The 72,089-nt window shown below is 39.0% G+C and overlaps 1 protein-coding gene across 3 annotated transcripts; it reads left to right on the plus strand.

Annotated features, from left to right (window-relative positions):
- Positions 1 to 31,445: 31,445 nt before the first annotated feature.
- nr2f2 (nuclear receptor subfamily 2, group F, member 2) lies at positions 31,446 to 41,290 on the plus strand. Of its 3 annotated transcripts, none has more exons than XM_079347177.1 (3): positions 31,446 to 32,066; positions 36,306 to 36,833; positions 38,856 to 41,290. In XM_079347177.1, the coding sequence occupies exons 1-3, from the start codon at positions 32,027 to 32,029 to the stop codon at positions 39,128 to 39,130; spliced, it is 843 nt and encodes a 280-aa protein (XP_079203303.1). In that variant the 5' UTR covers positions 31,446 to 32,026; the 3' UTR covers positions 39,131 to 41,290. The 3 variants fall into 3 exon arrangements, with proteins under 3 accessions (XP_079203303.1, XP_079203301.1, XP_079203302.1); XM_079347175.1 differs by lacking the exon at positions 31,446 to 32,066 and adding an exon at positions 34,001 to 35,263 and having other exon boundaries at positions 36,288 to 36,833; XM_079347176.1 differs by lacking the exon at positions 31,446 to 32,066 and adding an exon at positions 34,001 to 35,263.
- Positions 41,291 to 72,089: the final 30,799 nt, after the last annotated feature.

The raw sequence follows: 72,089 nt of genomic DNA on the forward strand, positions 1-72,089 counted from the left end.
CATTATTACGCCCAGTTTTCATTCCCAATGACTTGCAGTAATGCTTTCCCCAAGAACTGAGACAAAACCATTTTTCTTACAGTCACAGCTCAATGGGATGTCTCCAACCTATTTGATTGTGTCGTCTCTTTCCTTATCCACGGGCCACTCATGATCATATATCTGACTCAAATAACTCGCCGTATTATCAACTCCTTATCCAGTTATTGCACATAAAGAGCTTTCTATACGGTAATTGCACATTTACAACTCTGAACACTGTATTGCATATGCACACCTCTATCTCCCTGCAACATATATCTGTGTTTCCGTAAGACTTTAGTTGTATATTTACAGTAATTTTAATTCCTATTTCAGCTACTCTGAAGTAGACTTTAATTCTTCTTCTGTCCTCTATGGGCTTTCGTGTATTTATTCATTCACTGCCTGATTAGTTCTGTCAGCTTGCAGAAGCTAACATGATTCCCAAGTTTGAGGTCAATAAAGTACATTTGTCTATCTATCTAAAAACAACACCAGGTACAGATTGACAACTTTTTTCATGCAGTCATACAGGCTTTGATTAAGTAACTGTCTCCTAATTTACACGAAATCCAGTCCGTGTAGAAAGTGTAAATCTATGCTGCGTTTTTTTATTTGACTGCTAAATTCAGCATATCTTCCTTATTGTATTATACTGTGTGTGTATGTGCGTGATTTTGTGAGTGTGTGTGCGTGTGTGCGTTTGCGTGTGTGTGTGCACGTGCACAGACTGTGGAAAAGACTCTTCTCCTAAAGGACAAATAAACAATCTATCTATTCAATCACAAACTGTTTATTTTTCTTGGAGTCACATTTGGAGAAAATTTCGACAAAGTAAATCTTTGACCTTTCAGAATTATTTGGCTCTCATCTCGAGGTCACAACACAGTTCACCATCAATAGAAAGCTTTTTGATATTAACAGAAAGAAGCAAACTGCTTCTGATGCTATTTTAGCCATTATCCCCCATAAGTTTCCATGTGACCTTTTCCTGCAGCTCAGGCAAAGAAATCATACATTCATATCATTACCTGTGTTTCCTCCTAAATCTGGTTATGATGATGATGATGATGATGATGATGATGATGATGATGAGACCGTTTTATTATAGCTGCATTTTCAAGAAGACAACATACATGTTCAGTGCTGCACACAACTACTGGCTGTCGATGAAACGAGGCCACTTTCATTGCTGTAAATTGGAATGTATACAATTATTATGCTGATTATTGTGCTCAGATGGAAATACCCAAAAAATACGGCTTCAATCGGCCTTTTCAACTGCAGATGGGACTCAAATCATTAACCTTGAAACTAGCAGTTTGATGTCTAGTTTCTTTAGTGCATTGCAACATTATTATTGTTGTGCTGGAATTGTGTAGGCACATTTTTAACAAGTAAGCAGAAACATTTTGTGTGGAAGGTTAATTTTGTAAAATCAAAACTCAAGCAAATCCATCAGAAGAGACGACTGTAAATCTAAGAGAGCAGAGCTCAGACTTTGAACTGTTTTAACACAGCAAAGTGTCATTTCTTACCTGTGCTCTGCACTTTGTCAGACTGCAGTTTGTAGAAAGGGAAATGGAGGACAAATTCGTCCTGTAAGCATTGGAAGATCACTAACAAGCCTCCCACTGGGGGGCGTGCTCTCATACCGAGACCAGTGATCACTTGATGCCCGTCGTCAGACCAGGCTTAGCAAAGAGGCAGCTTAAGTTCGGAGCTGGGAGAGAACTGTCAACCGAGGGTCACACTCAGAGAGAGCTGGAGCACCAAGCTGCAGCAGCAGAGGAGGAGTCAAGGGCAGTCATGGGCTGTTTGTCTTGAAAGAGGATGGGAGGGGGTAAGGGTCACTGCAGAAGGATTGAGACCCCATTAGCAGTGTTACACTTACTTCTACTAGCTTAGCTTCTGACTTAGAGAGCAGTTTTATGGCTCAATGTACACAATCTGCTTATTGAAAATGTAACCTAAAAATGAACACTTTCAAAGAGATTGTTTATGTGCTGTAGAGGTGCAGGGTTAGGACTACATGTAAGGCTTTTCTTTATGTCAGCCAGTTGTGTTTTAGGAAATTACAAACTATCCTTAACGTCAATTAAGTAGATGAGATAGGGAGACCTAGTCAGTAATGAGTTGGCTGTTTTTAGCTCACAAAATGAATCTTCAAGTCAGCAGTGTTTCATGAAGGTAGTGATGTTTTTAGGTCAGGACATTGAGCACACATCAGGAAAAGACAAGATTTCAGAGGTATAGCTGCTGTTAGTGTACAGAGACGAGATGAAAATGGACTGCAACATTATGGTTAAGTGTACCTCTGATTTTAGCAAGTGAAACGATGTTTCTGGTCAAATCATATGGCAACAGTAGACGGAAGTCAACTATTGGTCCTACCATCGGTGACTGGAGGAAAAACATCTTATAGATGTAACCTCTATCTACATTTATCCAGCATGATTATTCTGAGTTTTAAAAAAAATCATTAAACGATGAAAAGGAATGGAATTGTAATATTTTTCTTTCGTGTTAGAGTTTCAAACCAGGCACAGAAAGTTGAAGTGAGATACTATCATGTTTCTAACAGAGACACATCAAACAGAAGTAGTGTCCAATCAGAATCTGAGTATTAGAGAAGTTCACATTTAACATCTTATATTCAGTCAAAATTAGCATACACTAAAAAAACGGATATCTTTTTTTTTTTTTTACATTAAATTAATGACAGAAGTAATGGTTTTTATTTTACCCACTGAGCCTTAATAAATTTCTTTTCTCTGATAATAAATATTTTTTAATGTTTACGGCCTTGATGAAAATGTTGAGCACACAAACAGCTTGGCAAAATGTCCTCAGACGATGGCACGTATCTCGCTCGAGTTACTCGCTTCAGTCTGAATTGTATTTAATAGTTCATTATTACGTCTTGTTTTCTGTGTTGGGTTTGAGTGTGTACGGCGTGTGTTGATGCGTGTGAGAGCGAAAGAGCGAGACAGACAGAGGCAGATAAAGAGAGGGAAAGTCTTTGTGAAGAATTTGGCAAGCTCAACAAAGTCCCTCAAGAGTCCTTACCAAAGGATCTGGGAGAATGTTCCAGGCTCCAAGGAGAAAGACCCCTCAAGAGTGAAAACATACTAGCGTTAAGTTATTAGCTCCACTTTGAGCTGTGTATGTGAAACAAGCTCTCACAAGAGCTGGTGAGAATCCCTTAACTCACATTACTCCACCCCCTGGCTTTGTCCCGCTTTCAGAATCAGACTAGGAGGGTTATTCTCGCCATGTGGATAGGTCCTCGGGCCCAATTATCTGGCTACAATGCTCAATTAGCCATAATCCCTCTTTTTAAGGGTGATGGTAAAGAGCTTTTAAGTTTTGACGTATAGAGCAAGAACCACCTCAAAAGAGATCAAACATTCACAATACAAGGAATTGAATTTAGCAAGAGAGAAGTTAGCTTCAATTTTATGCAACTGTTGGAGAAATATGTTCACATCTGTTCTTTTTTATTGACCTACTAGCACAGGAGTAAATAAATGAGCACCAATGACTACACTCAGTCCCTATCCTAATGCATTTAATTTTCTAAAACATTTTATCCTCCCCCCCAAAAAAAAAAAAAAAGTGACCCATGGTTGGAGGGGGATGTTCAGGTAAGTGTCACCACGAGCAAGGTCACATTCTGTCACCAGGTGCTCAATTAAAAGGAGCATTAACCTTGTTTACAAAATACAAGCACAGTACGGAGTGGGGCAGTAAATTTATTGTCATTAAACAGTAGGAGGCCTCTTTCTCTTGGCCGCTTGCCGATGAACCACATGAGCTGGGCCTGGTTAGCACACAAACACACTCTGCGTTCGAGCCTGCACAAGGGCTACATCTGGGGCACCCCTCGGCCTCGGCCAACTAATGACAAATGTTTTCGCTTTACTTTGGCTTGCATCGTAACAAACGAGTTCAAGCATTCTTGAGAAGTAGATTTAGGAGCAGGAGGTGCCAGCAGCAGGGGGAAAAAGTCTGCCTCAGCTTTATGATGTGGTAACTAAAGGCGCTGAATAAGGTGACTGCAAAGTAGGCCTGGACATAAAAAAGTGAAACTCTGGCACCCAAAATGTCATTGTACGGCTTCTTATGAGGCTACCACTCACCACCCCGCGTTCTGTTTATTTACGTGCCAAATTGTACACATGATAAAACCTTGTGAGGTGAAATAAAACAGTCTTCGCTCTTTATTTTTACGGGTTGCTTTAGTAGGTATTTGGCAGCCCACGTAACCTGTTTTAGTTTTTAGTGGAATTTGGATTGCTCATGCATGTGGAAATAGACCAGACTATCAGAAAACGTAAGTGTATTTCTAAGAACCCCAACTTTCCCCTTTGGATACAATACAGATTTTTGGTCAAATCCAGCACAAAGTTCAATAACATGTGCTGTAATATCCAATGAAAGAGTGTCCCTGATCTCAAACCCTGTGTTTCTGTTAGAATCCCTGATCCCATGCCAAATTTAATGCCAAGTGTTACTCCTAAGCTCTGTCACAGGTTTCTGCCAATCTAGGTATTACAACTGTCTCTGTTATTCTGAGAGGAGTGGCTCTCTGTTAACCTCAAATCAAGGGCTGTAATTTGTGGTTGATGGCACACTTTGAGATGTGTCTGATCTCTGTGCCTCAGGCGGCGAGGCGCAGGCCTTGATTAGAGACAGCTACATGTGGGAACTACTGCGCTAACCACAACTCGGAGCAAATGTCAGCCGCACGCATGTCATGTGTCTGTTGCTAAGATATATTAGGGTGAGAGCAGGAGATTGGAGTATCTTTGTAGTTTGAACTACAAAGGTAAGGGGGGCAGTATTTTCAAAGCAATCACCAGGTATTTTAACTTTCTCTTTCAAGGTTTCAGATCACAGCATACATTTTCTAACACAAAAGAGTTGATCCTTCGAGACAAAAGCTTTTCGTTCTCAGAAAATGTTTTTGTCAATTTACACACCTTGTGGTTCTTCATAAACACACAGAAATGAACAGGGGGAGCTTTCTTTTACTTATGTTTTGTTGAAACTTACATCACTTTCTTGTTAAATGATGAAATGTTTTTTTGGGGGGGGGTTTCTTTTCACGTTTGGACATTTAAAAGTAAGCGTTTTATATGAAGGCACATATCAAACAATACAGCTTATGAAAATGAAATCCTCAAATTAAATTTAAAAAATGAATTAAATCAAACTAAAAGCAAATAAATAGAATGTGCTATTGGAGTTTAATGCTGCTTGTTTTAGAATTTGTTTTTTACAAGCAAGCTGTTCTAATTTGTCAAATTCTCCAAATAACTTTTTTTTTAATGACACCTTTTTTATCATTCGCTCTCCTTTCTTACAAATACACACACGTACACAAATAAAGGTTTGACCAGCTTTATTTTGGGGGATCTGGCCACTGCTGCAAACCCCCCCCCCCCTCCCCCCTCTACACACTACCCAGGAATAGATGTTGAAAGGCTGAAAAGAAACCAGCCGCACAAGGAGAATAAAACACAGCCACACCTTTCAGCGCCTGTGCTCATGAGGAATTCGATGTGCGACAAAAGCTGAACATTTTGAAGCCCCATTTTGCCTAAGTAGCAGTGCATATAGTGAACAACTATTTACGCAGTAGCTGAGCCGGTGAGTTGCCTATGGATTCATTAGTCTCTTTGGGGCCTCCCCACTCTTCAGTCCCCACTGAATCTCTCCCTCAATGTCTCTCTTCCTCTCTCTCTCTAACACCCTCAAACGCCTCACTCTCGCTCTTTCTTTCTTTCTTTGCTGTCTATAAGAGGTTTTTAAGCCTAGCCAGTGTTTGTAATTAGCTCCCAATGCTGGAATGGAACATGTTGAGGTGGGTGTTAATGGGCTGGCCAGGCCCTTACTTGCACAGCAGGCTGAGAGCAGAAACAGAAACCAGTCTTTGTTCCTTGGATAGGCAGAAGACAAAAAGTGGGCATTAAAAGTGTGTAGAAGGACCTCTGGAAAATATTAACTGGCATTCATATTTTAAAAGAACACTTGGACTGAAGCACAAGGTCGCTATAATGACACCTTTCTGTATGTGCTCAGTTAGAAACTCTTTGGCAACTCAGTGTATAAAATTCCAGCATTTTAGTTTACCTCTGAAAATTATTATCCTCTCAGAAATATTTCCCGTGATGAAAAAAATCAGTAAAACAAGTAGTTGTTCACGACTTAGAATTAATTTTTTTATGTGAATTCTTCAAATACTGGAGATATCATAAATACAGATCATTTATATCCACATCTAAGCAAGTAGTAATTTATATTAACACAGAAGGGACAGCAGCAAAGTGTTTTACAGTCACTTTCAAAGTAAAAGGGCAAAATTGCAGCATTGAATGTTGGGTCTTTTAGGTCAGAGTTCAGACGCACTGGGAAAGCAGTGGGCGTTATTCTGAAACCTTTCAAGATCTTCTCTTCTCCCTCTTCCTTTTTTTTTTTTTTCTTCTGGCATCTTCACATTGAACTGTGCGGCTGCTGGAGCAATCCATTACTGTGTCAAAGTTCTTGTTCTGCGTTGGCCTGGAAGCATAGTGAAACAGCTTGTTTTCATTTCAGTAGGGGAAAGGCAGGACTCTGTTTTAAGTCCCCTGCCCCTCCAGATGTTCCGCGATCAAGGGAAGTTGACTATGTGCTTTGTGTTCTTTAGGACACTAATGTGATTATGTCACATATTTTCAGCTGATTCCCATTGCTATTAGTCGTGGTGTGGGGTCTGCGCTTCAATGGACTCTATCAAGACGGGAGTTGGAGGGATTTTTCTTTCAGCAAAGTCTGATTCCTAGCCAACCAGAGAACACTGAGGGTGTGTGTGTGTCTATGATTGTGTGTGCATGTGTATGTAAATCTCTCTGTCTGTGCAGTAGAGTATAATATTTAAGCTCTTCAAATCCTGTCTAAATAATTCACTTGTGTTTTGGTGCTTTATATTTTCCTTTGACAAAACTCACAAACTTGGCCTTTATTGAATTTATTTCTGCCTTTTCTGGCTATTGGATCTTAAAATGATTAGGAATATATTTGCCTCCATTGCAGAGAGTGACTTCATGAACATTTTTTACCTTTAGGCTACATAAAGCCCCAGCAAAATCTTCTTTACTCTGCCCCATGCTCATCATTTCCAGCATTAAACAATTTAGTAAATCAGAAAAAGTTGTTGCAATCAATAAAAAAATGCAGTTGAAGTAAATTTGTGCAATTGTTTTAAAGTTCATCTTGAGTTAACTTTGTCAAAAAAATGTGCACCATAGCAATTGCGCCATCTTTACAGGACTATGAGAGACTCCAATTACAGAAAGACATACAAACACTGTACCACCTATAACCCAATGAGTTGGCTTTTCAAAGCCATAAACAAAACGAGTCACAACCCGAACCGTTGAGTTAACCCCACCAACGTTCAAGAACAACCTATGTATTGATTTAAGTGTGGTCCAAAAGCTACCCTTATAGGTAGACATCCATGATTATTACAGGATGATTATATCATGGCAAAGCAGTTATCCAAAATCCCATTGAGAATTAAATATACTTGTTAAAGATATGCAATGAGGACCATAGTCTTGAAAATGGTCAAACCAATCGTGCATCCTTGATGACTGAGATGAGTTTGACTGCTTTAGGATGTTAGTATGGGACTTTGATGAGCCTTGGTCAGGGGCAATGCTCTGAACACTGGACCAGTCCAGAAGAAAGAATGACACCTTTGCCATCTCTACTGCCAATATACACAGAAAGACTCATAGTAGCCAATTTTAAGAAGATCCTGAAACAAACAGGAGGTGACGTCTGCTGAATGAAGTGCAATTTCTACCACTGGCGTGTCCCATTGCTGCAGAAGCAGACAGTTTTCTATGTGTTCTTGTATATGGAAGAAAGCAATGGACATCTCGTCTAATGTACCAGGCTGTCCTCGAACATGTCCGCACACTGTATGGCAGCATGACTACATATTATGGAGAATGGCAGCATAGCTAGGCGGCATACTCTCACCCGTCGCTAGATTAGAGGCCAGCTGGGTAGACAGCTCCATCATCTGCGTATCCAAATGGTGGACCCCACTTCCCCTTAAGCTGCCAGTCTGGGTAAAAACAGGATTATGCCTCCTGCTTGCCGACTGGGCCTAGATTTGGTCCCTGATGGCTGCCAAACCATTTTGTGACAGGCCGTTGTCATCAGCAACTCCACTTCCAATACCCAAAATCAAGATGGGGGCCTCTAACCATCGATCTCATTCAGGATTATCATGGGAACTTGGATTAGACACAGAAAGAACTATCAATGTTACCCAGATTCAACATCTTTGCCACCAAGCAACATAAAACATTGTGTCCTCCAAAAAAGGAACTTCCCTGATCAATTCAAAGAAAGGTTTGGGTTAGATGGCTACAACTCAACCTGATGATTGCTTCATGACAGTTAAAGGGTCCGCAGATGGTATCATGCTCTACACCAAGGCACTGCCATGGACAGTGAACTATTGCAATCAAGAACAAGAAAGCAACTTTTTGAAGTTAAATAAATAGTTTTTAAAAGAGGCATACTCCTTTGTTTGTGTCTGTTTATGGGTAAAATGAGCAGATTAAAGTTGTCTGTTGCCCTCGGGAGAGGGGGATATTTGTCTATGCGATCAGACAAGGAGGGGGTAAAAATGCATTTTCTTACTCTGGCAAACTTTTTGTGAACTAAACCTACTTGTATTTATTTTGACCAACACGATAAGGAGCTTGTTGTTTGGAGGCAAGTTAAACAACATGTTTTTTTCCTTCAAAGTACTTGTCTATTGAGGTTTTCTTTTCATGGTCATTGATCTCTTCAAAGATGATGAAAGAAAGTAATGTTTGAGATACAGCAAAACACAATGGATGCTTATAGTTTGAAATGTGATCGTTATGTGAATAAAGGAATCTTTTAAGCACCATATATGAAGGTCCAAGGCCTAAACAGCAATGAGACGTGTGATGATATCCGAGAGGTTCTTTTGTTTGATTGGCGTTGTCTTTTTTCAAAGACAAGAACCTCATTTGACCCACACAAGGTTACTTTGTGTACTTCAGGCTGAGACTTTCAGTCTCACTCAAGGATTTTATCTGATGAGGGTTAATGGATCACAGAGGATGAAGTGTTGGTGGATTTATTTGTAAATGGGTGCTTACACATTTGAAACTCACAAAAAAACACCTTTAATAGTTATCATTGTGTGTATAAGCGACAGACCTAATGGCCCTTAAATCTCTTTTTATTGCAGGTAAGTTTTCAGAAAGACCTTTGGAAATAAAGAAGAAACATCCGATTAACCCCGGATGTTTGAAATAACTGTGAGAGTTCTCCCCCTCTTTATGAACCATACTTATCCTTAGAAGAGGATTTTCATCCATCGCGTTAACTTTGAAAACTGAGGAACAAAGTGTTATTTAGAAGAAAGTATTTAACCATCAACTTGATGTCGGGTCACAGTCTCGATAGCATAACAGTTTCTGAAAAGTGTGATCAGAAGAAACTTGTGGCCAACAAACATAGTGACTTACTTCAAACCTCAAACCTTAACACTGAATCCAAAAAGTCCTCTTAGTTTTATATGAAAAATGTAATGTCAACAGATCAGACACCAGTTAGTTGAATTTCTGTGAATTTGCTTTGATAGGGAAAAAAAAAATATTTCCTTTAAATAACTAAGTCTTTGAGTAATCTCTTCCTAACACTGCTATTGTGCACATATTATAGAACTTTAGCCGACAGTGTGCAGTGTTTAATTTGGTTGGTTGGTTTTGCTTCAGTCAGGACAGTATGTTTGCCCCCTCTTGGGCCTAAAACAAACTACACTGTTAAAGGTAAATACCAACATGCAGGAGATCGAATGATTATGTTTTTTAAATCTTTTTTTAAAGAAAGTGTTGTTCTATGAAAAAAAGGCTTTTTTCAGACTTTTTTTTTTTTGGGGGGGGGGGGGGGGGGGGGGGCTAACCCTAAAGCTTTACAAAAAAAAAACATTCTTACATTTGCAAACTTCAAACAGAAGTGGTTGAGTACATTAAAAGTCTTACTTCAGTTACCCTACAGAGGTTAAGTGATCATTAGGGCAGCTGAAAAAAATGTTGGGGCACTTTTGCAACTGTCACAACAAGATAACTATATCGTTAAAAATTACAAGTTCACATCGAGAGACATGCACTTACAGTGGGATTCCTGGCGTTTGCTTTGCCCCGAACTGGATAATCCTGCTGTCAACAGTTTGTTAAATGAAGAGCCACTTTCTGGGTTCATCACTGTTTTGAGCAGATTAGTAGAGGGTAGTGGATCTCATATGGCCCGGTCAGAGGCCATCATTGAAAGGCTTAAGGGATTAATGTTGTCTCGTGCTCTCACTCTGTCTCTCCAATATTCAATCAAACTGTGTGCTGTCAGAGAACATCCAGCACAATTTGTACAAACATGTTTTATCACTGAAGTTTAACAGTACACATATATTTGCTGAACTCTGTACAAGAACATATTATGTATTTCTGCCAGATGTTTTGTTTAAGGATTTCCCTGACTCCTGTTTAGCTTTCACACATATCAGTATTACAACACAGTGTGAAGCTATCTATTGCAACTGAGTCATGATGTAGTAGTGTCCATGGGCTCGAGAAGGAGGGGTCGAAGGTTAAATCCCTGCTTAAAGACACTGTAGTGAGCCTTTTCTATCAACAGACAGGCCATTTCAGTATGTGTTGGATAGGATGTAATTTCCCATCTGCTTTATGGCTATTTCTGATCCCTGGGCTCTTGTCAGCAAACTCCTCAGCACAGATATCATCAGTAATATAAGGAGGACTCTAGCAATACTCAAGGCCTTAAAAGGCTCTTCACTTCCCTCCATCATGTGGATGGCTTAAGGAGTTTGAGAGCGCAGGTCACAAGTAAACGTTTCACAAACACTATCAAATAGCACAGATTTAAGTGGCTTAGGACAGCTTCCTTACCCAATCTTGCTGTGGGAGAGTTTGTGGATGTGTGTGTCTGAGTGTGTGTGGTTGACAGGAGGAAAGTTTTTGTTTGGTTGATTAAAAGTTCTTTGACCTGAAATTATTTCTTGTATGTCTTATTTTTTGACATTCCAGTAGTTATCCTTGTCTCCACTTCAATTTTTTTAAAGAGGGATTTTAAATGTAATCTTGTTTATAGAAAAGACGTTTAAGTGACATGTTCTTTTTTTTAATGTTGTACCTCATACTACTCCCATGAAGGTGAATATGGAACTAACAAAGCATGACACTGTAACCCTGTCTCTTAAAACTTTAATTAGGAACATTTCTGTCAGGGCGTCAAGTGGTCCTGCACCCCATGTGCTGAGGCTGTGGTCCTCGTCGCAGCAGCCATGGGTTCAATTTTTCCATGCTCGCATTCCAATTTGTTTCTGGTTCATTTCTGGAAGTGATATGGTTTAGATACAAAAAAGTTCTATTTGTATTTAAGCACATTGATGATTTGTGCTAAATGCTCATCATTCAAAATGTGTACTCTGTTCAACATCTGAGTTTTAGTGTCTTTGACTGTAAACACAAGAGTAATAAAAAAAAAAAAGTTAACTTGACAGTGCAAGAAAACAAATATTAAGTCATCATGAGCAGAATAGGAAGTTGTGTAACAAACTTCATGACAATCTGTTGGTTGTTTTTGAGGCATATCACACAAGATCTGGTTGTTGTTGTTTTTTAAGTCAGGGGAGCTACAATCTAGTTAGAGTTAATCCTCAAGTTAATTCAAGTGATCTTACTCTGAACACTTGAAATCATTTACCTTGGTTTAATTCAAATTTCAATATTTTCAGGGGACGGTAAGCATGTGAACAATCAGTGTGATTCATCCTCCGGGTAATATGAATTTTATTTTCCAATAGTTGTTGAGTTGTTTTATTCCCGACCCCATTAGTGGAAAATTTCTGAAATCATATTGCTAAAAACTTAATCTTTAGGGTTTTACCTTGTAACATCAAGTTAGAAGACTATATTCATCATGTCTGGGAGATAGGGGTGAATAAACGTTGTCCACTATACAAAGCAGTACAATGTGCTATGCTGACTCACAGTGTGGGTTGGGTAACAAGGAAATAGACATAGGAACATTTGTTTGATCACATGGTCAAAAGGCAGCAATGGCCTGGTCATGAACGTTTGTGAGCAAAAAGGCTCATTAGCAGGACATTTAAGGGAAACGCCAGTTCACTGTTCAACCAAACGCTGTTGTAAAATGAAATTCCTTTTTTTCTACCTCATTATAGGCAAACAGAATCTTGGCACATGAAATGAGTTATGAACACGCTCTTGAGAGGAATACAAAACAGCATGAGTCTTCGTCTGGCCAGGAGTGCTGTAGTCATAATATAAAACATTAACTTGGCTCTGTGGCATCATCCTGACACATGTTAGCGTAGCAGCCAAATGCCAAATCTGAGTGAAAATAATTGTCAGACAAGTTGATTACATATGCTCAAATCCCATGCAATTGTTACTGGTAGGTGTTTTCTGTTTAATAAAAGAGATCATTTTCATTATTTCCAGACCTTTTATCAAACAGGACATCTGTCTTCTAAATGAGCTGCAGTTTATTGTTGCACAAGCTGATACAAAAAAAAAAAAAAGATTTACAAAAGAAACATTGCAGTTTCTCTCTTCTTATTTGGACTTACATCCTTTTGCACATGGACTGTTTGAGACTCTATACCCTCTGGTAAGAGGCTGCGGTCCACCAGGACCAAAACCTCTCGCCACAAGAACAGTTTCTTCCCCTCAGCTGTCAGCCTCATGAACAAAGTTTTCCCCTCCCCCTACATAACACAGACTCTCATCAGCCCCACAGACAGAAAACATCACAGTAATGTGAAGGCTGAAACTGTTTCTTTATGCGTTACATTAACGCGTAATGCTTCTCTGCCTTATTTGTTCAAACTTTTTTTTTAAATGTTATCTTATATATTGGTAATTGCTTCTCATATTTCATTTCATTTAAGTACTTGTTTGTTTGTTTGTTTGTTTTTTGCACAAATACACCAAGATTAGTGTCTCGTATATGTAAATGTACTTGGCAATAAAAAATGATTCTGATTCTGATTGTTTAGTTGCATATCTATTCTTCATACTCATATCCTACTCCTTTCATCTACAAGTCTTGGACTACAACTTCATTCTCCACTCCCACCATGGTACCACAGAGATATCTGCCTTTGTGACCTCACGGCCAACCGTTCTGCTTAAAAAATCCAGCTGTTTCCTTTCTCCTATTTAATTCCCTCTTTTCTTCATTCATGAGTCCTCTTCGCTTTGAGAGAACAGTTTGTGGGTGGATGGCATTTAAGACAATGAATTGTTTTTTTCTGAATCACTCAATGCACAAGGCCCATATCCAGCTGTGTTTCCTCAAGCATGATACACTTCACTTGTTAAACAAGGTCATTAGTTAGTCAACACTTCTTGGGCTGCCTGGAGAAGAATTTGTGATGACAGTCTCTCCTTCATGTCTCCTCCCACACAGCCAGAGCCTCCCACTACGACTTTTCTCTGCTCTGCTCATGGGAAAGTCCCAGTGCTGCAGAAGTTATGACCGGGGTGAACGTTATCAAGGGATGGCAACATTTAGTATCAATGTTTTAGAATCATAACTCTCAATTTCACACCGCTTCACGTCTATAGCACCAGCTGAACATTATAGAGATAATTCTGATCAGGATTTGGAAAAGCAAACATAGTCTTTTCTATCAACATTGAAATCAGATGTGTTGCGCTGTGATTACAGATGGGGAGTGTCCTTCCCTTTGACTTTGAGAAAACCCAGGACCTCCATAGATCAAACATGTCCCGCCTTAAAATAAGCCATGGAGTAGGTGACCCCATTCACCATTTATTTTAGCAAGCAGTGAAGCTGAGGAATGCTTATCATTATTACCTCCAATTTGCTGGAGTTCATTATTTCATTTAAACACAACTTGTGATGAAAGCTGACTCCCACCAAGAGTTGTTGTCACTTGGTAACACTCGTTTGACTCCATTAGGTTTGCTCAAATGTAATTGTTTGAAGTAATGTGATGACCAGCACTACAATTTGATTGTAGCGCTGGTGGGAGGACAAATGCCATTTTTCTGTTTCTCTTCTTCCCACACACGAACACACATTGCGTGTACATACACCATCCATACAATATATATTTTATCTAAAGTCACTGGAGCTCAGTACGCACCAGTGTTTCTCCTTGGAGTTTCATTTCGGGAATGCAAATGCTTTGGACCCAGACACCCAGTGATTTATCTCCTTATTTATCTTTGCACACATCTGCCTGTGCCCTTGTGTCTGCCTGTTGCTCATTCCTCCATTCTTTCAGCCAGCATGTCTCCCATGAGACCTGGGACTCCCCCACTTGCCCCTTTGTGCCCCTTACCCACATGCAAACACACAGTACATGCACATGCAGACAGGGGATGAGAGTATTCAGCCATGCTCTCTATTAGCGTCCTTTACCTTCACCTTGCTACTGTAAACTTCGCTGGGGCCCAATAATCCAGTCTGTTCACGAGCATGCACAGAGGTCTGTGTACTTGCAGCATCAACAATCTGCACGCTGTCTCTGCTGGACTCAAAACAGAGGAAGCCAGAGAAAGTGACCTAATACCCACACTTGCTTTCTGTCAACAAAGATTACACTCAGATGAGCGCAATGGGAGTTCCGGGCAGACTGACCTGCTGCTTTCTGTCTCATGTGGACAAAAAGAGTATGTACAGGACAGGTTGGAGCTTTGTTTTTCTTGTCAGAAAGAGGTATGAATAACAGCAGGGCCTGCCATAACACCCCCTGAGTGAAGTTTCATATCTTCACAGCATTGCCACAAAGTAAACACCAGTAGTGCTATTGCACAATGTTTCTTGACATGTCTCACTGCTCATTCAGACGTCCCCTGTTCTCTCGTTCGATGCCCTACACCTTTTCTTCTCAAGTGCCCCACATTCTGCCTTGATTTCACATTTCCTCGTGCAGACTTGTCCGGGCCCTGCAGAGAAACGGCCGCCTGGTGTGAGGTCAGGTGTTATTTATCACAGCCGTCTGCGCAGGGAGTTGACATTCGTACCGACGTTCTGCACGGCCGTTGTAATTGACTCTCCTTGTCTTTTTCGAGGACACCAACAGCTATAACTATGTCAGGACACCTCTCAGCTATATATTACCCATCTCAGTGAGGAAGACAACTGGTGAGTTATCATTCTGCATCAGCTAAACGCAAGATGGGCGACACGGCTGGTCACTGGGAAATGGCAGGATTTCACAAAGCTAATACAATTCTCAGCCAGATTCATTTCTGCCTCTCTATTGATCTTTCTTTCTTTCTTTTTTTCTTGATTTCTTTCTTCTTTCTTGCTTTCTTTCTTTGTTGCTTTCTTGCTTTCTTTCTTGCTTTCTCACTCTCTTTCTTCCTTTCTTTCTTTCTCTCTCTCTTTCTTTCTGGATATGTCGGTCTTCATACATACTTATTTGTCCCATTTTGTCCAGTTATATAAGTAATAACATAACAAAAATCCCTGTGCCTTGGGATGGAGTATGACTGAAATGTTTCCCAAGAAAATTGGAACCGTTTGAGGAGAATAAAGTATACCGAGGTTGTCTTTTATCAAAGTAATCTAGTTGAATTTTAGAGTACAAAGTGTGCACAAAGAAAAATAAATAGAAATCTTGCCAACTTGTCTGATAGCGCTGACATTTGTGGGGCAAAGGCGGCATTTACATTTTCAGAGGTCATCAGGAGGTAAACACTTATTAATGGTTACCTGCATGACAATCAGATAAACAGGTCATGGTAATGATTAAGCCAAGGTTGGCCAGGTTATAGACTATGTCTGCACAAAAGCATGTTGGATGGAAGCAGGTTTGAGCTAGTGCTATAGACGTGAATGTAATTGTTTTAGGACAGCGATCTTTGACCTGCGATGTGTGAATGTAGACATAACTCTCTGGATCAGTTTGGTAAAACAGCGCTGCAGGGCAGCTACACTTCTGAGATTAAACTCTATCTATTTACTTTTGAAAGTTATCCAGAGTGTTCAGAAGGTATTGCACGGAAAGAAAAGCTGCTGACTGAGTAAAACAAAAAGAGAAAAGAAGAAGCAGAACAAACATTCAACCCAACTTAGGTTCACAAGGTCATTTCCAGCACAGGGATTAAGTAAACTAAACAAAACTACACAAGCTGCAACTTATCAGACTGCTGCATGCCAGGACGTTTTTTATCTCCCCCTCATGTTTGTGAGTGTGACAGAGAGAGAGAGAGGGAGCAGTCCTCAGCGGAGTCAAACATTAGAAACACTTCCAGCATCTTAGCACTACTTTCTCTTTCCTTTATAGAAAACCTTTATCAGAAAATCTGGATGGTACAGTTTGTGGAAAAAATGTGCTGGAAGGACTCAGCGGGAAATCCACACTGCAGTGTCTGAGTCATATATTGTTATAGGATTGGTTATTTCCAGCACACTCATGTATTTTTCGTTTTCTTTGTCATTGATTTATCACTGTTTCACTGAGTGAGATGTGTTGAAGGCTGGTTAGTTGGTTATTCAGTGTCAGAATGAGTAACAGTGAACATGGGCTCTGATCACAGCTCCTCTGGCTATGCAAGAATAAAACACTTTCTCAGCAGAGCATGATTGGGGCTTTTGTGGATTGGATTATTTTGTTTATTTTGATAAAATGCGGAGGACTGTTTTTATTGCTTTCTCACATTCCTCTGGTAACTAAGCAGGGAACTCGCACAGACATTTCTTTCCCAGTGAACTGCTTTAACATGTGATCGCTCAAAAAGCACAAGGGTTTTCCGAACATGAATCCTGAATATTTGGCAGCTTCTTAAAATACAGAAAGGCTGTGTGGTTGTTTGACCTTTGGTCTTCTTTTCATGTTTATTTATGAAATCCTTTGACTAAATTGAAATTTGTCAGTAGGCATTGTCTACAAAGTTTTCAAACTTTACTGTGTAATGATGATTGTGGCATAAATTCCTCAGAGGAGATTTCTAATTTAACATCATAAATGAGTGATTGAAATCATATTTTGAAATATGATGTGTTGCAGGACGGTGGATGAAAGGCAGCAGTGGGAGTTACACAAATTTCCTTTCCCAAGTTTGCGCTCCCACCTCTCTAAGCATTGACCTTTGACCACCATGGTCAGTGAATCTCTACCCACCTCTTTCTTTTGGGTCATTTTTTGTTAAAACTTTTGTTCGTATGTTTTTCCTCTGTGAGTCTACCTCTTCATGTGTTCTCCATAACTTTGGGTCAAATTAAGGAGCGTAAGTAATGCTTCTCTGCCTTATTTGTTCTTCTTTAAAACAAAAGAACGTTTTTACTTTATATCCAATCAAAATACTGATATCATTTCTTGTTGATTGAGAAACAACTTCATCAGTAAGACTTCCACAAGTCAGTAAGGTAATGTTCAACATCAACATTTAAAGCAGTTGTATTGATATTATTTTTAAGCAAAGATAATTTAAAAAAAAACATTTTTAATTTACAACATTTTTATAAACTCTTTCTTCTAAAAGTCCTTCAGACAATCGTTCTACAAAACGTAAACCCAGTTTTTATAGATCTGTGCTTCTTCTTTACTATTTTTGTTGGTGGATACCAACTAAATAAGCCTGTCCAGGAGAGGATCTGCCACACACCTTCTTAAGCTGATATTTCTGTTTTGCTTCAAGGCTACAGTTTTAAAAATCATTGCTTGATATAGAAAAGGTGAAATGAAGCTGCAAAAACCTTAAACATGAATTAAATAAGTTAGACAGAACACTGTAAGTCGGTATCACCTCAAGAAAAACTTCAACTTTATAAACAGAGAAAAAAAAAACAGAAAGAGAGAGGTCATCTGGTTTCCATTAGGAAGATAAAACGGCTCGCTCTGAGCTTTTCACAGACCGCTTTGTTACTGGGAGGCGTCCATGCTGCTCTCTCCATCATCATCCAGTTGACACAACATTAAAGGCTTCAAACAGCCGCGCAGGGTTCCTTAATCAAAAACTAATTGTAATAGATATTGAGGAGTGCTAACACTCTGACCGCTCAGCTGGTATCAGTGGTCTAAGGCTTGAGATAGCATTAAACACAACAAAGGCATGATAGCTGAGACAAGGCGACACAAGTGTGAAATACAACATGTGGCTGAAAAGACACACATTCCCTGATACTATAAAGAACTTGTCCAAGGCAGGCCTGTCAAGCTCGGCTATTTAGAAACAAAACAACGGATCTGGAAAATTCCTTAAAGTGGGTACAGCAGGAAGACATAAAATATCTGAAAGCTAAACCAAGATTCATGCTTGGCAGAGTGCCAGACTTGGAAAATTAGGAACACATTTATTTATTTTTATTTTTAACGGAGACATTGCATATAAATCAACATTTCTGTAAACACGCAAGAGTTAGGCGAAAGGCTAGTTTCCATCATGCCAGAGGAGATAACAGACGAGGTTTTTTTTTTGTGACTCCCAAGTTAGTGTGACTTTGTGATTCTGCAACACAATAGCTCATTCAGCAAATTAATTCTGCTTAATATGATTAGTTATTATGATTATCAGTAACTCATGTCCAATCAAATGCCTTCTTGCTGATATATTAACCTTTTAGACTCAGTCCCACTTAGCATATTAAAATTTCAGACCAAATTCATGAACAAGGTGAGTGGAGCTTCTTTATCAGAGTGATACATGGTGTAATTTCATCCTCCTGGTTGTCTGAGTAAGGAATTAAAGCTACACATAGACTCGTCTTCTTCACAGTGTCAGTCCCTTTGACAGGGCTAATTCTTTTCCTGTTAGAGAAGACACTGTTTGATAAACCTGTCCTCAAATGAATCTTAACAGACTCATAGAGGTCAGGACTGGCGCAGTGGACAGACTGCTAATAAGACACACGTTTTAAAGGCGTACAATCCTCTCCTTCAGTTCAAGGAAGGAGCGATAATTCAGCTCAGTTTTCACAGATATGTTGTTCATATCGGGTAATTCTGCACCACTTGTTTTTAGGGCCAATGAACCAGAAGTGTGCCCTTTAAGTAGACATGAAGAAAACACATTTCCTATCACAAGCCTGTAATGAAAGCAACTATGTAGTTTCCCTTATCCAAAGTATACCTTCATCAAGCCGTAGCTAAGATTGTTTCTGAACCGAAACATTTTCAAAGTTGCTGAGGACATTTAAGTAAAGATAAAAAAAAGGGCCAAAAAAAGTTATTTCTACATAAGTAGTATTTTCCCTGATGCTACTACTACTATTCAACTAATGCTTTGTGTACATGCATCAATAGTAGTTGAACACACATGCTCAGGCACACTCACAGGTCATACACAATGGTGCATGTGTTTTTGAAATGCAGTTTTCCTGAGATTGAGATAACAAGAGAGGATATTCACAGTCTGTATCGAGCGTCACTTTTGCTTTAGCATAGTCACTTTCCTCTGACCATAAATGTATGCTTATTCCTGCTAACTGTGTGGAAAATGCATGCAGCCTCCACCTAGCATAACCACCCCTGCTGCACTCCCCTGTGGATAACAAATGGGCCTTTTCTCTGGGAATTGAGGCTAAACGATGGTTTCACTTAGAAAGCAAAGTGACTGTCCGTCTTCATAACAGTGCTCTCCATCAAAGAGCAATGAATCCCATCCCATCCCACTGGCTCTGATTAAACGCAGGCAATGGATATCCTCTTTATGAAGGCCTGCAGAGCCGGCCCTCATGTTAGCCTCGCACCTGCACCTATCAGCATCTCCTTCTCTTGTGATTAAAAAAGACCCACACATCTGGTCAGGGAGCAGAGTGCTGCTCCAGCAAGGATACTCAGCCAAGTCTGTTTGAAAGTGACACACCTCCACTTGATTTAAATTACCCAAGGCATTTCTTATTGGTAGGGTCACATGGAAAAACCCACAGGTCACAAAGTTCACTAGCTAAGGGACTTTCACCCTCGGTTGTGCTTTGAACCTTCTCCCTGGTCTTTTTACTTGATTGTTGTGTGATGATATCAAGTTAAAGCAGTGCCCTCTCTCATTCACAGAAGGCTAGGATGTGAAATGACCTTATGAAAATAGCAATGGTTCATATGTCAGTGTCTTCTGAACAAAAATCATCAGTGGAACATTGAATATATCATTAATACTCAACAATACTCAACATTCTGGGGAAAACCATGCAACACATGTAATTAAGCTATGAAGACCCACTTCTTTAACTTTAAGTAATGAACATTTTTACATCAGAACATACCATGTGCACGTCATATCTACTTTTTGACCACGTCCCACATATTCTGGGAAAAAGAATTTGAACCTTATTCTTTAGGAAAATGTGTGAAAATGCCACTTGAAGTAAGATAAAAAACTAGAAGTGATTGAGTATCTGGTTAATCCTACTATTGTCAGGTTAACATCTATCAAGAGGGAGCAGTGATAAACCACTGGTGTCTGCAAGTGTGACCTGGTAATAACACATACTATACTCGATAAGAATCATTTCCTGCTCTGTCCCTTATAAAGTTATGGAGATGAACAGGTCTTGTTTGTTTTTTTTTAATTTTCCATGAAAAGCAGGATGCACATTACATGGAAATGACAATGAATGCCTTAAGCTGATCAGGTGCAGACACGGAATTCAAAGCAAACTGCTTAAGTTCAGAACAAAATGCTCGGGTGTCTCTGTCAGTGAGGTATCAGAATGCACACAGAGGTTTTCTATTGTTCATACATTAGCTAACGTCATTATCTTGTCCGTGAAGTCAAAAGGGGTAATCTCATGTTATAGGATTTGCAGCCACCTAGACTGATCTCATTGGGTAAACGTTTGGCACTGTGACAAAAGAGCAGGATCAACATCCAAGTTCAGTAAGTAGTATCGATATACCAACAGAAACCTGACCCCTGTGAGCAGCTACAAAAGAACACATGCAGATGTGGCCATTTTTACATTTTCTTTTACGCTACAGTTTGACCTGTAAGTAACATTTGACACAAAAGTTTTTCCATTTTTCTTTTCTTGGCCTACATGTCAACTCCAGTGAGATTGAATTGGAATCTCAAAACTATCATTTTAAACTCATATCCACTTGTATTCTGGGTTTCAACTTTAAATTTAAAGGAACTCTTGTAGAGGGAGAAATGTCTCACCCTTAAAGGGACTCCCAAATTGGACCAAAGACTGGACCTGGCAGAATCTTACAGTAAATTAGCAGATGTTGGATGGTTTATACAAATTGGCATCCAGCTAAAAATGCTGTCTGACCCTTGAAGGCAGTGTTTAACTTGGGTTTGGCATGGTATTAACACTGCTTGAGTTCATATTGATGACATCTATGGACTGATGTCTTTTACAGCAGTGACTATTCATACTATAACACAGCCTCCTCTGGACTAAATTAGATTATAATTGATACACCAACTTTATAGGTTTTGATGATTATATTTATCCAGAGTATTATAATAGTATATACATTGACCTGGATTCATTTAGCTTTGTATTTTGCATTTTTATGTTGCAATATTTTACTTATTAAACGCTGTGGAAAGTATGGGGAAAAAGCTTTTCTTTACATCAGATGCTTTCTGAGAGTTTAATGAAAAGATCAATACCACTCTCATCTGTGTCTCATGTCTCTTAGATATGGAGCTGAGGGTGGGAGGTGAGTAACTTAGCAAAACAACTGGAAATGTGCGAAACACCCTCTCTGCAAATTTCCAAAATATTCCTACAAGCAACTACAAAGTTTACTAACTGACAAATATCTGATTTTGCTGGGAGTTGTGCACTATGATCACTGTAATGGTGATGCTAGGGACACAATTAAACCAACAAGCATCTATAGTTTTATAATCCATGAAAGAAACAAGGTTGAACACCAGAGTAAAGGGCGTTCCTATAACTTTGTAACTAAGCATGTGTAACTCCCCTTTAGTCATCATTTAAAGTCTTACCCTTCTAGTCTTCCAACACTGTGGGAAAGCAAGGTCACAGTAGTTGAGTTCCTTAAACCAGCATTAAGATGTGTATCTTTCTTGGCAATCCTCATATTGGCCCAGCTATTATGTTGATCTTCCCCCAGAGCTTCTTCTGATTCATGAGTCCCATAAAGCCCATTTGCCATATTTGTTAACAAGCCAGGTCAGCCATCTCAGAGCTGTCCATGTTGACTAGATCTGCCTTTTCATCGTTGAGAGCTACCTGCCATAATGACCCCGTAATAAAGTGTCATTATCCATCCACCCAGTCTAATGTCCCTGCAACAAAGCCTCTGGAGGAATCCAGGACCTGTCCAATTCATTTCAGCTTGGTATAAATGTCAGCATCCTTTTGTGAGGATTACAGACATTCCCACATCAGGGCCGGACTGATTGTTCTATATGAAATGCTGGGAGTGGAGTAGAGCGTTTGATTTCAGATAGTGTAGAACAAGACAAATGCCAGCGGACCGGATGAGGCTCTTTGTCTGAACCTGGCTGCAGACCTGAACCTGAGACTATAACTGCGTCAGGGAGAGCTTGAAGACATGAAAATGACAGTGGTGTGGATTTCACAGTCTGTTATTACAATTTGTCAGGTTTTATGATGTCAGTGACGGCTGGAATATATCTTCTCAGCCTTTTATATTCCATCTCATTGTGTATTCAAAGCCGTCTTAAGTCCTAATTTGTTACCATTTATTGGGGGTTTAGTTAAAGGCGTGATATACACAGACTGTTTCAAAGACTTGCTGTAATCAAAAATATATGTTTTTGTTTTTTGAGTACAAGAATTCCTGTTTTGAGAGCTCATATTGAGCTTTGTCTCATGAAACCAATGTGTAACATTAAATATTCAACCTCAATGTTAGAAAATAGCAGGTTTTGGTTTGTTTTTACATTTTAGAGATCCATGCCAGTGAGGTCAAGATTCCCACACAAAACTTCACAAATCCAACAAAAAGTACAGTCTTCAGCCTGCAGAGATCATTGCCTTGCAGAACATGTTTAATATCGTGTTCAGTAATTGGTATATTGATTGCTAATGTCATCATGATTTAGTAGAGAAGCAGTCATGTGGCAGCTTCAACAATTCAAGGGCCCCTTTGTCCATTCATCAGCACCCCTGATTGGGCCCATGTCATGGTTAGCTGCAGGCCTGGCAGATAAAGATCAGGGGATGATTGGGCACACACATTCTTAACATGGCTGACCCGTGACATCTCAGGGGCAGGCAGGGAGCCTGTCATTATGTGTACAATGCACCGCTTTCTTCCCTCTTATCTTTGCTGATGACATTGAGAGTTTTTGCATTAACTCATTAATGAAAAGACTCATCATTAAAGGCATCACGGAGACTTGGTGCAGCGGTGGTGACACTGAACCAACCGCTGCAGGAAGGAATGTGTGCAGGGCTCGACAGCAGCACGCTGACAGCATGAGACCTTCACAGTGCTTTATGATGATGTGAACCTATTGAGTCCTGTTGTTGTCTCATTTACTGCTCTGTAGGTGTGCATGAAAGTATCTGGCATGATACATCAGACCTTCTGATAAAAAAAAACTTATGAACAAATATTTAAGATGTAGTTTTGTCAAAGTAAAGAACACATACTCTGTATCAATGCTTATATTAAATATTAGCAAATCTGTGTGATATTTAGTTTTCCAGGTTGTGAAAAATGTCATTCACCTCTTTGAGAGTGTGTTTACATGTTAGTTTTGATCCCCATTAGCCTCCACCAAGTTAGCCACTACACTTCCTGAGGGACCAATAACTCACATTTACTTCTGCAAAAAGGAGGACTAACTTGTAATTGTGAAATACATAAGATTATCATTAATTACCTGCCATTGTATCAGTATTATTACCTGAAAAAAGAGACAAAAAAACACCTAAAAGTGTCTGTTTAATGGCTGTGAAGTGGTTTCTGAAGAATGTGCTCATTGCAAATGAACCTCACTACAGATCACACAAAATGCCAAAATCAGGTCAAAATTGAAGCTTATGTCACCCTGAGTCTGACTTGACAGTACATTCCATCTTGCTTAGTCTGTGTGGGTGTGTGCACGTGTGTGCGGTTGCGTGTTTGTGTGTGTATGCGCTTACACTCGCGTGCAGGCTGGAGTGCTTATGTGCAGCTCATGTGTTAATGCTGTCATTTCCACAGATCAGTCACAGCAGCCTTTTTCTCTGTTGTTTATAGTTATGTCACCACAATTACAAGAGAGAAGGGGGGCAGAAATAAAGTGTCTGTGAAAGATTGATAGCTTTGGTCTTTAGTTCAATTGTAAATTAGAATAGCAAGTCCCTCTGGGATACAAGGGCTCTATTTATGATTAAGAAAGAGCCTCCATAATAGAGTGCTGCTAGAAAAGTTTGCTCCCGCTCACAAACAGGCAATTAGCTTGATGAAATGGACCTTACTTTTTTTTCCACAGTCTGGTTATGTGAACTTATATAATTATGGGGTGTCTTGTAGTTTATGGTTTATTTTCACCTTGAGCTGCAAACAGTATGGTGTTAAAACTGTGGCTTTTTTATTGTGTGTTTGAGTAGAGCAACCCCCCCCCCCCCCCCCCCCTTTTGTCACTACAGAGTTCAGAAGTAAACAGAGGTCTTTATATCATTATGTATACTGAGCTGGTAAGTACCACACGTGCTCATGTTGGTATTAATTGTACACCTATGCTGCATTATAACCTGCTGCAAATAATTACTTTTCACGAACTGTAAGCTGAACAAAGGCATATATTTGTATTTTATGGTAGAAACCTCAATATATCCATGACAAAGAAAATCTCTGTTTTGGCTCAACCTGTTCTGTTTCAGACGAATCTTGTGGGATCCATGTAATGACTTCTCCTTAGTGGTACTAGCCTGTTATATGAATCAGTGTACACAATATTTCTATTGAAGATTATCCTTGCATTATAGGCCCACTAGCATGCCGGTTTAACAACTTGGCTTTACAGATTTTTTCCCCCAACTCTATGTTTCTTGGAAGAGATCAGTCACACTCTTTATATTTAAGCTAGGCTTTACTACATTTCATTCATAGATGAAAGTCTGGATCAAAAAAGTTGCTAGAAATCAGTCTAGGTTAGCACTCTAAAGCAGGCTAATGATCTGAGGGTGATAAATCATTCTTTGAAATAAGCAGTCTTAGAGATTATTACCTTTGCTGTTTGAGTTAATGGCGTTATGGCTGAAAAATGATCACACTGCAGATTATTAAAGCAGTAGACTATCATTACTTGTATTGTAGTGATTTAACAAATTAGGTGGGTGGATCTATTGTACATACAGGGTACCACAGCTCACACACCGAGAGTGATGAGATGTACGATTACTTTTGTTGGGGCTTCATTGGCTATGAATAAGTAACCAAAACAGACACCTGATTCACATACGAATGTGCTTTCATACAAAATGTTTGTTTAAAAGTGCTTCATATATGTTTAACATGTTGACATAAAACAAAGAATTTAATTTTAGGGATTCAAATTGGTATTGTTGTATATATATATATATATATATACATATTGTTGTGAACTTGAAATGTGTTCATCTACATTATCAACCTGTGTGCCACTAATTTATACATGGATACATTCGAACACTGAAGTAGACTGTAACATGATCCTGTTTCTGCAGCTCAATGTCGCTATGATTTCCTACAGCTCAGAATGTATCTATCCCCTCAGCGCTAAAACACTGCCAGCCTTAGCGTTTTCAAATCAATTCATACATTAAACTGGTACCAACCGATTTTTTTCTGTTGTAATTTTCCGTCTGATATTTTTCCTTCTAAACTTCAGACAACAAAAACACATAGTCTGTTTCACACTCCTGTGCCAGCTGTTGTCATGGAAATGACACCAGCATACAACATTTAGTACAAAGACAGTGGTGATCATGCAGCAGCTCTTCTTATGCCACTGTTTACACTTGGCTAATAAGTTCATTTTTACTCTCTGTTTGCTTTAATGCCTTCTAGTGACTCCATGCCAGATGCTCTGACTGCAACGCTCTGCAGACACCGACGTTGCGTACAGCTCGCCTGCCGATTGATCCACAAACACATGGAAGATCTTTGAATGTAATTCACCAAAGCTTATTCAGCTACAAGTGTTTGTCTGAGAGCACACCACAGTACGAATCTCCTTGGATGTCAACACACACACTTTGAACACAGATGTTTTTTTCTCACATCATCGATCAATCTGTGGATCTGTTTTAATACATAGTGTCAGCCTTGTATGAGTAATTGATTGCTACTTAAACCCCACATTAAAAAGCCTACATTACACTTTAAACAATGTTTGCATTTCATTTAGTCTTACCGTAGCCTAATTATTCTGAAACAAGCACTTTCTTTCCAAACTCATTCTTCCATCATTAATTCTACAACTCATTCATAATAAAAACTGACCATACCTGATACTAGTTATTTTGCTGTGTTATATGAAAGGTTATCCAATGATTCAACAGCATCTTACATACATGTTCTTCCTGAAGAGACTAAAGCAGACCTGGGACATGATCAGATGTTTATTATACATCAGTTATACCTCCTCTTCATGTCTTTGATGGATGGCAAAGGATGTGGTTACTCCAAGCTGTGATGTCATAAAGCTGCGACATAAGCAATTTTAATAACATGATGATACATTTGCAATATATATTTACAAGTCAGCCTCATATGACATAAGGGCAGTATTTTAATAAACTTCACACTCAAAGTATACATGTTAATCATTGAAGAGTAATCATGCTGCTGCCGAACACATCATTCACCATCCAAAATACTGGACTTGTTTTGGTATTCAGAAGGTAAAGTTAGCTATTTACTCATTATAACATGCACTTTAGAAACACTGAGAAATACACACGTTGTGTTTTTTGTTTTCTTCAATAATTTATCTTTTATGAAGTATGATTGCAGAATATAATTTATATATATATATTTAAAAACGTTTTGGTGAGTGTAAAGTTATTAAATTATTTCAATGCGATCAAAATAAATAACATGATTAAAAAACAGGATCTTTAAACGCCGTGTACTTCTCAGTTTCAGAGAGCAAAATTAAGTCAAGTCCTTTGCTCACCCCTTTGCACGATCACATTTCCTCAAATACCTTCTCAATTTATTGTCAGTGGAGCCAGTCTTGAGATTTGCGTCGCTGGATGACGTCGTCCGGGGAGTATTGACTCTCGTGTTGTGAGCTCTAGAAGCAGCTTCTGCATGTCCTCATGTGACTATTAAGTAACCGAGATCCTGTGAATAAGTGATTCCTGTTTCTTAATGGCTTTTTACCTTGAGGTCATCCTCACACCAAGAACACCTTCTTTTTCTTTCAAGCCAAGTCATTGTTCGTATAAAGCTTCAACCACATTCTATTCACATTCCGTTCACTTTTATTCCCTCATCGCTTTACATGGACCATTGATCCGATGTAGATCTGTTTGACTGAAATGCCTCACATGGCAATACTGTATGTGCTATTAAACAATGTGTTTCACTCACAATTGTTGAATCTGTACCTGTGGAAGCAGAGAGTTAACATCATCAATATTAATGGGCTGCAGGGTTTGTTCATAGTTTGAAAGTTTATGTCTGCAGCACTTTCACAGAGAAGTGATTTTTTTATGTTCAAACACTGACACTTTATTCATTCCTCAGTTTGTAGGCTGTAGGAACTATTAAATGCACCGACAGTAATATGTCACTGTAGTTTATTTTCACCTTTACTCCACTTAGCTTTAATTTCAGGAAATATTCTATTGTGTTATTTTCTGAAATGTAAATTAGCACAGAAAGATGCTGTAATTATACAATGTAGAGTGGCATATTGTTATTTTGCATTGAATGCTGATATAAAGACAGGTCATCATAACACTTTGTAGAAATGTAGGAACATGGCAAAAACAATTAAACAAATTATCAGCTGCCTTTCTATTTTCAGCCTGTCATAGTCGAGTTTGACAGCATTTTTTTCAGGCAGCTGAAAAATATGTCCAAAGGTTTAAAACAACACACATCTCATAATAAGTCTTAAAACGTTCATATGTTAAATGTGTGTGTGTGACATGTAAGAAGGCAAACTGCAATTATACACAACACTACACGTTCATTTGGGACAGTAATGCTTTATTAATCATCTCGTACATTTCAGAGATCTTCAAGAGCTATGATTGTGCAGTTAGTTTTTTCTTTCTCCCACAAAAGAGATAATTCTGTCCTGTTATAGTGTTTGTTGTAACTGTGAATAACAACCATGCAGTCCTCCTAATTACACATTTAAGGTCATTCTAGAAAGCATGGCTGCCATTTGAACTAATTAATAGTTACCTGAAATATGAGAAAAATAAAACACATAATCAAACATTAAATAGGTGTAATAGAAAGCTGGAGCGCCCCTCCTTTACATCCGCTCCTTTGACATCCACCCTGCTACCACATTACACCTTGTGTTACAGTAATTCAATCCACTGTCTGCTGCCTCTGGGGCCACATGTGAACCATGTCTGGCTGCAGCAGCTTTCTCTCTCGTGTCTTCTCTCAAACTTTTTCACTGTCTGAGTAAGCGGGGTGAAAAAAAAAAGTGTGAGGCAAGTGGACTGCCCACTCTTAAATGAAAGGGGAGGGTGGGTGACACTCAAAAAGACACAGTGTTGTACAGCTGGTGGCTGTGCAGCTCCACTGGGACAGATGGAGTTTAAGCTGCTTTGCCGAAGAGTACTTCAGCAGTGGTTCCTGAGGGTTAGAGAGCACTCATCGCACAATTCCCCTACCCAGACTTTCCCAGTGAGTCCTCCCAGTTAAACCCTTGACCTTCTGGTCATCGCTTCTACAATGCTGCAGCCTCAAGTCCTCACCACGCATGCTCCATCCATGGAGTCTTTAGCAGCACAAACAAGCCATCCTTTCTCATTTCTCATATCATCTCTCTGTGTTACAGTTTTTATCACTTTCAACCTAACAGCCGCAATTTGAACAAGCAGCATTTACAAATACATTAAGAGCACGCTGGCAGTCAGCCTAAAGAGTGATCATTGAGACAAATTGATCCCTATCTGTTTAAATTGGCACTATAATCTATCATTGGCAAATTGAACACTGTGAGCTATCTGGGATCTATTGCCTTTTTAGATAGCAGCCCCTGAGGCACGCAGAAAGAGACACAGAGAGAGAGATCGACAGCACTAAAGGAACTCTTTCAAAAAGACATGGATTTATGCTTACATGAGCACACACCTTCACATAAAAAGAGAGTGTGATACATTGTTTTCTCACAGTTTGTAGACATAGCTCTTTGTAGTTAACATGTGTATGCATACATTCCGATCTGATACATGCATATGCTGTTTTTTTCCTTGAGGTGAATTTAATTGCAATAATGGAATGCACATTTTCTAGGTATATATTATAGAGAAGGCAAACAAACATGAAAGCAATTTCAAAGACCAAAGAAGTTTTAAAAGTCTGTAAAAACCGTGCTGTAATTCAACCACATAGAAAACAAGTTCAATTGAAAGAAGTTAGTAATATAACAATACGCTCAAAGCTTACTTTATCCGGATGAAAGCCACATGTGAGATAAAACATTGAAATATCATTTTTTCATGAGATCTTACACAATAATATTTTTAATGACTTTTAACATATTTTTTTCATATTTAAAGTTTAAATATCCCTTATTTTGCTGATATATCTGGCTGTAATTACCTTAGCATGTTGTTCTAAAGAAACGTCTTAAAACATGATTTATTTCTATTTAGCAAATGTCCTTCACGCAGGATAACTGAATGTAAAACTGACATGAGACTAATTGCTCTATTTTGCCCCATCTTTGCTAGTGATGTGACAACACTAAAGCGATGTTACAAAGAGAAGCATACATGAAATCTTTACTAGATAGTTATGCAATGCAGATCCTAATGTGATGACACATGGACCATAACCATCATCAATCAAGTGATCTATATCAAGCAGGAAAAACTTTTTATGCAGGTGATATGGTTTTCATTTTTCCCAATATGCTGATTTATTCATTTAATTATATACTAGCATGTTGCACATAAACATGCTGATATCTGATTTTTTGGGGGGGATAATTTATGATAATTTCAATTGAATCAGTGGTGTTAAATAATTCCAACTTGTCTCTATGTTTTTTGAAGTGAGACAATTTAATGTCTGCTGATCCAACAGTCTTCTAATTCAGTAAGACTATTGAAGTTGATTAGCCTGGTTAACATTTGCTCCTGCACGGGTCCTGAAGGGTTAATCAGGGCGGGGACCCAGAGACCCCCGGGTCACAGTGTCTCTATCTGCGTGAAGGGCTCAATGAAGGAAGAGTTGACATTAAAGCACTTTTATTCCATATTAAACTTTTATCACCGGTTTTGAGGCAGTTTCTTTAAGTAAGCTGGACAACATTTTCCGTTACATGATTTATCGTATAGACATTTTAAAATTACAAATATGTAAGAAATGTAACCCACTTCACTCTAATAGTTTTATACTTGTAGCGTTTGTACCGTTTTAAACTTTTAATCTACAAACTGTTGAATGTCATTTTTTTTGACCCACGAGCATGTTGGCATTAAAGTAAAATTACCAATCACGGTGCACGTGCCAGTTTAACCTGCTCATGAGTGAAATCTCTCTCTCTGCACGCCCGTAAATCTCAACTATTATCTTCTCACTATCGATTAATTTAACTGCACTTATCCCAATCAGCACATCTGCACTCCTGTGTTCCAGCGCGTGCGCTTTGTTTTACTAACAATAATAAAGTGATTTAGTCCTCTATCCCTGCCGGAGCATGGGAAATCGTTACGGATCCAGCTATTTGTGTGTGATCAGTAAATATTTAGTGCAGGCGACATCCTCTGTCTCGTCTTAATCGATACTGGTCCCGTTGGGCGGCGCTTTTGTTGTGTGCATGCAGGCATACAGTGCTTTTCTCCTCTCCCTCAAATGAGAACTAGTCGTAATCAACCGATGAAACTTTGCAACCCGGGAAATAAAAGTGCAGCACAAGACTTTTGTTGGTTTTAATAGCAGATGAATTGTGTTTCTCTTATGTGTTTAGGCGTGAAATAAATTGGTTAAATTTTCCCACCAGCCGAGGTAAATTGGGGCTATTATCATTTCAGATGCATCTATTTCTATTCTCTTCTTAATGTTAAATTGATAGAGGGGTAATAAAAAATGAAATAGCGTAGTTTATTTAGTCGCCTAAGTCTTAATTTTGAATATAACATATGCAAAAATATTTTAAAGTTGTTAAAATCAGTCAAATAAAATGATAATAATAAAAATAGTAATGACAGTAATGATATTTTTTTTTTAATTAGCCACATTTTTAGAGATTTCAATATAGCTTGTTTCAACCTATCTGAATCTTTATTTTACACTTAAATGACATTCTTAATTAAACCTGTAATCCATGCTTTATTGCATACTGTATTCTAATCTGCATATAATTTCTAATAAGCAGAATGTAATAAAGCCTGCCCGCCAACCTTAAAGACAGGTGTCTGTGTGGCTGCACCCCTCCCTCTCTCCTCTGTAACCCACACAAAGCAGCGGTGTGCGAGCGCGTTTTCACCACATTACTGTCGGAGAGAAAAGGCGCACAGGATCTCTGCGCGTTCTGAAGCCACTTATCATTTCCACAGCCAGTCTAATGTGATTCTGCTCGGACGACACGTCAACTTATATTTCCAATTTCTCGCCTCAACACCACATAACGTCAAGCAGTTGCTGCATGGTTTCGGCGCTCCAAAGTTTTTGCATGATCAGACATTTGCAGTTTTCCAATAAACATCGTGATTTTTGTGTTTGGTCCCGTCTGTTGGAGAGGACGCTTTGCCAGGTTCAGTCTGAGCACTGTGTCGAAATACTGAAGACTAAATATATTCTGAATAAGAGAAAGAGAAGATGCATCCCGCTACGGACGAATCAGCAACGTATGCATTTGGTAGGTGTATGAGAAAACAGCCTCCTGCCTCATATCACTATCAGATCTCTTTATGAATGAGTATTTGCAAACAGGTTGATGCTTATTGTGATCATTTATTTAGATAAAAAGCGGACCGAGACGCGTATTTAATGCGTACTGTATAGGATATCGCACATGTAACCAATATGCTGTGTCCAGCAGTCCGTGTCTGTTATTAGCCTACAGATTATCAGTTCCGTTTATTAAGATCATATTTAATTGAAACAGACAAAGACAGCATTGCTACTTTACAAATGTATCTTAATAAAGTGCACAAAATGTACTTACCGTTTGAAGCAAAGCTGCACCATCGGTACCTCGCGCATTATTGTTTATCTGCAGACTCTTCATGTTCAAGCGATCTGTAAATAAAACCGACAAAATAGTCATGCAGACAAATTATAATTGGCTCATTTGTTTTAGAATAAAGACATAATTGGTCTAAATACCACCACTGGGAACTGTCTGAAGTGGCGAAAAAGTAAATCCAACTTTGGCAACTGTCAAAGCTTTGCCGTCCAAGTCATGTACAGCGGAATTTAAACAAACAGTCATCAGTTTAAAATGGTGCTCGTTAGTTTGCTCGATGCGGGAGACGAGACTGAGGCAGTTTCCGTGTCGGATGGCTCCTCTAAATTGAATCTTAGTGGGAGCAGGGAAACTTCATACGCTAGGGGGCACCCATATACTGTCATACATCCTGGGACAATGCATGCTGCCGCTGCTGCTCTGTGTAGACTTCAATACATAGCCCTGGTTGGATAGGTTCATATAGTATATATGGTTAAGTTTTACCTGCGGGTAAACTTTGATTTCCTCTGGACATGCAGTGAAGTTTAAATATAAGCCTTAAAATGGTGTGGCTGACCCCGTTTTATACATCGGGAATCCTTTATTGTGTTAATTATAACAAACTGTACGTTATCTTTATTATAGTGGAACATCGTTGTAAGATAAAAAGGCCACTAACTGTTCTTTGTGATGAAACAGCTATGCTTTCATCCTAACCTTAATTTGAAGGGTATGCCATCTGACCTCGTGTAACGTTTTTAGATGCTGTCCCTATTTAAAGCTGTACTGTCATTTCACGTGCTGACCACATGACGACACAGCTCTGACTTGTGGGACACACGTTTGGCCTTTGTGACCTGCTGCTGGTGGTTGAGGGTCAATGTGTGTATGTAGGGGGGGATTATCCCATATGATGTTAAGAGCCTATCATAACAGTTTTATAATAAGTGTGAATGATTATGAATGCTCCCTCATTGTGTTGAAAATACGGAAAGGTCCATTATCTGGTGCAAGTATTGGAGAAAAAAATGTGGAAATTCACGTTTTATTGTCTTGTTTAGAGTCTTTCAAAATGCATGGACCAGGTAGCCTATATTCATCTGTTTTAATGTGTATTTTTTTATGTCTGTAGTTTTAAGTACAATACAGCTTTTGTGTCCTTTTTTTCTTTTAAGGAGTCTACCTTTGCAGCTATATATGTAACAGATTAGTATAGGTGCAAAGTAAATGGACAGTTTTATTTTAATGAATATACATATAAGGTCAAGGTACACCTGTGTTTCTTTGCACCGTTCTTTTTGTTATGATGGAATACTGTATGGAAAAAAATGCTGGAAGATTTTTTTTACCTATTAAATTGCTTAATCTTTATCGGCCGTACATGTGATAACAGTCTATATTCTGTGTGTGTAGAGTGGCTAGAAATGATTCCTCTTTTTCGAAAAGAAAGAAAAACACGTCTCCTTTTAGGACCAAGCGGCCCTCTCGACCTCCATGCTGGCTCTGGCAAGGTACCAAGTAGCACAAGTGCCGACTAGCCAATAGGGTTGAGGGGGAGGTCCCTGAGCTCTGACCAGTCAAACACACTCTCCTTCCTTATATGGCAGCAGATCTCCATGGTAACGTGTGCTAAGTTGCAGCAGTCGTGTCAAAGTTCACTATATAGAGAGCTCAGTGAGCTGATCAGAGAGAAAGCATTCTGCCAGCCCGGCTCCTACCAATCGCAAATCACTTCCTAACCTCCGCCTTTTTAACATATTTGATCACTTTGATTCCGAGCTCCTTTTCCGATTATTTTTCCAGTCCACGGAGGAGATTTTCTAGGTTGTGATCTCTGTTTTTTGTTTTTTTTTTGTTTTTGTGCTTTCGCTTTTTGTGTTGTTGGGGAGAGTTGTCTTCATATTCCAGCCTCTCAAAACACTGGCTTGAGCCGTGCGCTTGCTGGCGCTGTACCTCAGAGGAAGAAAAGGAAGAAGACGTGATATTTTTTACCCAGTTGGTGATTTTCTTCAAGACTTGTGCTGGAACTTGATAGTAGCTGCTACAGGGTGCTCACCGATTGTTTCATGCTGCTGCAGGCACGCTCTCTCCAACCTGCTCCATCCTCTTCTGAGTAATCCATGCTACCTCGGTTGGTTATTTGAATATTTAGCCTGTCTTCTCCCATTGATGGCTGTGCTGGATGGCTGACTGTAAGCGCCCCTGGACTTGGCCTTTAAGCGAAAGGCAGCGAATCAGCTCGCCATCGCATCAGTTTTGAAAACGTGCTTCGCAGCGTCTCCAACAGCAATAAATCGACAGTTTTTTTCCAGAGTGGATTCAACGTAGGCTAGATTTGACATTTTGTGTCACAGTTTGCCTCGTTTTCCAGAGACATTCTCCACCGCGACAGCAAAACGGCAGACAAAAAGTTTCTTTACGTTGACTGATAGATATGGCAATGGTAGTGTGGAGAGGCTCCCAGGACGATGTGGCTGACACCCAAGGCACCCTTTCCTCGCAGACCCAAGGAGGACTATCTCTTCCCACCCCTCAGCCAGGCCAGTTGAGTCTGACAGCCTCTCAGGTCGCCCCTCCGACCCCTCAGACGCCGGTCCAAGGACCCCCGAACAACACGCAGTCCACGCCGTCGAACCAGACGTCGCAGCAGTCGGAGAAACAGCCGCAGCACATCGAGTGCGTGGTGTGTGGGGATAAATCCAGTGGCAAACACTATGGCCAGTTTACTTGCGAGGGGTGCAAAAGCTTCTTCAAACGGAGCGTACGACGGAACCTCACTTACACATGTCGTGCCAACAGGAATTGTCCAATCGACCAACACCACCGCAATCAGTGTCAGTACTGCCGCCTCAAAAAATGCCTTAAAGTCGGCATGAGACGGGAAGGTATTAGGACTTTTTGTTTTCTTATTCTTCTGTGTGTTTGTGCGTGTTATTCTTCTAGGTATGAAACGATGAGATATCGCCCCCATGTATAGCCTGCTGTCCTCTCCCCCCGACTGTTGCCTGCCCGGCTGCGCGGCTGCAGAGCGCCATGGAGCGGCTCTCTGCTGTGCCTGAGACAGGGCTCGCCGGAGCTTCCTTTTTTTTTGCGCTGCATTATTGTAAACAGCTCCAGCGTGTTATAGCTCTGCATTTTACAAATACGGTCTGTGGCATGAGCTGGCTACAGCTATCGAAATTATATATTAGCAGTGATAAATCCATGCTACAATGCAGCCTCCTGCGCTATTATGGCGAGTATCGAATTAAGACATAGCGTGTTCAGGCTCCATCTCCACAGCCAGCCCGCATGTCGTCTTCGCGGGGTCTAAACCTGGACTTCAGCCTGAATTAAGCGTACAAAGACTCCTTATAACCTGGAGAAATTCTCTAAATATTAGTCGCAAAAATAGGCCCGTGTGGTAAAAGGAGATGAATTGCTAAGTAGGTTAAGGGTTAAACATGCAAGGTCTCCCTTGCCCTCTTTGTGTTCCTTCACAGCCAGCTCATGTTGCTGTTGCCGAATAACATCATTTTAAAGCTAGACATATACACGTGTGTGTTTGACGTGTTTAAAGCAGTCCATCTGCTGTTTCGGTAGGCTACATCATTATTTCACACAGCCACATCAATAACAATGCTACTGTATTTTTTTAAGCAGCAATAACAGTGTGTGTGTGTGTGTGTGGGTGTGTGCGTGTGTGTACACATGTATCTGTGTGTGTGAGAGTGTGTGTGTGTGTGTGTGTGTGTGTTTATGTGTGTTTATGTGTGTGTGTGTGTGTGTGTGAGTGTGTGTTTAGATACTGGGTGTCATTTATTGTCTTAACCATTTGATTGATGGCTCAGAATATTTGATCTAATATTTGCCATCTTCTTCTTTGTGATTGTATAATGTTTTATAGAATTCAGGCTTCAATATCTGTAGTTTCTCTTTTTACTGCAGCCGTGCAAAGGGGACGGGTGCCACCCACACAGCCACACCATGGTCAGTTCGCCTTGACAAATGGAGACCCACTGCACTGCCATTCCTACTTATCCGGATATATCTCTCTTCTGTTGAGAGCGGAGCCCTATCCGACGTCCCGATATGGCAGCCAATGCATGCAGCCCAACAACATCATGGGCATCGAGAACATTTGTGAACTAGCAGCCAGGATGCTGTTCAGCGCCGTTGAGTGGGCCAGGAATATTCCCTTCTTTCCAGACCTGCAGATCACAGACCAGGTGGCTCTGCTGAGGTTGACGTGGAGTGAGTTATTTGTGCTGAACGCGGCGCAGTGCTCCATGCCCCTGCATGTGGCTCCTCTCCTGGCGGCGGCTGGCCTGCACGCCTCCCCCATGTCCGCGGACAGAGTGGTGGCCTTTATGGACCACATTAGGATCTTCCAGGAACAAGTGGAGAAGCTCAAAGCTTTGCACGTTGACTCTGCTGAATATAGCTGCTTAAAGGCAATTGTGCTCTTCACCACAGGTAAGAGAAAAGACGGGCACTCTCCAAGTTCAGTGAATGCACCCTTACATGCACACTGACATCAGCTAAATCAAACCTGACCCAAATAGTTATCTGCACTGGCTGGAGGTTGTTGCTTGTTTGAGAGGAAAACACACTGCTTAAATGTTCACCTAAATGTCGCGTTCACGGTCACATGCTTCAGGCTACTGATTTATAAAATCACTTAATTAATCAACTGATTTATCTGACACACTCACAGAGATAAAAAACTAGAAATCGTAGCAAGACCACGAATAAAGTTTTATTTTTAATTAAATTGTTAACAAAAACCGAGGCAGCAACATTAAAACACAATCAGGTCCAACATAATTCTGATTAATTTTACAATAATGTCCTCAAGCCTAATCAAATCTAGCTGCTCAAATCCCTTTTTGAAGAATATAATAGCTTGCACATGAGTTCCTACACTTTGATTATATTTTTCTCCATTTATCAATGTATATAAAGCCCACGTCTTGTTTGTAGGGATGACAGATATAAATGATGTCAGGCGCCGAGGGGGAGGGGAATAGAAAAAAAAGAAAGAAAGACAAGCCTAATGTGCCATTTGCACACAGTAAAAGCAAAGAAGGGCCCAGCGTTCCCCGTGTCATTTAGGGGAACACACATATCCGAGAAAAAGCCCGAGAACAATCCAAACACACCCTGTAATTGCTAATATGTCAGGATAATAATATTGTGTGTGATATTCACCATTTGAGCCGTGACAGGAGGGGAGTCTTTTATTTTTGTTTGCAGCAATATTCTCTGCGCCTAAAGTAGGAATCAGGGCGCCTCTGGACCTGCTCCAGAACTAGGTCATGACCCAAACCTCGCTGCTATTTGGTTACATTAGCTGCTGCAATATGGCGAAAATAAAACAATAACGTGTTGAAGGGATTTCCAAGGTTTCACAATGGAATGAATGTCTTAGCATGACACCACACCTGCGAATACGCAGGATCTACTTTAGCAGTAACTGAACACTGTTGTCATGGTTAGTCGATTCTTCAGTATAAATGACATTACAGGTGATTTTCATTTTAAAACAACCTGTCTTAATGTGTCCTCCTCATACCTGAATCCTAGAGGCTTGAGCTGTGTTGCAGCTTGAATGACACGCCTACTGCTACTTTGGTGGTTTTGGTGTTGTTGTCATGCATAAACTTTACAAAGTTAACCAACGCGCGAACAAGCGTTTTGGCACATAATCAGCAGCCGCCCACACGCAGCAGCACAGATAGTGATTATGCGTCTCCGGTGGTGTAGTATGACGGCAACTCCGTAGGCTATGGGCCCTTTTTTCCAAGCTAAATCTCTGCTCACTAAAGGTCAGTAGGTCTCCCTGTCTTTCCCTGTCTCTCTCTCTCTCCCCCCTCCCTCTCCTCCTCGTGCTGCCTCAGACTGTGAAAGACAGGGCCCGTTTCTAAACACAGGCTTTGGCTATGAATATGCTTAATTATTTAGCTCACTTTTAAGTGGCTTTGTCGAGGGAAATAAGCGGGTTGTAATGGCGATAAAAACGAGAAAGATGTTAGAGAAGCAAGGCTCAAATTTCCCACTGATTGTTGACTGTAGGCAAAACAAGAGTTCACATTTTATTTTTAATTCTATTCTTTGTATACACGTGCGTTTTAACACCACATATTATGTCGTTGTTAATCCACTATACGATGTCATGAAATTGGATTGAAACTATTTGTATGCGGTGTGTTTATATTTCTTCTTGCGCAATTTTATTTTAAATTGAATGTGATACTATTTTTTCTAATGATGGCTTCGACAAATAAATTAAAACACGTTATATATTTATGTGTATGTGAAATAACTTTTGATATTGATGATTGGACAAAGCCCAGTTTAAACCATGACAATAAATAATGTTTTCGGTTTTTTTTATCTAACAGGCTATCAGTTGTCGCCAGTAAATCACCACTGTAGGAAAACGCTCCTCATGAGAGAAACACTTTATTAATGTTTATTTGCTTTCCCCCCTCTCAGATGCTTGCGGCCTCTCAGATGTGGCCCATGTGGAAAGTTTGCAGGAGAAGTCCCAGTGCGCCCTGGAGGAATATGTCCGGAGCCAGTACCCCAACCAGCCCACACGCTTTGGGAAGTTGTTACTCCGCTTGCCTTCCCTCCGCACAGTCTCTTCCTCGGTCATAGAACAGTTATTTTTCGTCCGATTGGTAGGTAAAACCCCCATTGAAACTCTCATCAGGGATATGTTGCTGTCGGGGAGCAGTTTTAACTGGCCTTACATGTCAATTCAGTAAACCAAGAAGGAGACGAACAAACAAAAGGTGGGGCTAGGGAGGGGAGGGGAGGAGGGTCGCGGGGCTGCGAGACTACAATGATTATAGCTGCTTTTGTGGAAGGAATAAAAAAGCAACCGGCTGTTACACGGGGCTGGCTTTCATGAAGAAAGACTTTGACGTAAATGACTGTGAATTCCCCCCCAATGCTCCCCAAAAAATTGAGACATCCACTGAACTTTCAAAATGGCAGAAACAAGCTCCCAGAACAACCTGCTTCGATTCTTTTTTTCTAATGAAAGAAGAAAATGAGGGGGGTGGAGGGGATTTTTGTTGATCTTCGTGAGGAAAATTTAAGTATTAAGTGCATTTAAAAATGATAATTTGGTTTAAAAAAGGAAAAAAAAAACAGGAGAAAGGGAAAATACGAAACGTGAATTTTTCTTTTCTCTAAATGACTTGTCCTGTGTCCATGTATAGCTGTGTTTTGTACTTTCTTTGTTCCTCCTTTCTGGTTCCAAACCGGCCTATGTGATTTCTGTAGTACAGGTGGTGTTATTTTCTAAGACAATGATTTTATTTTGAAAAGGTGAAATGATGTTGAAAAAAACGTTCTAAAAAGAATTAAAACCACAGCAATAGGAGTATAGGCTTATAAACTAGGCTTAATGCTGCAAGCGCACTTATATTGTTAGGATGACCAACACCATGAGGGAGTTTTTGGAGTTCATGTTCAACTTTATGACCCAGTGAAAATACTTCTTTTTTTTTTTTTTTTTTTTTTTCCAGAAAATATATTTTCCAAATTGTTTGCTGGAGAGTCTTTCCCAGTTAATCTAGTTTGATTATATAGAATCAGTCCCCCAATTTGATATAATAAAAAAAAATCCAACAAGTAGCCTGCTGTTGCTCTTTATGCGTCAAATGTGACCATAAGAGCGTGCGCAGTGATTCAAACTGCACTGAAATCATACCTGACTTCTCTAAAAAAAAACTTTAAAAAAACAATAACTTTTGAGGTCAAGGGTCATAAAAGTTTGAAGCCTAGCGGAGTAGTGTTTAATAGCAGTATTATTAAAGCGTCCCTGAAATGTCATCTTTTATTCACTTCAAGCATTAAGTGCCTGATAAGCATGATGTGATTTCTTATCCAAACTTTAAAGTAGGCCTGCACGACATTTTGGGGGGAACAACACAATTAGATATGAGACTTCAGTCGTGTTATTTCACGTGACAAACGCTGATTAGAGGCAGTATTCTTGTAAATATAGGTCAATTCATTTTCAACGACTTTTTTCCTTTATAAAAAGTATATGTGATTAAGAAAAATCTGTGGTTGCCATTTTTTTTCTCTCGGTAATACAACGTCTTCAAAATTGAGTGGCAGACTTAGCTAGTAGCACTGAAAGTTCTGTTTTTAATGTATATACATATTACTACAAATGTTTTCTTTTTCATGTATATTTAGACTGTGAATGCATGGCCACAGGTCGCTAACCTATTTTACCTTTGATATATAAATGTAAATGTTTTCTCTCTCTCTTTTTTGACTGTATAGATATAATCTGTGCATTCAGTACACTAGCCCTTGTATTTAAGGAAACAAAAAAAAGAAAAGAAACGAGCGTTCATTATTAGACTACAGACTTAAACAGGGTGAGCAGGTTTGGAAAAAAGGAGTTAATATTTTAACTTTAGTGTTATTGCTCCTTTTGCTCTTTGACAGGTGCCGTTGTGGTGTGCGCGCGTGTGTGCGAGAGCGAATGTGTGTGCGCGTGTATTTGGAAGCTCGCAATTTCGTCCTTGTTTTGAGGCTTTTCTTCGCCACACTGAAACAGCACGCTGTGGTTGAATTAAAAGGGATCACTGATTGAACACTGATCTTTGGCTGTGCGGAGCCACATGTGGACCAGAGAATGATACATGATTGTAATTATGAACAGTTTAAACTGACCCACGTTTTTATATAAATATATAAAAATATATGACTGCAGGGTATTGATAACGTATAGATACTTTTTTTATGATTATTATTATTAATTGCAAGTGATATATGTGAGTGTGTGAAAGTTTATAGTTGAACACAATTCTTGTTTGTTTGTGTTAGCTTATTGTAAACAAGCATTCTGCTGTAAATTTGTTCTTGGTATTAAATTATAATTTATGAATTTGAAAACAAAAGTTTTTCTATGTTTTTCTTTTAACTTCGTCAACCTGCGTGTGAACTTGTCCTTGTTTGTGTTTGTACTGTGTGTGTGTGTGTGTGTGTGTGTGTGTGTGTGTGTGTGTGTGTGTGGGTTTAAGGGGGACTGGAGTCAATTTGCTGTGGCATGATGTTGTCTTTTGCCTCATGAAAGTGATTAATGAATTACAACATAATTAATCAATCATCCAACAGGCCCGCTTCACTTTATGCCACAGGGTTAAGATTCTTTTCCAGAAAAAGGCCGATCGGTCATTTTACGAGACTGTTTCGAAAATAATGAGTGTGTTAAACTTCAGGAAAAAGATACAGCAGCTGTAACAAGGCGCCATGCCTCAACAAATTATAACATTTCATAACAGTAGACTCCCCTCATGAACCTTAGGGTGCAGAAATAACCTGCCCAGCTTTCCCACCGCTTTATGCGCAATGAGCCTCACCTTTACGCTCACATAGATATTAATAGGATGAACTCACACGGTAAACATCATACATATGAACACACACATCATATTGATCATGATGGCCTTTTATTGAAGGAGAAATAAGTGAAATAACAAACTGAAAATATAATAGTTTGCTCTCATTACTTCTCGCGGGTTGCGTTTTTTATGCTTTTTATGTCCAACATTTGCAATTGCTGAAGTAAACACGAAGTGATAATAAACTTTGTATCTTTAGTTTATGCAATGAAAATATCCAAGAATCTTGTTAAGTTTAAATTCCACTTCTTTGCGCGCTTGCTTTTGTGCTGCTATAAACCTTTGACCTAACAGTAATTATTAGTGGTATTGGCTTAGTTGAGGGTTAGGCCTGAAATAGAATTAGTCTTGTTTTATAGAGGCTTAATCAGGATGGTAGAGAAGCCAACTCCACCACGTTTTCCGATGCTGCTGCTGCTGCTGCTGCTGATGATGATGCTGTTGGTAGTGGTGGTGTGTGCTTGTGTGGTTTTGTTGCTGTTGGTAACAATGAAAATGATGATTATGATGTGATGCTGATGGTCTTTTATCTTCGTATTTTTGCTGAAAGCGCTATTTACCCATACAGTGATGCTTTCACTGCCTGTCCAACCAAACTGTCTCTGAGGATATATCACACGGAGCCCCATTATGATAATTAAGGATGGACACCATACTACACACTTTCTATCATCAGTGAGCCAATATGATTCCAAGTATTTACAGAATAAGAAAACTCGCGGTTCAATATAGGAACACAAGATGAGCCAGGACGTCTACACTGAAAATACCGAGAAACGATTCGCCCCCAAAAAGGGATTTTACGGATCAGATTGGGTTGATCTTACTTGACAACGCGAGATGTACATGCTCAACTCTTATTGTTTTTTAAATTGTTTTTACTTCTGCTCATTTATTAGCATTGTACAGAAAACTAATGAGGTGTAACAACAACTTTTCTCGCCACACAAGCTGGTCGCTTTACAATCACCGTTTAAAACAACTGTGTGTACAGTAGATTCATTTTGTTTGGGTTTACACGCTGAAGCTGGGAACTGATTCAGGGCTCACAAGCTATTAGTGGGGGCTATTTGTTTAATAAGATAAGAACATGGTTTTCTCCCTGAACATTTTTCATACACATGTCCACGCATACATGCAGCCGCACATTTAAGTAACAGATATGCACATTATTTGCACCTTGGCACACGCTTTATTGCATATAAAGGATGAAGCATAGCAGCTCATTTACGCTATATCATATACGTGAAACGCAGAACAAGATGGGGCAGCTGTCCCTTATGTTAGTGCACAGACTTCATAGTAAATAATAATAAAAAAGATAAGATGATTCTATAGTAATTCATTTTCTCTTACACAATCATTATATAACATTATGAGAATGCCTGAACAATTTATCTGGTGCCTTTGTAATTAAGTCATTTTATACTTGTATTTTATTTTCTGGGCATCCTTCCACTTTTTCTTTGACCATTAAAACACTGCTTTTCACGCCTACTTAGTGCACCAGGCGTCCAGCATTCTGCCCATAAATGTAAGAAAATTGTGCCATCTACCCGCTATCCCTGGAACTGTAGCTTGCAGACCTCAGAGACCTCAGCTCACTTAAACACAAAGGGAGAAAAGGGGGACCGGTGCTGCACACGCAGGCGCCCCCTCAAACAACCAAGAAAGCAGCTGCCGACTGCTATTAGGCTGTAACTTTACAAGTAATGTGTGTTTTAAGCACCTGTCATCCACCCTGCATCCCACTGTGTCTGTCTGTTTGTCTGTCTGTGTGAACGGAGGAGGTGTGTGCGGCCACTGGCCACCTCTGCCTGGAGGATAAATGTAATGTTGTAGATTCAAACATGATCAGAGGGAGCATGGATTTTCACGAGTAGTCCGGAGTTTATCTTAGAGGGGGGCGGTCCTAAAATGATAGAAAAGTAACGGGATGACCAAGCATTATTTCTACATTGTTGCGCATGACCCACGGCTGAAATTACGAACAAATTAACATGTATTTGAAAACATCAGCGTGTTTTGTCCATTTATCTTGACTTGAATCGGAGTTAGATGATGTGGGAAAATAAAACAAAGGCCCTGCTTTTGACCTTCACAGATCCTTTAATGTATACAGACCAATACACGAACACTGCTGATCATAACAGCTCTCGAGAACAAGAATCTTGAAATTTTGATTCGTCCAATTTAACCAGACTTCCTAACTTCATCGAGTTCATTTATTGTAAGTTAAATAAACAAAAACAGAAAGAAATAGAAGGGAAAGCAGGAACAGCGCCAATCAACACCAACATGGGAAAGTTCATTGGGAAAAAACAGAGCCAGACTTTGTTGAGGGGTGCAGTGCTTTGTGGTGATCTTAATAGGGGATTAAAAAGAAAAGGTGAATATACCCCATGTTTAATTTCCCTCCATTTTCAGAAGGCGATTTCAGTTTTCTTTTTACCCAAGCGCTCGCAAGGATACCATTCAATGCCAGGGGTGCAGCCCATATTTCCTATGATGGCTCTAATATTGCATGCCAAGTAAATCTGATCGCATACTACTGGTTGGACACAGAAACATCATGACTGGTGCTTATAGTCTGCTATTGAAAAACATATTTATTGGTGAAAGTGGACAAAACAGTCATGGAGAAGCGGGAAAGTGGGTGGGAATCAAAGAAAGACACAGACATCACCTTTTAAAGGCTGTGGTTTGATTTGTCTTAATGTCTACGATCACACACTCACACACACAGCGGAGACGGACATGGGCGCTGAACCAGAGACCGCAAACAATCTCCTGGATATTAGACGGCCCCCTCAGCCTTCCAAAACCCTCACGCATTATTTCATCAGACTACTTCATAGGTATTGGTCGATACGGGCCTACATCTTGTATTGATTTGTTACTTGGGGTACATAGATACTTTATTAAGATCCCCATTAGGTGTACCGCAGTGATTGTCAGTGTTCCAGGGGTCGCAGTATTAATGTTGGCGCGTCACTCTCAAGTCGTTTGGAGGAGACTGACTGTGACTACAAGCCAGTTTACGCACGCATTAAGTTAGAGAGCACGTACTAGGTTTAGAGCCACGTGTGTGTGTGTGTGTGTGTGTGTGTGTGTGTTTAAGAAAGGGCTTAAAGTAAACTCGATTGACAATGCCAATGCGCATGTCTGTTTGCTTGTACTTGTTCTCTGCGCGCAAAGGCGCACACCTGCGTACGCATGTGCGTAACTCAGACCACATAACGATGATTATCATATCTGCCCCTGTGATGATCGCTATATTGAACACATTGGATATGAGCTTAGGTGGATGTAAAACTGCTACATGGTAACTTGAAATAAGTGATAAACGTTTCATAATTTTGCATTAATAAGGTGTTCAGGTCTGTCATGTTCTGAACGCGACTGTGCCCTCACGCGCGCCGCTCATGGAGAAGTTTCCTTCCTGTAAATCCTATTTTTCCTTTTTTTTTTTTTTTTATGATAATTGTGTGAGTGTGTATCTGTCTGTCTGTCTGTCTGTCTGTCTGTCTGTCTGGTTGTGGGGTGCGTGTGTACCGAAACTTCAAACACGCACTTGGCAAAGCTGCTCCAAACTGTGAAATTAATTTGGCGTAAATCTGCTCCATGCTGGTGGTAGACTGAAGGTGCTTTAACAAAAAGCAGACTAAATCTCACACCCTGAGCGTTATTTCTCGTCCTCATAGACTTCATCACCATCACCATAACTCGGATTATCATCATCATTTTCAACACCAACAGCAAATCCACACGTTCACAAATTCCACAGATAAAAAGGGAAATTAAATTAATTCTAGCCTTTCCTTTAAAATAATCAGAGAAGTCTTTATAGGTACAAATTGATGCAGTTTTTTTGTTTTTTTTAGTATTCCAGAAAAAAAAATGTTCCTTTCAAAACTCGCTCCATCAAAAGCTTGTAGATTGTTTTTCCTGCAGGTGTATATTGTTGTTTGGCTCTCCTGTGCAGAGAGTTTTAAACAAGCCGTTCTTTGAAACAGTGCCTGACGTTTCTGCAAAATTTACTTTATTGGGCATCTCACCGGGAACTCCGGATTAAATTAAAATATATGCCCGTGAATGTATGTGCAGCTTTTTACGCAATATTGATTAGCGTTTAGTTGCTATTGGCCAATTGCAGTCAAAAAGGGTTACTTTTTTATTTAGATACCATTGAAAAAAAAAAACATTTTTTTTTTCAATTAATTTTGAAATGAAATAAAATAAAAACAGGAAAACTTTACTGCTTATTCATTGTCAAACTGCAACGCAGTTTTGTGGGAAGCTCAACACTTCGTGTGTGCTGGATTTTATTTCTCCTATGTAATACCCACACTTACTGTAAAAGAGAGCATCCTCATGATATCGAAATATCTGTCTACCATATAAAAAGCACATTTCAGATTTTTAATATGACTCTTGTCCAGGAAAGATCATCCCTCACTAACGATTACTGCCCATGCCTAAATGTATTTCCTTTCCTTTTCTTTTTCTTTTTTTGTCACGGGGGGACCCTCTGGCATATCCCGCGGCTTTCTTGGGTTTTTCCACACACAAACATACTAACACACGCTGCCCATAAAGTGCAGACAAGCAGATAGCAGTTGAAAAGCAACAATCCGCCATCAACATCACCACATTTTTAACATCCTGTGGATGCGCAGCAGCAAACAAATCCTGACCCACCAGAGAAATCAAATGATTCCTCTGATTTTTTCCGAGGACCCTCTTTATCTCCCTCTGTGACCCACCAGCGTCCCGGGACCGCATTTTGGACACTAGTGTAGGCCTTCATGTTTGACTGTGATAATTTCGTTGCGGTGAAATGACAGTATACTTCTCAAGTTTACCCCCTCCCCCTTCCTCGCTAGGTGACCCCCGCAGGTCCGGGCCCCGCTCCGGGACCCCCTGCACTAATGAACAGCGATAACACACAGGACTGCTGGCCGCCAAAAGACAGCAGCGTGCAGGCTGTTGTCAGAGCTGGCTATGCACACAGAAACCGGTCAACCTTATGAGAGGACAAATCTTCACGGAGGGTCTCAGCAGCAGGAGGAAAAAGAAAAAAAAAGAACTGTGAAGTAAAATCTGTCCGCTGCAGCGAGATGGCGCTGTTCTGCATGTTTCACTGTAGCTGCTCCACTGCTTAGTATCACTCATATTATATACTGTATATTTGATCAGGTGTAATTGCCTATTTCCTATGATATATATTGTTAAACCAAGTTAAAAACATATTTAAATCATGAAAGAGCTGTGTGGTTCTGCTCGAAAAAGGTGTGAGATGAATATTCAAAATGTATTAGTCAATTAAAATTTGTATTTTACAAGCCAAATATAAAGAGACTGACTAATTGACATTATGAAATCAATATTGAAATTACGGATAGTTTTAGTAAATAAAATGGCATGTAAACAATTCAAAACGATCATTGTGACAAAAAGAGTTCAGTTGGTTGGTTGGGGGAAAAAAACATGAACGACGGATTTCCGAGATGCTGCCTTGAGGACCGTCAGAGATAATTGTGAGAATTCGATTCTAAAAAAAATCCGTAGTTGTCTCTAAAAATATTTTCATGATATTTGATCATTTAGATCATAATATAGATCGGGACCTCATATAATAACTCATCAGTTAGATTTGTTTTATATAACCGAACACCGGACTTTTACAGAAAAGAGAGGGGGATACCCAAATCAGCTATCTGACTTGTTCTCACTCATGACGGTTTCCGCGATGACACATTTGATTTCCCTTTGTTTGTTTTTTTATAACCGAAAGAACGTTTTAAATCTAAAATGTTCTTATATAATTTAGATAGTTAGATTGAGTTTTTTTAGCCTGAACTCATGAGGCGGCCTGCTATGTCTGTTGGAGATCGTGATGCCGAAGGCCTGTTAATGACCGATATTTTAATCATGTCTGTATTACTATTTAATGCGTGATGCTAAAACTTATCCTTGGAATGATAATTCAGTAACATTTTTGCAAAAAACATTTCTTTAAATGACCGAGAATTAAACATATTTCGGATCTATTTTATCACATGGTTCTCTTCTGTTGACTTCAAATGTAAAATGTAATTAATTTGATTTTCTTTCACTTTATTTTTGCTACTTTGAAATCTTGTTAAAACAAAAAAAACAACAACCTGTCTTCAAACTTTCTTAAACTGATTCCGTGGACTGATTAAATTATTTAATTTGAATATCTGAAAAGGATTCTGAAACAAATCTCTCCTTATACATCTAATAAAACACTATCACATAACAAAACAATTCAGGAACAATTACTGTAGTTCATACTTCCATATACTACTACCTTATGTATTTGCTACGATACTTAAAAACAGGCAGAATCAGATGGTAAACCGTGAAAGTCCTTTGATGTTAATTAAACAGGGTGTTATCTATATATAACTTCTGTACAGAGTTTGGAATGATCCTGCAGCTTTTGCATGAAACTCTCATGTTGTGGACTCAGTGGTGGGGCTCCTTGAAGCCTTGGCCAGTCCCCTCAACTCCACAACTATATGTAAACAAGTTTTTAGTTTTTTTCAATAATGTTGTTTACTTTTTATTGGAAGGAAAATTCAGTCTCCCCAGCTTAAAAGCGGCAGTTCTTTCTCCCTCTTCTACTTCTCCCTTTTTGTGGTCCCTTGTCATTGGTGGGGCTGGACTTTGGTGGACAATAACGCAGCAATTGTTGATGCTTTGTGACCCATAAAATTTGAGGGTGGCTATTCTGGCTTTGGTATGTAATTATGCAAAACACTTTGCATAAAGACTTGCCATCCGATCTAATGATAGAGCCTGCAGTCTCATTTCCAGAGAGGGAGGCTCCTGCAGACCCTGCACTCCCAGTGACGGAGGAAGAGTTGCCACAATGACAGCGCCACAAACTGCAGATAAGAACACATGCTTTTGTTCAGGTAATTTTGTTGTGGTGTGGGTATTTATAAACTAACAACATGGACGAGTATATTTAAATCTAACTGCTCCTGTCTAAATGTATGTGTTTTTGCAGATCACCTGCTTTAAATCATGTTATCAGACAAAGATTACATAAGATTCAGACTCCACTTTGAGGGACTGAGGGATTTTTTCCCCCCTAAAGTTTAAGTGTAATTGTACGTTTAATTTTAGTTTTATATAACGTCCCATTATAAAAGAAAAATCAGAAATGCAAGCACAGGAGGAAATCAAACCATTATTCTTATCTCCACAGTTCAGGTTCATCACTGGAATGAAATAAATATTTCCTCCATAACATTTTGTTTCTCGAATCCTTGACTCTGGGGGGGAAAAAACATAAATTGCAACACGTTTGTGTGATTATTTAAATTATTATAATTTATAATTAATATGATTTCTCTGAGCAATAAAAAATAGGATGTTTTTTGTGATCATTGTGTGCAATAAATAAGAAAAATAATGCATCATAAATGGCTTCATTATCTTTGGCTTCTTTTTCTGTTCTTTTTAAATTTACAGCATGTTTGTTAAAAGCTTGCACCCTTTGAGGTGTGCACTATATGGGAGGTTCTGTGTGTATGCACATAATAAACACTGGTGCTGCCTGATAGAGGTGTGAATCTGAGAGCTTTTCTACCAAATGAAGTGCCAGCAGAGAGAGAAATAAAGAGATCTGCAGCTGTCAGGGGTCAGTCAGGCAGAGATTGCTTCTAGAGATCTTTGAAAAAATCACACGTTTGAAGGCTTAGTGCTTTGCTGTCTTCGCATTTCAAGCTCAGATCAGTGGAATGAGAAAAAAAAGGAGAACATGGGTTGGAGAATTGTGATGTTCGGATGGACACGGGAGAACGAGTGCTTTTTGGAAGGCAGGAGAGAGGAGCCTTTTACCTGAGAATTTGGAGGAGGGAGGCGAGCCCAAGTTTTTGTTCTTATATTAAAACATGTATCACACAATTAAAGCAACAATGTCTCTAATGTCTGACTGTGTGTCAGTGTGTGCAAGTGTTAGGAAACTGAATACACAAAACCTGGTCTCGTCTTTCCTCTAATTTGCTGGGCCTGAGTGTGTGTGTGTGTGTGTGTGTGTGTGTGTGTGTGTGTGTGTGTGTGTGTGTGTGTGTGTGTGCGTGCGTGCGTGCGTGCGTGCGTGTGTGCGTGCGTGTGTCTGTGTGAAGACAGAAAGAAGCTGGGAAGGAAAACAACTCTGAAGTGTTTCATGAATCTCACATGGATTTTGTTGAAGAAGCTTTATAGTCAAAATGAGAAACACCTTTTTTTATGTAGAATTGTTTTGGCACACAAAAACAGAAATAAAAAATCAATCCAGAAAGTCATACATTCATAACTGATAATTGTTAATTATTTTCATGGTGGAACTCATTTCATGAACTGTTAGTGTTATGTGGTTTGTAAGCAACTCCTCATCTTTTTTCTGAGGCTTGAACTAAACAGGATGTTTTGCAGTCAGATTGATAATTATACGATCACCTACTAATTCTGAGCTGAAACTGAAAGATCAAACTATTACAGATTTCTACGGATGATCTGAAGAACACATTGGAAGTGCTGAAGTTGAGCAGAAGAGGAATTATTTTTTTTAAAGACATTATCTGACTTTATGACTGTCTTATGTTGACTTGTTCATTAAGCTAAGTTGTACAGTATATAGTTAAACAGGTTTACTTAACTTGAAACAAGCATCTTTTCTTACACAACTAAATCAAGGCCCAGCATAGTTGAAGAACTTCGAGGTTATTAAATGAAGCTGTTCAAGCCCCTTCCAGCTCAATAACAGGACAAAAACAGCAGTGTGAAGTCTAGTGTTTGGAGTTAAGTGTCCTTGGGCTGTTAAGAAACAATAACTTAATATATTATTTTTTTAAATAGTAAATCGTTTACCTTTCACACAAGCATTGCTATTTGTCTTGCAAAGGTCTACTTGGATTTATTTTTTAAAGTTCGTTCTTGAAAAGTTCCTCTCCCTTTTAGTGCTTCTTTTTACATGAAAACCACTTATAACCAGCATGATTCACATCAAAACATTCACAGATTGTAATGGACAAAATCTGACAACTTCTCCTTCAAAAACACAACAATGTAATCCTTAACCTACTCTTCAAACTCCCAACTCAGCAGGAGACAACCACAAGTGACTCTTTGATGCCTGAGTTGTATGACAGTGATCCTGAGCAAGGACTAAGATTATCTGACAGCCAACGTATCCGTGTGTTTAGAGGCTCTTGAAGCATTTTTAACGCTGTAATAAAGCAAATGTGTAAAAAAAAAAAAAAGAAAGAAAGAAAGAAAGAAAGAAAGAGAGCACTGAACAAAAGACAAACTGTTAGGAGAGGAATAAAGGTCAAGTAAGCACATTGTAACTGATTTTGTGATTAATAATCGTGACTTTGAGTCTTTCAGATAAAAAAAAAAACATCTTCAAGGAGCTTTCACCTTGAAATTGTCAAATTTCAATCACAAGTGACTTCTGGAGAAACATATCCCTCTTAATGTGCACCCTAACTTCTGAGTGTGTTTTCTAACCACTCTTTTTTTTCATACACCATGTGATTTCTTTTGCCTGCTTCTTGAGAGGCAAAATATGCAAATCCCATCAGATTTATAACACTCTGCCTTTCACTTGTTCATGTGCTTCTGCTGGGCTGTATTATTATTTTCAAGGGTTCTCAGCAGGACATAAAAAGGATCATAAGTTATTCTTCCACCTGACAAAAATATTTCAGTCTGCCTCTGTTTCAAAGATGGACCAGAGAAAAAGTGATAATGACGTGATTTATTATCATCTGAATGGACAGCAGTGGGCTGATTGCTTTTGACAGAGCTTCATGCAATGCTGCATATGAAACTAAATATAAATTGACAGGGAGTGCTTTGGAAGAAGTAAAAATTCTTTCATCTGACAGCCTCATGTGCTCATTAAATCATCTGCAAAACAGGTGATACAAACATTTTCATTCAGACGAACACAAAAAAAAAGAAGCTGGACTGCGTTCATGCGAGTTGAGAAATGAGCGAAAAGACCGTCAGTGAACTCTCAGCCTTTTATTGCAGCATTTTAGAAAACTTTCTAGAGTTTGTATTTTTGGTTGATAAAGTTTATAACAGCACCAGTTACTTCTAAAAAGTTAGGAATGGGGCTTTTCAGACTTTCTGTTGCACAGCTATAGGTTAATATTTTCCTTTTCCTCTCAGACTTTTATATCTTGCATCCAGAGGCTCCAATAGACGGACCTCTGATAGGCCTGGTGTTAAAGAGCTCTGATCTGGGCCGTGACAGCTTAGCCCAATCAGCCTGTTCAACATGCTGCTTTGACTGTCACTTTCAATTTTCTCATGACCTCTCGGTCCTAGAATGGGGGAGAAGTGGCAGAAAGTAGGACTGAAAGCTCATATTATTGCCCTGACAGCTTCACTCATCCGAAAGTAATGCAAAACGCAGTTCAGATTTATACCCTGACCTTATGCTCAAACAGGGAATCTACTGTATCTGCATGTTAGGAGCTGAGATACAGGTTCCTGCAGCAGAATTTCTTCAAAAAATCTGATGATTTTCTTTCTAATTATTCAGCAGATCTGACTGAAAAAACATGAGAGCAGCTTTAAAAGGATGCTGCTTTGCAACAAAGAGTACCACTAAACGTTGTTTAAATAAAACAATGTATGAATCCTTTTTTTATGGTGCTTTAAGGAAAAAAAACCTCATATTTCCCATCATGGATCAAGTGATCAGCAGGTATTCTACATAATGCAACATGTGGTTTTTGTATAACGTTAAAACAAATACACTTTTTGCAGCTGCAGGTGCACAGCTGGTCATATTATCCATATCCTCCCTGAAAGGTTTTATCTGAGCCGTATTTATGCTCATGTAGGTCATAAAAGAGGAGCGCTATCAGCCGGGTGGATGTGGTCATTATCAGACATGGTGCTAGACAGGAGGGAGGGGTTCATTGTTCACTGTGCGCTGCCTGCACGATGACTGAATAAGGTGTGTTCATTGTTCATTCTCGCCAGTTTTTCACCAGCAATGTAACTGCATATTGGTATAAAATGTGTTTACTGAATAGCTGTAATTTGTAAAAAGGGGGAGATGATTAAGACAATAGCATTACACTCATTAAGCAAAAGACTTCTAAAGAATCAGGGTGTTCCTTTAAAGAAATCATCACACTGAGAATAAAACTTGTCAAATTATCTCCCAAAAGAATTTCTAGGTTTGTAATGATGGGATTTATAAAAACAGCAATAAAGCCGCCACTAACTTGTAAATGCTTGAAAAATAAACACTTGTCATAATTCACTGATATTTCTCCATGTATTTGTCATGATTCCAGCAGAAAACATAGAGTCCAATGATTGAGCACAAAAGGTTGTTGTTATTATTTTTCCCTGTATAATCCACACTTCTTGTCCCCTGCCTGCCCTCCTAATCCCTTGGCATGTGCTGGTGACATCACATGGCTGCTGGCTCCAAGTTCTCATCCCCCTGCAACTGTCATTAACTCTGTGAACAAATGAATAATGACTGGGAGACTCGCTGGCTCCCACCACTGACCTTGGGTATTATTAGTGTGACCTCTCTTTGGCTTGACCAAAAAAACCTTTTTGATATCATTGCTGGAAGTACACTAGGAAGGAGGGCCTGTCTGCGGGCAGGGTGGGGGGTGGGGGCTGAGGACTACACACCAGGGAGGGAGGGGGGAACCACTGGTGTAGTGTAAACCTATACTTTGCTCCCTCTGCTGCTTCATGAATACTTAATTAGAGAACAATCTGAAAAAAAAAAAAAACCCTGACTCGCTGTTTTCCTGACCTCTCTTTAGCAACAATGCACAATATTTGGGTGTAGCTGGGTGACATGGTCAGACGACATGCTTCTCTGTCCAAGAGAGGAGCCGTTTGGGAATCTTGTCACAGCCAGTGAGCTGTGCGATATCATCTGTGCAGAGAGAGAGAGAGAGAGAGAGAGAGAGAGAGAGAGAGAGAGAGAGAGAGAGAGAGAGAGAGGAGAGGATCAGTCAGGTGTGGCTGTGGGAGGAAGCATCTCCATATGTCACAGGGAGAGCTCTCATAAGAACATGCAGCAAATCACAAGCAGATAGTGATCACAGGCTGCAAACACACAAGTGTGATTTATTGTCAGCTGCAGCAGGGAAAGTAGCCGAGTACTTTTACTCTAATACTGTGTGTGAGTGCAATATTAAGTACTTGTAGTTTCGTTGAGGATCAGGCAGCTTTCTTCTGTTCCAGAACAAGTATTTCTGCTTATTTTGATGGTGAGATTTAACAAGCAAAACTACAAGATTATATTAGGTGCTGCATCATTATAGAATTCATTCACAATCCTCATCTTTGCTTTAAATTACAACATGAAATGCTTCATTGATTGTGTCAGTAATAATGATTAAATACTGTAATAAAAATCCTAATTTCCTTGATACCCTAATCCAGTTCTCAACATGATGTTTTTCTATGTTCTACATTCTGCACACCAAGCACATTTTTCTGATAGCACTTCTCTCCCCATACACATGCAAGACTTTTACTTGCAAAAGAGTATGTTGACATTTTATGGGGTTTGTGATTTTTTAATTAAAACAAAGTTATGCCAGTAGTTATTGGCTCTGGAAGTATATTTTTAGGGATTCATCCTTTCATTCAAGAAGACCTGAGCATGTGTAAAGTGCAAATAAAAGAAGAAAACCTAGAATGTATTCTATTTAATAGGAACACAGTGATGTGCCATAACATTATGACAAAGATTGAATATGATGACTTTGGTTACTAGTTACTTCATAAATTAAGAATTTACCTACATAAAAATTGTATTATTTCAAATAGCATGCACATGTTACACATAAAGCTATGAAATAGTACAGGACTAAAAAATAATAAGAAAGTAGCTCCAATTAGACCTACCAACAGAACAGAGCAGAATTACACATTATTGTATAAATGTCATGATGACAATATTATACAGCCTTTGATATTAATATGTTCACACAGGACTTTTAAGTACTCTTCTTTTAGATCCTAATCACATTTCACCAATAACACTTTAATAGTTATGTGTCAATTCTAACGCTATATTTTTTATATACCAGTGTTGTTAATTTTACATCAGTAAAGGAACTGAAAACTGTATGAAAACATCATTATTAAGGTGTCAGGAGAATCCTCCAGTACAAATGTTCATTTGTTGTGCATTTAATTACGAAGCTCTGCAGCAGCCAATAGGAAATGAACAATATATTTGGACGCAGAATGTAATAAAAAAAAAGACCTGGATGTGTTTTTAAGACATCTTATTCTGATTTCTAATTAAAGACCGAGATCAATAAATGAATGAATAATGGATGAAATCAAAGTGTCAGATTGGTAATCTCCCTGTGTGTAATGGAGACTTTGGCTCCATATGAACACTGACAGAGACGTATAGGAGCTGTGGTTATGCGGCGCGAGCAGAACGAATAAAATACCTGCGATGAAAGGTAGACACACACATGGAGCGCGTGATGTAATCAGTGCTGCCACATCGAGGGCTCTCCATCATTACAATCTACGAATTGCAATAAAAGTTCCCAGAATTGCAGTGAGCAGCCCAATCTGAACCAATAGACAATCACAGCCTCTGATCTCAGTCCCAATTGAGACACATCCCACCTGAACGTCTTTGAAATTAGACCTGCGTGGTGCGTTCAGGATGCCGAGATGGACAGATAAAGCAGGTGCTTCTAGTCTGCCTCTGTCTATGCCGATCAATAAGCCCCTCAACGGGTTTACCACTACTTATGTTGGGACTATTTTACACAGCTTTACACGAGTCTAAAAGGAAATTAGGTCGCTATTTAAGTGGAACAATTAAGCGTTAGGTTATGTTGTAGTCAGTGAGGCCGCGGGACTGAAAGTGGACGACCTCGCAGAACAGCGCAGAGGAAACATAGAGAGGAGGACACTCTCCTGTTCAAGTCTATAGACTGAAGCTGTCGCACAGAGCAGCGGAGCATGTGTAACCCACAGGGTTGTACGAGCTCCGTCTCTTCTCTAGACAGAAAAATATTGAAAAAAAACGAAAACAACAGAGTAATAGAGTAAAAAAAAAAAGAAAAAAGAGAGAGATGTAAAGGACAAAGGTAACTTTAATTTATATAGTTTTTTATTTTTTTTATTTTATTAGGCCTATCCAAATGTTTTTAAAAAAAAAACCAACAACAAACAAACAAACAAAAAACATTCAAGCTCAATAAAGAAATAAAATACCAATACATAAAAGCACCTTTCTGTCTTCACCACATCCTAATTTCATACATTTGTGGTTGACCTGTTGTGACAGCTTATAAATGTGTTGAGCTTGCGCACGTGGCCACATGGAAAATATTTTTTTGTCAAGAAGAAAGCTTCATGTAGTCAGGATCGCTTTTGTGAAAAACAGAATTTATATATTTGTTCTTTTTTTAGTCTGTATTAAGAAGTCTGCAGCTTCAATCTATACGCTATTTTAACCAGCTAATATAAAATGTTACTATATGAAACATGACAAGCGATGACAACGACACATTTTAATTGTAATAATAATAATAATAATTATTTTATATAACGATGATAATTACTGTTATAATGAGAATAAGAATACAAGAATATATCATTAAAAATGGTTCTATTTTATGTCGAATTTTGCGGTGAAATGATCCAGTAAGGTACGCAAGTGCATGGGTGCAGCAGCAGACAGAGCTAAAATAATTCCCTGCGTGCACAGAAATCATACCTGAGGCACAGTCCCTCCTTGACGGACTCTGCCTGAAAATTACTCGTGAAAATTGGTAGACTCGGACGCAGAAACAGCAGGTGTAATGGCCACACAACACCTGTCAGGAGTTGGATGCTGGTGACGCGCGCGACGTGGACATGATACAGAAGAAGAAGAAGCGGAAGCAGAAGAAAAGGGGAAAGAGGAGGATGTCGACCTGCGAGACACAGAAGGGCGTGCAGGATGAAAAGAAGTGGGAGTAAATGTGGATGGATTTGACCTTTCACAGAGAGTGTAAATGTTCTGGGAAAAACCACACGTGACAGAAGTCCACAGCAGAGTAATTACAGTATAGTTTAATTCTGGATGATTTAACCAAATACGCTAATTGGAGCACATCTCTTCTTTTAAGCAGAGAACGCATTCAGCTTGGAGGATGGAGATGGCTATAAAAGAAATGACTATTGTCCAATATTTGACCCTCTATTAACATCTCTTTGCAGTATCTAGATTCTGTCATCATGGAGGAGGACAAAAGTCATTTTCTCAACATACCAAATCCCCTCTTTTTAAATGCCTCACCCATCCAATAAATGGGTGGAGGCTAGGCCAGAAGCCCAATCTCTCCCTTTATCAACCTCCACACTGCAACCTCTCCAGCCTCCCCTTTGTTTTGCAGGTGTCTCCAATTACCTGCTAATTTGCCTCTAATCTTGGCACAATTCTTAATAAACATGTTTACCCCCCCCCCCCCCCCCCCCCCCCACACACACACACACACACACACACACACTCCCCCACCCCCCAACAACACGGGTCCCTGAAAATATGAACACACTGCAGTGACACATCTCTGCTAAAACAATGCACAATTTTTATTTCTTTTTATTAATTTCATTGTAAAAGTATTACCACCCAAGAGGGGAGTGAGGAGTGTCTCTAGTGATAGATGCAGGTTGCTGGGTGGCATTTCATTATGAATTTTCTTGGTGAAAAATGAGTGCCAAGGACCAGCCAATTCAGCACAGACACCAGGAGAGAAAGAGTGTTGCTAAGAGACAGGGATGCTGTACAACTTCCATCAGTAGCTTGATTCTGACCTTTATGCAAATTAGCTTCTGCCAAATCTTTTGTGTGAAAGCAGCCGCGATCTCACTAATACCTGGCCCAAAAAAATCTGGATTCCTTGCAGAATGCAAAATGCACTTTGGAGAGTGTAACAGTGACACACATCCAGATCTCAGCCTCATTTTCAATTAAAAACCCTCCTTTGAGAGTTTTAATTGAAATAAAGAAATGAGTGAATGTCTACAAATAAAGACTGGGGTTGCTGCTGCTGTAAACCTATGTTTTACTTCTCTTTTGAACCTGTTTTTGTAATCATTAAAACAATATGAAAACTCAAGTGAAATAAAGGAGCTGACATGTTTTCAAAAAAGCTGCCCTGTCTATAGGATTTCAAGAGAATATTAAATTTAATTTGTAAAAAAAAAAAAAGCGTTTTTCTTACGGAACATTCCTGATAAACAAAAGGCCTGACATTTTGCAGGCGCTTTCCCGAAGCAACATAGATTATTTACATGTGAGACATCAACACGGTGCACTTTTTCTTGACCTGTGTGTCATTTAGCACACGAATGATAATGATGGTTAGAGTAGGAGGTTAAGGGGGGTTTGGTTGCTTCAGAGGGCAGAGGGGTTGCGACCTGCACAAAGGCCTGTATCAGGTTGTAGCAGGTTATCTGAAGTGGACACTGATAATGGCCTTTTTAGACGTGCCAGGTTTGATCCTTTCAGGAGGGCTAATCAATAGTCTGAGTAGATCAGTGATATGAGGTTACTGTATGAGCAACCAACCAAACATCAACAATAACATGGGCATGCTGGATTAATTGGTTGGACATTTAGCGGGGTCAACACGAGACAGACGGAAAATCGGAAAATGTTATGATCAATAAAAATCAATTGCATATTGATTGTTCATTATGTTGTTTTATGCACGAAAAACAAGGACATTTATAAATTATTGTATGATCACAGCACACCCTTCACAGATTAACTTGTAGGTGCAATGAACTCCACTTCAAGGCACAGGCATAAAAAAGCCATTTTAATCAAAGCTAAGTGAAATATAGCACCTTTCCTCCTGTGGTTCCTCACATTATGCAGAAAGAAAGAAAGAGAGAGAGGGAAAAATAGAGGAAACAGAGAGAGCAATACACTACCGTGTTCAAAGCCAACCTTGTCAATAGTACTCACAGTGGGCTCGGGGAGTGTAATAGCACTTCCCTGATTCTACATTGATATCATATAATCCAGTGTGCCCTGTTTCACTATCATATTTATCTAACCTGCTGGGGGACAGGCTAAGGGGGACGGTGTCCCTGCTGCTAGGAGCAGACACATTACACACTGCCTCGTGTATTCTTATTGATTACTCCCACCCTGCAGCCCAGGGACCATAATTTAACTCAGCAGGCACTACAGTTAATACTGGAATTCAAACATTCCATCTACACTTCAAGAGACAAAAACAATTGACACTTTAAAAATGTGCAGGGCCTCTCTAAATGGGATCTGAAGGGAATGGATCTCCATTTTCTGCTCTGTGCTGTTTTTTATCCTCCACCTCCTTTCTCCTACTTCAGACTCCTGCCTGAGCAGCTACAGTATTGTTTCAGAGAAGAAGAGTGGATAAAGCGCTTTAAGAAATTTAAATACGGGAGGATTTTCTTCACGCTAAAAAGGACATAAAAGATTTGTTTAACTTGCTCAGCAACATTTGTATTGTCTTTACTTCTAAACGTATTGTATAGAATCAGAAAAATGTCCAGTAAGCTTTGTTGCAGCTGTGTGTAAGCACTAGTTGTCTTGCTGAATAGCACAAAGGTAAAAGTTTAGTGTCAAGTTGTCCAATTCTTCTACATTTAGACTCTTTGAAACTTAAGCACAGTAACTACCCTTAAAACACTTTCACTAAGCGTGAAATTGAATCAAAATGGTTGAATTGCTTTATTGGTCTCTTTTCATTACATTTAAAGAGCTGAGTACAAGTAATGAGGAATCCCTTAAAAATCCTAAAAGCTCCTGCAGGATCCTCAATGTGAAAATGTTTCTCTCAGTGTGTTTTATGTTTCTCTAAGATTATTACCAATTTATGTGTTGACAAGGAGGCACTTTGGATCAGCTCATTATTTTAACTCCATCACCTCTGGTAAACTGTGTGATCATCATGATTGGGTGGGTTAAAGTGGCGTCCACTGACATTCATGAAGCTAACAGCAGGGAACATTAAGACAAGAAAGGAAACTGCTCTGTTTCACAGGAGGGGGGGGGTGACATGAACAGTAACAATTTTAGAAGTACTTTCAAAGTACCTATAATTTTGAAAAAACATAAACAAAACTGTATTATACCAATGACCCAAGATTTAACCTTTAATTAGATGTTTTTTTAGATATGATTACATTATATTGCAAAGTTATATTAAGTTAATGCCTGGTACTAACTAAAACCTATCAATAAATACATTTTTAAAATTTCAGAAAAAAGTATCCACCAGTTATGCACTTAGCTGAGTTAACACATCTTGTGGTAAATGTGAATAAATATATGTCAATCCAAACCTGAATTTCTTGATGAAAAATAAGGTCCAGACTATGTTGCTTTTCTAAAGCTAAAATGAGCATCAGTGGGGATTAATATGCATTAATTAAATTGACTCTGTTTCCTTTAATGAGAGGGAAAGGATTTGATGTTAATGCTGTTGATCTCACCGAGGCTTCAATCCACCTAATTAAGCAGTATTTCTGCAACACACTAAAAAAATCAATAAAAAAAAAGATATTTCATCACTGCTCAGATATTCAGATAATTAAAACACATCACATGCGGGCTCACCTTAGCATAGGCAAAAATAAGCGTTCTCAGTTTGAAAACATGTTCCATCTTTTGGAGGAATAATTAAAAATGCCTGTTTTATCTGGGCTTTTAGTGGTAGTGTGTGGCAGCACTCACTGTTGCATCTGTGTGTTGTGCAGAGATAGAGCGTCTGTGGAGGACCAGGAGCAGACTCCAGAGATCCATCCATCTCAATCTGAGGCTACAGCTGACACCTTACAAAGAGGTACAATTAATAAGGGCATTATCCAGCAGTAGGCAACAATAGAGTCCTAACGCAGAGACACCAACCTCGGGAGGCCCGGGGAGGAGAGAAAAGGAGCGTGTGTGTTTATGGGAGGGGGGAAGGGCGAGCCAAAGTGCTTCAAAATGGGATGCATTACAACCGATGTCTGAAGAACATGAATTACATTCTATTATAACTGGGCCTTATGATGAATGGGACCAGCTGCTTTGTCTGCTGAATGGGTCACTTTTTGCAGACCGTCCTGCAGTGTTAAAAACTCTGCATTTCAAATCTCTATTTTAAACTATTTAAATTGTAGGTTTGTAATAAGTTCCAGAAGAAATGTCCCACCACAATAAAAGTTGGAAAGTTGATTAAAGAAAGTTGAAGAACTTTAGACGACAAAGTCTCATTGCTGTTTGCTTGATGGAAGCTAGTCAATTAACAAAGTCATCGTAAGGAGGAAACATGAGATATCAAATACAGCAGAACCGATAATAGAGCTCTCATGAAAGTGTCCTATTAGTGCAGGTTGAGTGCAGCCCTATGGTTCACAGGGGAGAGGGTGGAGACGCCGCTGCACTGACATTTACAGCAATCCAGGAGTTGTTTGTGGTCACTGGACTGGAGACAAATGCTGAACCCAAAGGTCAGAGGTGGAGGCTAAATTTCATCCACAGTGGAGGTCCCTCTGTTGGAAAAGACAAACAGAGAGAGCAGCTGAGGTGTGAAGTGTCCCTGCTGTCGGGGAAATCAATCAATCGTCATGTATAAACACAACCTTGACCAAAGGAATTCACAGCAGAAGAAATGTTGGTATAAAATTGGAAAAAGAACAATAAACGTGTACAGATCAATAGAAAATGGACTGCCATGTAAAACAATAGTCTGAGAACATATTGAAATAATGAACTCTAATCACTTTTAAGTCTGTTCCAGTTTTTAGATGGAGTCAAGAGTCCTCCACTGTGTTGGTTTTATATTTTCCTGCTCTCTCCGCAGGGAGAGGATGAGCCTGGTTATGGATTAACGCTGTGATCAATAACAAGATAGGAGTGCGGCTCTCTAAGCTGGGGAAAATTAATTCGAAATGCAGTCAAACTCTTATCGACCCAGAGCCAGGGGTTGCTTTCATTGCAGGTAGTTGATAATCCACCAATATTGTGATGAGTGGCTAATCTCTCATTTTAAATATGACCTCCACTGCTCATAATAAAAGTTAAGACCGACCATTCAATTGTTGTCCATACAGCCCAGGGTCTCCTGAGGGTCACTGTCAGCGGGCAGATTTTGCTTTGTTTTGAGTGCTAATCTTCACTTCAGAGTCTGAGTCAATTAAACAACCAGTCAGGGATTGATTAAATAATTGTCAAACTCTTGCTGAACTTTATGTGATTGGTTAAAAAAAAGTTTGTCATCAACATGTTTTTGAGTTTTCCACAAATGTTCACACAAAAAAAAACATCTAATAAAAGGGTTGAAATGCAAGTTTGCATTTAGAAACAACAAAGCACAATGGTTGATGGTCCTAACGTCTACACACTCAGTTGTAGCAAAAGTAAAGAATATACAGATAACACAGTGTTCTACATTACATTCAGTACATTAAAGGTTTGCAAGATGTTCAGGATTTTAAGTTTGAAATACATGCTGAAAGTTGTCTCCCAGACTCTAAATTCAAATCAAAGGTAAATTGAATGTTTGAGTGTACCATCTATACATTTTGTTGCCTTTCACTATTTGTAAAGTGACACATTAAATGTTGTAACAATTGATCTCTCATTCGTGAAGAATAAAACACAGGAAATGGGAATTTTTTTTTTTTTTTACGTCTTCTTTGAGCTTAAAATTATCAACAGGAATAAGATGGAACATGTTTTAGTCAGACTCCACAGGGTCAATTGTATTTTCCAATCGACGAATCGACAGAAGTTGCTGCTCCATGACACCAGGCAGCTCTTATGATCTGCCCTGGTCACCTCGAGCTACACATGATGCGCAAACCTTCGTGAGTGAAGAGCAGAGGCAGAGTGGTGTTAAAATCAGAAGCACAACAAAGCAGGTTAATTGCTGATCAACACAGTGTGACTTTAATGAGGCCCTGTTGCCCACAGCCAGGCCTAGTTCACCATACTCAGACTTTCTCCTGACTGCTCTTCATTCTTTCATGTTGTTTTCTTTTTTACAATGCTGGGGCTGTCATTGTTGCTTTTAATTAATCGACCACCAAATGGTACAGATGAAAGATAGGTGTGTAATTAATAACATTTCCATAAATTTGAATCACTAACCAGTCTCATTAGCTTGTGCCTTTTGTCTTGGATGAAGTTCCCATGTCATCCTTTTCCAACTGGCTCTACAGTATGATATGATTTAGGGCAGACGTGACCTGATAATCACATTTACTGTCGGAAATTAAATGCAGCACATACTGTAATTTTACACCATTGATTGAGGGCAACCTGATGAAAAATGTAAATTGTGGTATACTAACGTCTTTTTATTTAGATGTAATAATAATAATAATAATGTTGCATTATATTTAAAGGCGTCTTCCAAAACTCTCAAGGTCACCTTACAAAGCAAAGATAAAAACAACAAAGTAACAATTACATCGATAACATTAACATTAAAAAGACACATCTCAGAAAAACACAGGCATGATGATATATGAAATGTAATTGTTGAAAATTCATCTTTGATTATGTGTAATCAAGATCAGGGCAGTATGCTGCATCTCTGGGCCACTAACTAAATGAGTTGCAGTTCTGCTGGCAGTAACTGGCTTGGACTGTAGTCAGCTTGGCAGTAAGAGAGCTGTGGTGTGGTGTTCAAATGACAAAAAAAGGACAGTTACACAGAGGGGCATTTGAAAGAGAAAACACCTGTTGTTTTGATCATTTTAAATATGTTTGCATTGCAAAGTGTGGACTCTTGATTTTTATGAAGATCAGGGATATGATTTGATTCTAATGCCAACTGCTGACTTATTTGTCTGACTTCAGGCAGATATTTGAAAAAAAAAAATGCATTTGAAAAAGTTTCAGTAGAGAGGATCTTGTGCTGATTACGTTTTAGACAAGTACATGAAAAATAAATTTATTCTCCACAATTCAAACATATTCATAATTCATCACATTACAGCACAAGAAAATACAATTTTAAGTATGATAAAGTAATTTTTCTATCAACACAGTTTTCCTGTTTACCTGAAGAGTAAAAATGAAGCTACAGTCTCAATTATAGCAGACTAGGTCAGACTCAGGGAAGCAAGTCTTTGTTGCTTTGTGCCGGAGCTCTATAATCTTACGGAGAACAGCCTATCATTACCAGGCTCTGTGGTAATAGACTGACATGGATGCTATGGGGAGCAATTGATTCCACACATCAATCAGGGTAGAAACGCATCTTAATGATTGCCCAGAAGTGGCTTGTTTGTCCTCAACATCACGATAAATGCTAACATGGAAGCAGATGACAATACCTGCAGCTGAATGAAGGGCTAGTTACCAGTCATAAGAAATGTATTAGTCTACTCCTTCAACGCTCGTGTCTTTCTTCTGATAGTTTCAAACATGTGTAGTGCCTGTAGATGTGCGCTCCTTTGTCCAGCTCTGATAAGATATAAAAAAGAATTTGCACCAAATAAAGTGTGAACTCAGTTTTAATTAAGATCATTAATCATACATGATAATAGTTTTAAAACACAATAACATTTGGATTTCTTAAGTGGGTACTAAATTAATTGTTTATCATAGGAAATTTCAAATGGACACATTCTTCCAAAAGTATTTATTTAAATTGAATCTCTGTGACTAGTTAAAAAAAATAAATGAATAAAAATAAAAAGATTTACACCAAAGAAAATAATTATTTTCTTTTTTCTTGCCATGAATGAGCCCAGCTGCTTCTCCGACATCATAAAATGTCTTCGCTGCATCTTTATCTGTGGACATCTGTGCCAGTGTGAATAAAAGATGCAGCTGGATGCAGAGAATCTCCCATCTTGACGCTAAAAGTGAAGGGTCCCACCTGATTAAGAAGGGCAGGGGAAAGACTTTGGCAGGCCAATGGGAGAGGTCAAGGATAGAGCAGCCAGCTTCACTCCCCCACCACATCATTTTTGTATGACAGCACCACCCTAAGGTTGGAGTTCACCCAGACTTTTCATGAACAGAGCGCTTAACGTCAAACACAAGATTAAAGCGGGGGTGTCGCATCTTGGCAGGACCAAATGAAAATATCAACTGCTAAGCCCCCCTGTGAAAGGCAAGGGGACAGGTATCTAATATTAGAGAGTAAGCCTAGTTAGCAGAGGCGGCCCACTGCTTTCCTTGCTCTCAGTGCTGGTCAAAAGGCCAGGCTGCCTTTGGAATTGCTTTATTGGGGAAATATATTACTGTAGAGGCCTGCAGAAGCGCCTTATTAAGGAGGCAGAGAAGAGATGCCCCTGTGACATATAGCAAGAACTCGGGACATTTCCATATTACTGAAGAAAATACTATCTGAGACGCTATTTTTTCTCTTTTGCTGCACACCAAAGTCGAGCCAAGAAAAAATGTGCATGTACACACATTTACACGGGATTCGTTCTTATAAATAATATGCCACCATGTGAATAAGACTCTATACGTAAAAGAAAATGAATGAAGAAAAATGTAACTGTGAATTTCTGATCATTTGAAGTTGTCGAACTGCAGTGAAAGTGAACCTCACTATCTAAAGGAGATGTAAACTGATAAAGTTTCAAAAAGTCTCAGTTTATAGGATATTCTGCATTCTAGAGAATATTTCAGAGAGAAGCCATTTTGTACACAAATGACTTGTTTTCTTCCTTCAGTGTAGCAACAGAAGCTGGTGCTTCAGCTCTTTAAGTGGCTTGGAAGCATAAAAGAGGCTTATCTGCCCCTCTCATTTCTCCATCAGATGACCTGAGGAGAGCTAAAGAGAGACAAAGACACGCAACACTCAATCCATCCTTTTTCTATCCTGCTTCCCTGGTATCCATCTTTTAGCATTCTGAAACTTTTATTTCTATCTGATGGTTACATTGTTAACACTGATCATTTTAAGTTACATTCTGAATTTGTTGTTGTCGGTCAGAAATTCAACTAGAAGCCGCAGAATTTACTTCTCATGTTTAAAATAATAAGAGGCAAAGTTCACGACCCGAGTTCACGGAGCACTGGGAGCACAGACATTAAATAATACACTGGAGTCAGAGCACGGAATCACTTTTGTGAGAACAATGGGGACTATATGGAACTTTTATTCTGCTGGATTGTTTTGCAAAGTTTCATGCCTCATTTTTCAAATTATAAAAAAAATATTTTAAAAATGTTGATTTTATCTTTTATAAATACATTTTAAATAAGACACAAATACTCTAACCCAAAACGAGGAGAATTTTTCATCCAAGAGAGTAAAAAAAAGATTTTTCAAGCAAAGAACATCCAATTGTCCCTCGCTTCGCTTCTTCTTTTCAATTTGACATTGTAGGTAAATAAATGGCTTACAGATATATTTTTTTCCATATGATCCTTGGAAAATGCCTAGTTTTTTTCCTGTAACATAGCACTATTTATAATCATAAAGTCTAGTAAGACATGAAGCTGATCTCGAAGGCTTTTCTATAATCCCTCCCCTGGAAGTGGTCTTTATTGGAAGGCTAGTTTGTGATGGGCTCACCCAGCAGCACAATGTTGCAGTGGGATACAGCATTCAGCTTAAGCCAACTTATCAACTACATTCAAAGCACATCCATTGAGCTATGTGGGGAGACTTTTTGCAGATCTATTAAAAATACTCTTATCTGTATTTAGCATATGCTGTGTATGTCAGTGCTGGCAGCTTTAGACGGATTTACACTCAAAACACCTCAAGCTATTCTTGAGCTGAAACTACTGATAACATTGGAAACTTCTGCAGACAAGCAGGTTTTTACAAACAGATAAATGCATTCAACACAATGTACTATCTTTTATTTACTTATTGAGATTTTTGTTGCACACTGTTTTGAAACTTCATTTTTCGCTTCTTTTTTTAAAATATCTTTTTTTCTTTTAAGGAATTTATTTGACGCTCCACATTAAAAATCTTATTTTAAAATTAACTTGACATAAAGGAATTGATTTATTGCATTAAGGTAGAGAATAAAAAGACTAAAAGATGTGCCTCATCACACACGTCAGAGTTGTCACAGCAGTAAAGATAATTTTTTGGGGTCACGTTTTTACTGTTTAGGAAGCAAAATAAGAATTCATAACATGTTTAACACATCTTTTTGCTTTGTTTAATTTTCATCAATAGATTCAAAAATAGTTTTGTGCACATAAAACAAAGAAGACAGAGAATATTAAAAAAATGTTTTTCCTAGTAAACAAGAATGTTTGGAATCCAGAGGACATTATGTGGAAATAATCCACACCGAGTCTTTCAGTGGGAAGTCCTTCAGAGGAAACGTAGCAGAAAGCTCCAGTCTTTCTTTCACTTTTCTTTCTCTGCAGCATACAAGCCGTATTTGTTCTGCTCGGTAATTACTATTAGACTGAGCCAAGCTCATATTTACTCAAACTAAAAATGTAATTAAAGCTAAATTTATTAGAATTGAGAAAATACACAAATAGACTTTGGGCTTTTTAGTGTTGTATGAAGAATTCAGCAGATTTAATTTTCAAGCTTTAAAAAAAAAAACAAATGTGAAAAATGTATTTATTCAAAATATTTACATGGCTTTAATGTTTTGCTACTTTCCGGGATTTTTGTTGTTGTTCTGAATATTTTCATGCTCAAATATCTGTTTCTTTTTTTTCAGTTGGAAGAGAACCTTTATTTAACTCTGCTCTCGGGCTGTAAAGGTTTGGCCTTTGAAGCGATTGAGAAAGAGCACGGTTATTCATGCTGCATTCAATGCTGAGAACTTGGAGTCCAAAAACAGCAGCATCCTCTCATACCTGTTGAGAACACTTTCATCCTTAATGGGCTCATTAGTCACATTGTTAATTGAGTGCTATTCAGGCCAACATCAAAGCTAATAATAATTGTTTACTTACTTCTTTACTTCACCAAAAAAAAGACCCAAACTGTGGCTGAAAGCTGCTCTCGTGAGGTGTGTGTGTTTAGAAAAGGAGGCATGTTTGTGAATGAAGTGAATTACAAACCAGAAAACACTCTCATAGCTAAAAGTCTCATTTACACTTAGCACACAAACAGTTCTGCTTCTGTTTTAATGCACTGCTGTGATTTGATTCTACAAACAATCTAAATAAAAAAATGAAGCTTTTTGGGTTTGAAACCTGTACACTCTGTTCTTATTAATGCTCTAAAAATCTAATATTCCTTTTTGTAAACTAAAATAATAAATATATTTCTTCTGTTGCAATATTAACAATACTTATATAAAAATATAAGTAACAATAGTTATAATACTAATAAATAATAATTTATATTTATAGGTAGAGACATATAATTGTGGTGCTGTAAATTTCCTCCTCCTGGCGCTGCTGCCACATTAGTGGATAATGGGATCCGAAAATGGAAGCTAACTCATTGGAATTAAATTTATCAGCATGTGCTCAGAGGTAATAAGCTGTCAGTTATAAAATGAAGATTTGTATTTAGATATATGATAGTAAGAAAAATGAATAGGCAAAATAAATGAAGCTGCTTTACAACTAAATTACATATTTGGAGGCAACAGAGCGAGAAGAGAATCACGATGATGACAATGATTATTGCAGATAATATTTTCCCTATGGAGGTGAAGATAGCAAATATGAAATAATTATGTAATGTCGGCCCATGAAGAGTTAACAGGGGGGACTATTTGCAGAAATATTAGATAGAAGAGACCATACCTTGAGGTATTATCAAACAATATAATGAAGAAATCTAATTAGGACTGAGGAGGAATATTCCTGATCAAAAGCAGACTGTAAACTGCTGCATAGTGGCATATGAGGCAGGTGAGGTTTATATACAGAAATATGATAAAACAAACAAACATATAATTCTAACCATGATGCAAGGCCTTACAGATCTCATTATGTAAATGATGTAAATAAAAAATGAAACTTTTGTTTACACGCTTGTTTTTAAATGCAGCAAAGCAGAGAGGCTGGATATCCATTTCAAACTCACCATTTTCATTAGAGCAGGTTTTCTACTTTTAAAAGGCACAGCTGATGAAAGCTGGTCTAAGTTACAGCAGAGCTTGGGGCGAAGGCAGCTGAATTTCAATTGATTAGGTACCCATGCATGATGAAAGTTTTTTTAAGTGACACCATAGTGAAACATTTCAAAGGCAACAATCCCTGCTGTATGCCAACACTCTGCAGATGTGCCAGAATGCACATGAGAGACTTAGATAAGAGGAAAGAGAATAAAACAGCAGCACATCCAAACACACTTAATCTAATGATATATGACAGTAACTGTCTTATTAGTGCTTGTTTTCCTCTGGTCCTCCAATAACTAATTTGTAGAGTTTGTTATGTGTCATTTTGTTATTTACAACCGACTTGATTGGCCGTGAATTGTTATTTTTTTTATTTGTGTATTAATGAAACCATCTCTGAAGGAACAAAAGCTGTTGGATTACTCTGGATAAGAGTTAAAGTGTGTGTGTGTGTGTTTGGGGGGGGGGGGGGGGGGGTGATGAATTAAAAATAAATGACAAAGATTACATTTTTTTTTACTACTGCAATAAAAGTTTTCCAAGCAAAGGAATAAGAAAAAAATGACTATTTTGATTCCTTTTTTGATGGGTTTAGCAAAATTGAAGAAAAAAACGAAGCTTTTGTAGATCTTTAATATATATCATTTATTGTGGGGGAGAAAGAGATGTTAGATATGTTATTTCATGTGAGATGGTTGGTGTAAACAAGCAAAGAAAGGTGTATTAAAAACTGCTGTGTCTATAGGGCTCATGTGTGATGCCTGTCAAATCATTAAAGAGGAGAGGGACTGTTATCACACGCTCGGGATCAGCAATAGTGGTGGCACATCACTGAGATGAGGTATGTCTTCCATGGGGGCAACTTGAGGGCCTTTTGTGAATTTATAGAGAACGATAAAATCAGCTTCATATTTCTTCACCAAATGGGCTGATGAAAGCAGCCTGAGAGAGAATTACATGGCAAGAGTTTTGTCACCAGGCCCATACGCTTTCTATGCTGGAAATTGAAAAAAAAAGAAAAAAAAAGAAAAAGGTAATGAGAAAAGCCATGCTGCCGGTTGGCTGTGTTTAATAAGTCATCATGCTTCTATCTATTGTTAGTCGCACGAACCCCACCAAGATTGTGTTTTCACCATACTTAATACTCCGCAGCCAGCAGGCATCTCAATGGATATAACATATCCAGCACAGTGCAGCAGGCTAACAGCTTATAGCACAGACAGCATTACACAGAGGCATGTGATAACAGCGAACAAAGAACAAAGTGGGGAAAATGAGACTGTTCTCCAGTTGCCTGTCTTCTTGAAGAATATGTGATTGCAATTAAGATAGATAGGCTTTACCAAAAAAAAAAATAAAGCCGGCTCTGGGAAAGGATAATTATGTGCAGAACTTAAAAGTAATTTTGGTCCTTTCTTGCACACTGAAAACTACAAGAAGAAGTCTGTGCATTTGTGCAATAAAGAAAGGAGAAAACCTGCACACCACTCAGGCAGCATGATAAAAAGTGACGTAAATGCAGAAGTCCTCAGGATGCTAAGTATGATACTTGGCAGATGTATTTTTCTCCTTCTTTTAAAAAAAAATTGGTCCATCTCAAAAGTCATCAAACAAATTCCTGCCATCCCAGTGATCTCTTTATTCTTCTTACAGATTTTCTGTCACTGAGCAGGGTGAGCATGTAGGAAAAAAATACAGCAGCCTGAAGGAATATGAATTTTAAAGCATGTTGATGATGAATGGTCGAACTGATTTTCTGGCAAGAACTAAAGCTTTGTAATGACACTTGACATACATTTGATGAAAGGCAGAGTACAGCTAAAAAAACCCTACTTATTACTGTTTGTGTAATTACTGTATGACACATATAATGGGCCATATTTTATATTCTGACAGCACACTCAGAGCTATCTTTTGTCTTTATGTCATTGCCTCTGGGTATGCATGACAAAAAACACTATTACTACACTCAATCCATGCCAGACTGCTTGTTGTACATTTGTTCTCTTCCATCTGCTAACGTGAGCAGACCTGTTTTAAAAGACAAGCTTGTCACACACTCTGATCAACAAGAGTCCGTCAGAGGGATTTCTGAGCCGCGTGGAGTTTTTAACATGGAAATTGGCTTTGAACCCCATCTGCACAGGTCGGCACATCTTTGGGCAAAGCTCTGCTACTGCTGACAGGGAAAATGAACCATCAATTCTTTATAATGTGGCCTGATTATTATCCCACTAACCCCCCGCAAATTCTAACTTAGTGAATTTCTGCACCCTATAAAATCCACAGGGTGGACCTAATATCTTTTTTATTTTCTAAATGACAGTCCAATAGGAGCACTGCCAACAAAGCAATTCCAAAGAAAGTAAAGGACAGAAATAAACTCCTTGAAATCAGTGCAGGCGAGTTTTACCGACATGCTTTAACACATCACACACAATGACCAAGGTATAGTTAAAGATCACATCCATAAAATAAAATATAAAAAAAATAAAGGTATGATCACATTTTTATGTTTAACAGGCCATTAATTCAACAACATTAACTTCAGAGCAAAGATTACTTTAACTTCTTTTTTTCAGTATCACTTTAACCTCAAAATGTAGCAACTTAAAGTGATAAAAAGTTCAATCCTACCTGTGTAGAAATGTTGATTTCAGACCATAAAACTCAAAGAATTGAGAGAAAACTTAACGTAAATATAAAACTGTTAACAAAAGAAATAACTGCAAATCAAAAGGATGTCTAAAGATGTATATATTATACTCCTAAAAAGTGAAATGGGACACATGATGGAAACTGGAGCAAGTATGATTGTGTGAAGTGCGTTCAGGAACTTGGGGAAGGGATCTGTCACCCAATCTGGGATGTCTTTATTTGACACGATTGGTTTTGTTCGTTTTCTTGAGTCAGTCCAGCCCGCCGGTGTCCCTTTCACCCCTAGAAAGCAGCTGGGCCCTGACCCTTGCTGCACTGGCCCTCAAAGCCGAGCTCCTTTCAGCCCGGGCGTAGAGGGACCCTCCCTGTTCCCTCCCACTAGCAACATCCCATTCAGCCTCAGAGATAACTTTATTCATCTTGTGCATCATTGTATCCAGTTGAATGCAAAAACTATGCAGACACTCGAGTGAATTGAACGAGCGTGCGTGCATGTGTTAAGGACAGGAAAGAAGGGGAGGTGTTATGTCTTAATTTCTTGGTTTTGACAGAAATGCATGCATGGCTTCACTTTGAAACG

This window comes from Symphodus melops (assembly GCF_947650265.1).
Source record: "Symphodus melops genome assembly, chromosome: 6".
NCBI classification, from domain to species: Eukaryota; Metazoa; Chordata; class Actinopteri; order Labriformes; family Labridae; genus Symphodus; species Symphodus melops.

Excerpts from the sequence above, each read along its gene's own strand:
- nr2f2 (XM_079347175.1), top strand. The coding sequence starts at position 34,813 with ATGGCAATGGTAGTGTGGAGAGGCTCCCAGGACGATGTGGCTGACACC. Across the intron at positions 35,264-36,287 it reads AGTCGGCATGAGACGGGAAG|TTTCTCTTTTTACTGCAGCC; the intron begins GTATTAGGACTT and ends CAATATCTGTAG. Across the intron at positions 36,834-38,855 it reads AATTGTGCTCTTCACCACAG|ATGCTTGCGGCCTCTCAGAT; the intron begins GTAAGAGAAAAG and ends CCCCCCTCTCAG.